At 39.6% G+C, this 72089-nt stretch overlaps 4 protein-coding genes across 9 annotated transcripts; 2 read left to right on the top strand and 2 right to left on the bottom strand.

The window, feature by feature from the left end:
• Window positions 1–6696: 6696 nt before the first annotated feature.
• LOC143266663 (uncharacterized) lies at window positions 6697–10783 on the bottom strand. Its single transcript, XM_076542198.1, has 3 exons — window positions 10015–10783; window positions 9419–9906; window positions 6697–6854 (listed from the first exon to the last, which is right to left on the bottom strand). Exons 1-3 carry the CDS (start codon window positions 10034–10036, stop codon window positions 6711–6713), a joined length of 654 nt encoding a protein of 217 aa, XP_076398313.1. The 5' UTR covers window positions 10037–10783; the 3' UTR covers window positions 6697–6710.
• Window positions 10784–16772: 5989 nt separating this feature from the next.
• Window positions 16773–18415, top strand: LOC143266664 (uncharacterized). The gene is made up of 2 exons (XM_076542199.1): window positions 16773–17354; window positions 17426–18415. Exons 1-2 carry the CDS (start codon window positions 17192–17194, stop codon window positions 17674–17676), a joined length of 414 nt encoding a protein of 137 aa, XP_076398314.1. The 5' UTR covers window positions 16773–17191; the 3' UTR covers window positions 17677–18415.
• A 2575-nt stretch (window positions 18416–20990) lies between these two features.
• Window positions 20991–43895, bottom strand: LOC105663535 (uncharacterized). 6 transcript variants are annotated; one of them, XM_076539769.1, is made up of 5 exons: window positions 42330–43895; window positions 38437–41280; window positions 35996–36791; window positions 35645–35878; window positions 20991–23529 (listed from the first exon to the last, which is right to left on the bottom strand). In XM_076539769.1, exons 1-2 carry the CDS (start codon window positions 42617–42619, stop codon window positions 40602–40604), a joined length of 969 nt encoding a protein of 322 aa, XP_076395884.1. In that variant the 5' UTR covers window positions 42620–43895; the 3' UTR covers window positions 20991–23529; window positions 35645–35878; window positions 35996–36791; window positions 38437–40601. The 6 variants fall into 5 exon arrangements, with proteins under 6 accessions (XP_076395884.1, XP_076395893.1, XP_076395874.1 ...); XM_076539759.1 differs by having other exon boundaries at window positions 35950–36791; XM_076539751.1 differs by having other exon boundaries at window positions 20991–23186; window positions 23258–23529; window positions 35645–36791.
• Window positions 25557–35203, top strand: LOC143265783 (uncharacterized). Its single transcript, XM_076539741.1, has 3 exons — window positions 25557–26020; window positions 30077–30166; window positions 33164–35203. The coding sequence occupies exons 2-3, from the start codon at window positions 30134–30136 to the stop codon at window positions 34943–34945; spliced, it is 1815 nt and encodes a 604-aa protein (XP_076395856.1). The 5' UTR covers window positions 25557–26020; window positions 30077–30133; the 3' UTR covers window positions 34946–35203.
• Window positions 43896–72089: the final 28194 nt, after the last annotated feature.

Raw genomic sequence — 72089 nt, forward strand, 5'->3', positions numbered from 1 at the left:
GCGGGATAAAATACTTGCAGATAACTGGCATGCAATAGTCGGGCTTGAAGACTACCCTCAAGGTAGTGTGCACTATATGCCATTATGAAGGGGAAATTCACAGTCAACCCGACGAAATTGAAGAAATGGACGTAAATCGTAGTGCCGTGGCTGGAACAATGTTTACTGGGGGTAGCTATGCGTAAATGGAAGAATTGTTGGCAGCAATGAATATAAAATGCATGTCAAAAAGGCAATTTGTAACACACCACGACGAAATAGCAAATTCGTTGATTGCCGCTGCGGAAGAAGAAAAGATAGCAGCGGCTGCAGAAGAAAAACGATTAGCTGTGGAAAGAGGCGATGTTGTTCCCGAATCTGGAATCCCACACATTCCCGTCATTGCCGATAGGAGTTGGATGAAGAGATCTTATCGCACCGGTGCATATAACTCTGCGTCGGGCGTTGGTGTAATAGTTGGATATTACACCCGAAAAATTGTATTCATTGGAGTGCGCAATAAGAGATGCAAAATTTGTGAATGTGCTGTAAGAGAACAGAAAGAACCACGAAGACATGTATGCTTTAAAAATTGGAGCAAGAGCCGAGTATCCACCGCTATGGAAAGCGATGCCATTGTAGAAGGATTTCAAACCAGCGTTGCAAAGCGTGGATTAATTTATTCCACGCTAACCGCTGACGGAGATAGCAGCGTATACAAAAAGATTATAGATGCAGATCCGTATAACACAGAGATTCGTGTAAAAAAAATTGAATGCACGAATCACTTATTACGGAATTTCTGCAGAAAAATGAAGGAAATCGTTAAAAAAACAACAGCAGGTACATTGAGGAAAGCTGTGGAAAATAGCATTCGGCGAATGCGAACGGCAATTGTGAAAGCCGCACGATATAGAAGCAACGAAAGTGTATCGACCTCTATAAAAATTAGAAATTTATACTGTGACATTTATAATGTGCCAAGCCACGTATTTGGCGAACATGCAGAATGTAGTAAAATAAATTACTTCTGCGATGGACAAAGCAAAGAAAATGAAACAAACATCGTCCCGCAGTTGAAGAGTATGGGAGTATACCATCTCATAAGGGAAATACTTCAGCCGCTAACATCTCATGCGGAAAGTTTATTATACAATTGTAACAACAATCCCGTAGAGAGCTTCATCAACGTCCTTGCCAAATACATCGGTGGGAAAAGATTAAATTTCAGTCAAAGCGGATCGTACACGGCAAGATGTGCTGCTGCCGTGTTACAGTACAACACCAAGGAACCATTGTCGCGATTAAATAGAGCGACGAAAAAGAAACCGCCCCCAGTTTTATCAGACATGGAAATAAGAAGAAAGAAGAAAAATGAAATAAACGCTGACAAAAGAAAGGAAACGGAAATCGCGGTACGCGTACGGAAACAATTCCACTCTGACAAAGATGCTGATTATGGAGAAAACGCTGCAAAACCCGATATGGATATAAATATTTATAAGTTGCAGCAAGAAAAACATATGGAGATGCTCCGTAATTGGCAAGAAAAGAAGGATGCCGTTCAAATAGAAACAATCGAAAAATCCGCGATGGTACACGTACAAACCGAAACTTCTAACGGCATCGAATTTCGCAAGTGTGTGCCGCCGAAGAAGTGGAACATTGTGCGGTAACTTGGTAAAAAGATTGATATATCCAAAAATCATTGATGTACCTGCAATTAAATACGGGCAAGAGTGCGAAGAAATGGCCCGTGAAGAATTGAAGAAATATACAGGGAGAAATATTAAAGAATGCGGAATCTCTATCGATAGTTCTCATCCGTTCATAGGAGCATCGCCGGATAGTGTCATCGATGAAGAGGGCATCGTAGAAATAAAATTCTCCAAAACAGCCGAAAATTTGTTTCCGGAGGAAGCTATTGAAACGATTCCGTCTATCCGACGCATATACGAAGGTGAAGAAGGTACTGCGCTAAGCAGAATCCATCAGTACTTTTACCAAGTGCAAGGACAATTGCACGTAACGGGTAGATCGTACTGCATATTTTGCATTTGGACGCGGAAAGGGATAAAATGCACAACCGTTGAAAAAGAGGACAAGTTTTGGGAAACTGACCTTTTGACCGACCTAGATTAAACTTCTGAGAGTAGTATGCAAAAGAAATTATGTCGAAATATTACTTCTTCGCAGAGGCGTTTTGGCAAGCGTAATTCAATACATCCGAACCGTTTGAATAACAACATGGCCGCTGGGATATCGCGCTGCTTGGTGCTGACTGGGTTCAGGACTGGCTATACGTACATACATATGGCACCCCAGAGGGTACCGCTAAAAGGGCCCACCATTAAAAAATAGTTTGCATCAAAACTAATAACAATCGTATCATGATATTTTCTTTTCAAATGTATCATGTGCAAACACAAAATATTAATTCCAGAAATAATATATAATAAATTAGTTATGTTTTATGTTTTTTTAACAATTTTCCCGATCTTTTCTACGATATATAATTATTTCTTTTTAAACGAATAGGAAATTATAACGAACAAATAATGAAATTAACACACTAATAAGTTAACGAAGAGATACCATAAAAATAATAGTAAAAAGTAAAGAGCAATCTTGATGGAGCGCCAACCTACGACAAAGTTTGAAAATCATATACATATGACACTCGGTTACACCTTGCTCTTCATTCATTTTTCTATCGATTATTGCAAAGTGAGCACGTTTAAAATATTATACTTCTTTATTTTATTCTTTCGTAGCAATAGCCGATACAGAACTGTCGTCAACGACACAATTCATCCTGATGACACACTCATTCTTTACTGCGAAGAAACGTCTCTTTGGAAGGGGAATTGCATTTGTACACAACACATAAACAGTCATAACCTGCCTCACTATTTCGATTTTTATTTTCATAATACGTAGTTCATATTGTACGTGATAAAGGATCTCTATTACATGTATTAAATATTATTGTACATGTATACTATTAATTGCAGATGTTTTACTTCTTGTAAATAACAATTACTTAACCGTTTGCGTACCAGAGGGTTTTGAAGAAACACGATCGAAAAACGCCAAGGAGCGCGATCGCGCTCCTTCGCTTATGTATGGAAAAAAGCCGAAGAGCGCGATAGCGCTCCTCCGGTTACGTGTCGAAAAAAGCCGAAGAGCGCGATAGCGCTTGTCATATTTAATGCGGTAAACAATCTGGCCGCGCTTCTCGTGTTTGTTTTTTCTATACCATCATTCTTTATGCAAGTGGCAAAAAGAACGGAGTGTTATAAAAGTGCGGTCATCATTGCTAATAACCGTGTCTTTGCAGAAATTATATTAGACGAAATAAAGCAGGAGGTAAGTGTGGTGTTAGCTGAGGTTCATTGAGTAATTTTTAAAATTAATTTATTTTAACCTAAAGGAGCTATAATGAGCCGAAAAACTAAAATTACAAGCGTAAACGAAAATCCAAGTTGCCCGAGTGACACGGATGACTCTGACATAATTCCTGTTAAGAGGAACAAGAAACGTATTTTCAGTAGCTCGGAGAGTGATAGTGATTTTTCAACACACGATAATTCATGTGCAGACGACTTGCTCAGAGAACCCGAAGAAAATATCGATAATTCTGAAGCTGAATGCGATTTTCCTAATTGGAGCAAACCGATCCATTATTTCGACCTCTTTTTTGATTCAGAACTATTGTCACTAATGGTTACCGAGACTAATAAGTACGCGGAATACTCGAAGAGTCTTCTTGAACCATCAGATTTGTCTAAACTACAGAAATGGACACCAGTTACTGAATTGGAGTTGAAAGCATTCATAGCAATGATTCTAGAAATGGGCATTACAAGAAGACCCAGTATAACTTCATATTGGAGCAAAAATTCACGGCAGATACCATGGTTCAATAAAATGTTTTCAAGAAATAGGTTTCAAGAAATTTTAAAGTATTTTCATTTGGTTGATAGTTCTTTGTGTTTTCCACCTAGTCATCCTAATTACGATCCCTGTGTGAGATTTGAACCCCTTGTTAAACACGCTAACAGAGTTTTTAAATTATATTATACGCCTCACAAGGAATTATCAATTGACGAATCCTTAGTTGGGACATTATGTCATTCGAGTATAACCCAATACTTGCCAAACAAAAAACATCATCGCTGGGGCATAAAATTTTGGATGTTATGCGATGCCGTTTCAAAATATTGTTTAACATTTTATTGTTACAAGGGCGCAAAATCAAGAAATAATAGTGACAAAAATACGTTTGGACTAGGATATAATGTTGTGATTAATTTATTAAATGAAAGTAATTGTCTACATCAAGGATATCACGTCTTTGTTGACAACTTTTTTAGTAGTATTGAATTAGCAAGATATTTATATTCCAACAATACTTATTTAACCGGAACTATCAGACGAAATAAAAAATGTATTCCCGATCATTTAAAAACAGTTAATGTAAATGAACCGAAATATTTCAAAGATAATAATGTGCTCCTTTGTGCGTATCGTGAAAAGAAAAGCGTAAAAAAACCAGTAATACTAATTTCAACTAAATGCGAAGAAAAAAATGTGACGATAACAAAGAAAAAACACGGTAGAGAAAGGCATTCAACAAAACCTGCTATCATTCACTCGTACAATACCTTCATGGGAGGTGTAGACGAATCTGATAAAATGTTATACACATATCTTGATGAACGTAGAACTGTAAAATATTGGAAAAAGGTTGCTTTCAATATCATGAATCGCATGGTTTTGAATGCTTATATTATTTATAAAAAAAATGCGAATAATAGAGCAATGACCCGGTTAGATTTTATTTCACGAATTATTTTTGATATTGGGCGTGAATGGATGAAAGAGAGGAGGGTACGACTTTTTCAACGTGATTTTATAGACGAAAATAGGCTACGTTTAGTAAAGTTGCCACAACGCAACTTACGGAATTGCGTAGTGTGTAGCACTAAAAATAAGAGAAAAAGATCGCATCTGATTTGTGTATAATGTGAAAAGGGAGTTCATCCAACCTGTTATCATAAACATCAATGTTTTGCATAATAAAAGTTACTTCCAATAAAATATTATTTGTTTTTCAATTTTTTCATATTTTTAATTTATAACATATTTTACGAAAAATATACTATATATATATATATATACTATATATACATTTATATACTATACATTTATATATATATATATTTATATACTATTAATTTAGAATAGGTAACAACAAAATACAAAATACTGACAGCGATGCGACGCGCGACGTATACATATATGCGCCTGAAAAACTGAGCGCGTTTCTACAAATATCGGGTGGGCCCTCAATTGTCAGTTTCGAGCAAATGCCCTGGCTTTTTTCGACACGAAATCTAAAGAGCGCGAAAGTGGCTCGTGGTACGCAAACGGTTAAAAACACTTTAAATTTATTTTAATATTGTTACTGTTAAATAATCAGGATCGGAGAAAATCAAAAACTAATAACACACTATGGGATGAGGACGCGACAGGGAAAAAATAGTAACTCTACTTTTCACCTTTAACTTTCCGTTTTATTTTACAAGAGTGGCCCACGACCGAACTCTAAGACTCGCAGTGATCAACTGACTAACTTTCGTACTTAAAACACGCACCCCCACACGCCCTGATGCATTCTCATTCGGAATCATTCTTTCCTCTTCATTCATTCTCCACTCTAAACCAATCATTCAACGATACACGCGTATTTCTCAGGCATTCCTCGAACTCGGACACCCAACGCGACACTCGACTCGATGATCCAAACATCCTCTCGCAAACGCTATGCAGCATCCACTCGAACTCAGGCAAACCATTCGTTAACGCATCTCATTCACACCTAAAATCTTTAAGCCTAGACTAAATATAATAAATTGGGCAAGGATGTGGCGGCCGCTAAATCGACGCCACAACGCTTCCAATTACAAATTAATTATTTAATGTTAAACATAAAGAATACACATATTAACTTTAAAATTAATTAATAACGATGAAATAACTTTTTCATACACCAATTTACACCGCGCGCGTTTTCATTTCACGAACAAGAAGAAGGAAGTGCATTTTTCAATTATTTTTTATTCTAACATCGTGCATTGCTTGCACTGCAAAATGACACCACATGCTAAATTTTTTAATTTTTTTTTTTAATTTTTTTTTTTGAGCGTCTCTTTCTTTTTGACTCGCTATCCTCTTCGACGTGAGAAACTTTTATCGTCAATTAAACCAATAAATATAGTCCAAATTATGTCGTGTTTGGTCTTCTTTTAATCAGAAAAATGTAAAGAATCTATTGATAAAAGTTGGATCTCGAAAAAATCAAAAATAAAAAGTTTTATATTTGTATATGTTTTGTTTTACGGATATACCGACCCTGGATCATGTTACATTTCTCGGCGATCGAGCTTCATGGCATCTGAAGGGGTCTTCCCCCCAGTGGTGGGGATAACTTTGGTGCACATATCGTACAGATCATTTGTGCACCTATCGAATATTTACTGTACTCCAAAATTGCGCCGCAGTGAAACGGTTAATTTCTACTATTTATTTACAGTCAACCCTCCCATAACGCGGTACTCTCAGAACGCGGTTTCCATATAACGCGGTACGCACTCACCGCGTTATAGGAGGGTTGACTGTACTTAATTCTAAGATAAGGTTACACATGAAAAAAAACGTAGACGTGATTAATAAAACTGATTTATTAAAATATATTTTGATTCCGGGATTCCCCAGCTTCGGCCCCGGCCCCGGCCCCGTACTGGTTGTGGCATTATATGCGCCACCTGCCGCAACGCGGCCGCCGACCTCTTCCGTTGCCGGCGGCTCATCTGCAATGAGATAAAAATAGTGAGGTGTAAAAATATTTTCGGGTCTGGAGTTTTACATTTATATAATATTGGGTTGGCAAGTAAGTAATTTCGGGTTTTTAGTGTGAAATAATACTCAATTTATTCTATACAAAAAATGAACTTTAATCAGTCAAGTATTTTCCATTCTGTTCGATGACTTTTTGCCACCTTTCTGGTAACTTCATGATCCCGCGCTCATAAAATTTCTGGTCCTTAGCAGCAACAAACTCAACCACGTGCGATTTGAGGGCGTCGATATTACTGAAATTTTTACCATTTAAGAAGTTTTGTAAACTTCGAAATAAATGATAATCCGATGGTGCAAGGTCGGGGCTGTATGGGGGGTGCGACATCACCTCCCAACCAAGCTCCAATAATTTGGTACGTGTTGCTAAAGATGTGTGAGGCCTCGCATTGTCGTGGTGGAACACGATTCCTTTGCGATTTGCCAATTCTGGCCTTTTCTCTCTGATTGCTTCCTCCAATTTCACAAGTTGTTGGCAGTAAACATCTGAGTTGATCGTTCGGTTGTTCGGAAGCAGCTCAAAATACACAACACCTTTGTAGTCCCACCAAATTGACAGCATTATCTTCTTTTGATGCAACTCAGCTTTTGATATGGTTTGCGCTGGTTCATCATGCTTGGACCATGATCTTTTTCGATTAACATTATTGTAGACAATCCATTTTTCATCGCCAGTGATAATTCGTTTCAAAAAAGGGTCGATTGCATTACGTTTGAAATGCGTATCACAAATGTTGATTCGTTGTGTTAAGTGAATTTCTTTCAATTCGTGCGGAACCCAAATATCGAGCTTCTTAACAAGTCCAAGACGTCTTATATGATTTTCAATCGTTGTGTGCGATACATTCAACTGTTTTGCAATCTCTCGCACAGTTATATGACGATTTGATTCAATTATGGCTTTCATTTTGTCATCATCAACTTCAGAAGGTCGACCAGAACGTTGGTCATCTTTCACTGAGAAATATCCAGAACGAAATTTTTTGAACCAATTCTGACACGTACGTTCTGTTAAACAATCCACGCCATACACTTCGCATATTTCTTTGTGAGCCTCAGCTGCTTTCTTACCTTTATGAAAATAAAAAAGCAATATGTGTCGAAAATGGCTATTTCTGCACTCCATGTTAAAACTGACCGTAAACCAACAGTTGTAAACAAAATTACACGAAATTTGTTTCTATAGCAAGCTAAATGTATCGACTACCAAATCTAAAAAGAAAAGAATTCTAACATTGACAAAAGAATAACAAAACAAACATAATGCTATCTACTGGCGCAAACCGAAATTACTTTCTTGCCGACCCAATAGGTACTATAGTATTCTCTCTGTAAATGTTAAAAAGATCTCTACCGTAAATGTTAAAATTCTATCCCCACTACTGGGGGGATCCCCCTCGAAATCTGTCAAAAATGAAACACGATCGGTCGCCGAAACGACGATGATCGAATATCGGTGAGACACATACTAATGCAAGCAAAGGAAAAGATTGTAACTTTCTTATTTCTTACTATTTTTTCATGAAACTTTTACTGTTGTATTTGTCTAGATTTCCTGATTAAAATGACACCAAACATGATATAATTACTTTAACAATTGTGTGTGTAACGAGTGATTAAAGTTTTTAACATAAAAGAGGATGGCGAATGGAAAAGAAAGAGAAGCAGAAGATTGACGAGTTCGGCAAACATGAAACACTCATGCGTCTTCTGCCTTTTAAATTCAAAAATCAAAATTCTTTATTTTTGGGGTTTCATCAATGAAGCTTTGGTTATCGTATTCGTTTCGTTTTTCTGATTAAAATGGTACCAAACACGGTATAATTAAAATCATAATTACTTGTATAGCAAGCCTTTAGAAGGAATTCGCACCTCTACCGTAAATGTTACATCCCAAACTTTTATGGCTTGTTACATAAGTAATTACGATCGTAATCATATCGTGTTTGGTGTCATTTTAATCAGAAAAACGAGACAAATACGATGGTAAAAGTTCCATTGACGAAAAACCAAAAATAAAGAATTTTAATTTTTAAATTTAAAAGACAGAACACGCGCGTGTCTTTCATATTTGCCGAACGCTCGAAACTCTATCCCTCTTTGTCTTTTGTATCGCTATCTCTTTCTATGTTCGGCACACTATAAAAAATGTAGGACCTCTACCGTAAATGTTACAATCGAGACCGGCAAAAGTAACATTTACGGAGTGAATACTGTACATGCTTTGTAATGAGTCGAACGTAAAAAAAGATAGCAACACAAAAACTGTTACAATCGTATTCGTTTCGTTTTCCTGATTAAAATGACACCAAACACAATATATTTACAACAATAATTACTTGTGTAGTAAACCATATAATTTTCGGATTTTCACACTTACGGCAAACTGTACATTTACTGCAGAGATACGAATTCATTCTAACTTGACTTGCTACACAAATAATTATGATGTCCATTATATCATGTTTGGTGGCATTGTAATGAGAAAAACACGACGAGGAATTGTTATTCAACTTACACGAGTAGGTTGCGGTTGCAGCGGTTGCGGTAGCGGCAGTTGCGGCAGCGGCGGTTGCGGCTGCGGCTGCGGCGGTTGTGGCAGCGGCGGTTGCGGCTGCGGCGGTTGCGGCTGCGGCAGCGGCTGCATGGGCCACGGCTGCAGCGGCTGTATGGGCTGCGGCTGCGGCAGCGGCGGTTGCGGCTGCATGGGCTGCGGCTGCGGCAGCGGCGGTTGCGGCTGCGGCGGTTGCGGCTGCGGCAGCGGCTGCATGGGCCACGGCTGCGGCGGCTGTATGGGCTGCGGCTGCGGCAGCGGCGGTTGCGGCTGCATGGGCTGCGGCTGCGGCAGCGGCGGTTGCGGCTGCATGGGCCACGGCTGCGGCGGCTGTATGGGCCACGGTTGCGGCTGCATGGGCCACGGTTGCGGCTGCATGGGCCACGGCTGCGGCGGCTGTATGGGCCACAGCATTTGAGGCGGTGGCCTCATTACAATTTGTTCGATCTGATCTGCATGAAAAATGTAATATAAATCTTACATTTTTTGTATATTCTACGCAACATAACTGTTACGTAGCTTTTGGCCTCCTACAACTATATGCAAAATAATATTCTAACCATCTTCACGCAGAGGTTCCATTTCTTTTGTTCTTCTCTGAAAAAGGAGAAAGAGATTATTTAATTAATATGCTATGGAAAATGCCGTGATAAAGATTAAATGAAATAAGTGGAAGAATAAATAGAAATGTCGGAGACGTACTTACCGCTCGCACGCTTTACGTAGAAATGATTTTTGTTTCGTGCCCCTACCCGCAAAATAAGCGACACGCGAAAAAATCATCCCCACCACCAGGAATAAGGGGAGGGACCCCAAAAGGAGAGGGAAAGACCCATCGACATACGATAAACATTGGGGACACTACACATGAAATTGTAAAACTTTTCTATTATTGACTTGGTTTACATATAACTTTCACCAACATATTTGTAACATTGTTCTGATTAAAATGCGACTAAACACGGTGTAATTTGAATTATATTTACTGGCAATATCTTATTGTGGTAAAGTCATCGATGTACGCTCAACATTTGAAATGACAAATAAATATGTGCTGAATTACACCGTGTTTGGTCTCATTTGTAGGATATATATCAGGAAAGGTTATTGATAGGGTGTCAATAATACGTGGGCGATTTTAAAGTAAATGACTGCGATTCTTTGACTGACGTTTTCTCAACGAGAGTCAATACAAGAGTGTCTTCATTGACACGATCCTGTCTTGAGGACACCCCCGTCAGCGTGGCTGTTTAGGGCACTTGGGTCCAGCGAAGTTCCCTGAGGAAGGGGAAGTGCGACGACAAAAAGCGGTTGGCCAGTGTCGACTATTCGTTACTTTCTGTTTTCTAACACATTTTAATTTGAAAAATATTACAAATATATTGGCGAAAGTTTTATTTAAGAAAAATCAAAAAATTATTTTAAGAAAAAAAATACGCCGATTTCGAAATGCACTAAAAAGTGTAAAGTAATTTCTATTTCCTAATGAAGTAATTTCTATTTCATTCAGTCATACAATTATGTAACAGATGTGAATGAAACCTATTTACTCGTTAGGTAGCATATTAAATACATTTCAACCTTTCCGGAGGCGAAAATACTGAGGTATTTTTAATTTTGCGCCGCCTTCGAAAAGGTTGAAATGTATTTAATATGCTATCTAACGAGTAAATAGGTTTCATTCATATCTGTGACGTAATTGTATGATTGAATGAAATAGAAATTACATACTTCATTAGGAAATAGAAATTATTTTATACTTTTTAGTGCATTTCAAAGTCGGTGTATTTTTTTTCTTAAAATTATTTTATTCGAAGTCGGTTACAAATAAAAAAATTTCATTATTACATTAGGATTGTCCAACCGAGATGTTATTGTTTCTTTGCGCTTGGTGTCCTTCACTCGCTGTCCTTTTCTACGTTCGGCACACGTGTGCAAAACTTGACACCCCACAGATGTGTAGATATCGAGTATTTACAGTATACAACTTTTTTATTTTTCGTTTGTTTGTATTGTTTACTTTCGCTCATTGGTTTCGATCATGAGCTGTTTCTTTCCGTGGCAACGTCAGTTTGTTATAGGCGAAGCTGTTAGAAACATTGCCGGCCTTGAACAAACAGTTCGCGTGTATTCGCGATATTATATATCGTTTATTTATATTTATTTATTTATTTATTTATTTATTTTTTTTATTTATTTTTTTTTAATTTTTTTTTTTCATTGACTTTTTATATTTTTGAATATTTGATTACACAAGTGGAAGTAGTGCACAGTGAAAATGGACATAACAAAATACAAAAACAAGAAGAGTGTGCGATCGAATAGAAGGACATCCCTGCGCAACAGAATTCGGGCGCTACATCGAGCGAACACCGCATCACAAGCAAGTACATCACAATTACAAATTGTGTCATGTGTATCAAGTAATGATTGCAATGTGTCTGAATTGTCCGACGACAAAAGTAGTAACATGAATTTAATAAATAACAGTAACAATAATAATAATAATAATAATAATTTAGTAGAAATTAGCGACATTGAAAATTTATCAGAAAACATTTGTCCGGACGAAACAGACGTTAGAAATACTGATACATTGACATTGCAATCAGCACCTGATGCATGTAGTGAAGAATATGTAGACGCATGTAAAATGCAAAACGACATTGACGAAGAAGTCGAAAATGTCGTTTTGCATGTAGATAGTAATATTGATGTAGGTCGTTTGTGTTCTGCCGAGATTAGTGGACGAAGCATCGTAAATTTTGGGCATGTTTTTTCGGAGTTACAAAGATTGTCAGCCCATTGGCAGAATTCATGCCAGTTCACTGATCTCGTCATAACAAAAACGACGCATACCGGTCTCAAAGATATTTCGTTGAATGTCGAATGTGTCACTTCAAAGGTGATTTTTGGAGTGAACCGACATCTGACGAAATATTGGATGTCAATCAAGGTGCCGTAATGGGTACCATATTGACGGGGACTGGATATGCACAATTAGAAGAATCGTTAGCTGCAGTAGATATAAAAGGTATGAACAAATATACGTTTGCCAAATGTCATGACGAAATGTCCAAAGCTTTAGCCGCCGCTGCAGAGAAAGAAATGCAGGAGGCTGCTAAAGTGGAAAGACAATTAGCAATTGCAAGGGGTGATGTCACTGACGGTATTCCTTATATACCTGTGATAACAGACGGTTCCTGGATGAAAAGATCGTATCGCAGTGGCGGTTACGATTCTTCATCCGGGGCGGCTATTATCATGGGTTATTATACGCGAAAAGTTTTATTTGTCAGCGTGCGAAACAAATATTGTTGTATTTGCGCACGCGCTAGTAAATTAAATATTCCGGTCCGCGAACACGAATGTTACAAAAACTGGGGAACTAATCAGAGTTCCACCAGTATGGAAAGTGACATCATCCTCGAAGGCTTTCGTTGCAGCTTAGAAATGTGCGGATTAATATATTACAAATATATTGGCGATGGCGACAGCAACGTTCTTAAAAAATTAAGAGATTTCCCACCGTATCAAAATGTTGTTGTGGAGAAGATTGAATGCATCAATCATCTTCTCCGCAACTTCTGTAAAAAAATAGAGGAAATTAGTAAGAGTGGTGGTCGAAGTCTCTTAAAATTAAGAAAACTTGTTGCCCAAAATAGTAAATCGTTTCGTATAAATATTACAAAAGCTGCAACGTTTCGCCGCAATAGCGATGCAACTTGGGAAAATAAAATTGCTGGACTGATTAAAGATTTAACTAATATTCCTAGCCACATTTTTGGGGAACATAAAGATTGTTCCTCCCTTCCATACTTTTCCAATGAAGAAATAAAAGAAGGCGAGGAAAATCTTGTTCCCCAATTACAAATGGCAGGATTATATGCAAAAATAGAATATGCGATGAAACGCATTATTGATAACGCAGAAAGCGTATTATATAATTGTACCAGCAATTCTGTAGAAAGTTGCAATGCTATTATTGCTAAAATGATCGGTGGCAAGCGTATTAATTTTGCACGAAGAGGTTCTTACCAAGTACGTGTAAAAGCATCAGTACTCCAATTTAACACTTCGAAAGCGCTGAGTACTGCTTGCTGCACGATTGGTAAAGTGCCTCCAATTCGAGCAGTAGAGGTTGAAAAAATGAAAATGAGACAGCGCGCACGATATGCGCTGCGTGTTAAGACAGCGTTAGAATTGGGTGCACCTGTTCGTAGATCAAAATATGCGGCCAAAGCGTTTAGAGCCGATAAAGATTATGGACCAAACGCGGAACGGCCGGATATTGAAGATAACATCTACAAACAGTTGAAAGCCAATTTTTACGAAACGCTATTCAATCAACAGCGTAATAGAGACGTGTTAGAATATGTAACGCGGGGTCAGCATGCCAACCCGCAATGGCATTATACACGTCGAACGCTGTTGACTGCATCAAATTTTTCGAAAGTTTGTTGCAGAAGGGATACCACGTCGTGCAAAAATCTCATAAAAAATATTCTTTACCCTCCTAAATTAACGAGTCTTGCAATTAAGTGGGGTAAAGAAAAAGAGATTTTAGCACGACAAGAATTGGAGGAGATTCTGGGAATCAAAATCAATGAGTGCGGATTATTCATTGATTCTGAATTCCCATATTTTGGTGCGTCGCCTGATGGCATTGTTGCAGAAGATACAATCGTCGAAATTAAATGCCCTTATGCAGCGCGACAAATGTCTCCAACCGATGCAGTAATAAATAAAATCGGAGAAATATATCGAATTTTTAATAAAAACGATGACACCCGCATGAATGAAAAGCACGGGTATTATTATCAAATTCAGGGGCAACTGCACATTACGCAACGAAAGTATTGTATCTTCGCGATATGGACGCCTTTCGGAATCAAGCATGCAATTGTTGAGCGCGATGACACATTTTGGCAAATGAAAATGTTATCACCACTCAAACAATTCTATGAGGAGTGCTTGGTTCCCGAACTAATTGATAGCAGAGCGGCAAGAAACATGCCAATTCGGGAGCCGCAATTTTGTTTGAATGTACAGCAAGCGACTAAAAAAAGGAAATTGAACGAATAAGCGCGATAACTTGCATTTCAATTGTATTGCGCTAGTTCGATAAATTTTCGAGTCGCTTGGGAAGAGGTGGTGGGCACATTCTACTTATTACTAGAATATTTTTGTAACATTGATTTAATCATTTTTTTACGATCATAGTTTTTCTTGTATTTGTGATTAACCCTTTGCACTCGAGGGCTCCGAAGCGGAGCCATTTAAAATTTGTCTTCAAACTCGAGGGCTCCGCTATGGAGACAACGCAAATAATTTTCAGTTCATAATATAAGGACAAATGGATTTAAGAACAATGACTTTTCTTTTAATGCGCATATCATTTACTTATGTGTGAATATGATTTTTCTATTGAAAATGCTTGGAGTTGCTGGTAAAATGAATAAATAAAAATTTCGAGTGCAAAGGGTTAATAATAATTGCTTCTAAAAGTTATTAATACATGAAGGAAATGCATTGTAATAAAGGTCGCAGTTTGAACTGGCTTAATGATCGCGATATAAAAATATGACAAAACATAAAGGTACGTATAACAATATACAGTACATAGGTACGTATAGCAATATACAGTACAAAGCATTTCTTACACTGCATGTTATATTTTCTTACTCCATTTTTTATATTGCATGTTATATTTTCTTACTGCATTTTTTATATTGCATGTTATATTTTCTTACTCCATTTTTTATATTGCATGTTATATTTTCTTACTGCATTTTTTATATTGCATGTTATATTTTCTTACTGCATTTTTTATATTGCATGTTATATTTTCTTACTGCATTTTTTATATTGCATGTTATATTTTCTTACTGCATTTTTTGTACTGCGTGCTATATTTTTAGTAGTAGATGTTAAACATAATTTCCGTAGTAATAAAACATAAAATGTTATGAATTCTGCAAATTTAAAACGCTCTTTAAAATAATTTTGTACTAATGCATCTATGCAATCAGCGTAGTAGGTTTTATTTTTACAGATATTTAAAGAAATATACGGCTACAATCAGCACATTTAAGAGGGCCATTGTAACAGCTGCTTTGAAAAGAAGCAACAGAAAAAGTGGACGAGGAAAGAGCGAGAGAATAAGACAGAAGAATGCGAATCGGTAGGCAAGGAAAACGCGGTGGGCGGGTTAGATTTAAAACGTTGAACGGAACAATGTAAAAATTATCGATAATTTTTAAATCTGTTTATATTGTATTACATTACAAATTCTTTCTCTATTAAAATGTACAACATAAGTATTACAATTTTGAATTAATTGTCAAAAACTAAATAGTATTATATAACTAAATAACTAAATACTATAACTATTAATTGGTAAAACATTGTCATCCGATTGATCCTTAACTAGAAGTATCATTTGGCGAAATAAACACAGTTCAACCTCTATACGGATTTTATTTCTTACACCTGACCTTTGAATATTTTTCTCTTGCAGGAATAGCATTAAACTAATCACATAAATTATTTTTGTAAGTATGTAACATTTTTTTTACCATTATATCTATATCTACGTTAAAAAATATTTAGAGTTATTGCAATTATTAGAAGCAGTACATTTTAATAAAAAAGTCTTTTTATTACGCTGTTATGCAGGAAATCACTCCGTTTATGTTTTAAAAAAACTTTATTTCTAAACAACAACACTTTACAATGTAGACACTTGTTACAAAAGTATTTATAGAAAGATCTCGATATTTGACTCGTCACAAGACAATCTGACTCCTTCGTAATATGAACTCCGAATATCTCGCGCGCACCTGCCTGCTTCTGTTTTTATACTTTGCTTATCTCCGAATTGCGTTATTGTCTCGACCTTATCTTATTTGCATCTCCTGAACCGCGCGTTATCTTCTTTACGACTTCTGACCGGTGAGAACGCATATGCTTTATTTATAAATTTTTTCTCTTCTATCTATTTTTCATATAACTAATTATTTCGCCTCGTAGTAGCAATCGATTCTTGTCTTATATCTGCGTTATTTCTTCCGAGGAACGCGCAGCGGCAACGCGCTAAATGTATAAAGATCTTATATTTCATGCGATACGGTATCTTTTTCGAACCAGTTTAGTATATATTATTTCAGACTAAATAATAAACAAATTATTCATAAATACTGCGCCAAACGTCGTAAAGAAATGACTAATTTGCTGAAAAAACAAACTAACAACCATAAACGGTTATTAAAAATATATTCTTTTACTTCCATAAAATTGCAAAAAAAAATTACATGTGCATACATCCGCATATAAAAATTTTTTAAAAATCGATGCCGCGGGCACCCGCCGACCTTGCTACGGCACCACCGTTTCGCCGCAGCGTACCAAAAACCGAATTTTGCCTCGTTTCGTGAAAAGAAAGATACGTTGGAGAGACAAGGATCTATCTATCCTTGTCTAGAGCTTCCCAGTTCGCCACCAGAGGCCCCCATTCTCGATCTTGCGTTCCTTCCAATTAGACGTTGCCTTTTAAGAGATTTACCAATAAGAGATCGAGAATCAATAGAGATATGAGCGTGTGCGCGATCAAGGGCAGAGTAATTCAAATTTCCCGCGCTTCGTATAAATCATAGTGGCAAGTCACGAGCCAAACGATCTAAAAATTAAAGCTGCGAAATTTTCTTTAAAAAACCGGGAAAAAGGAAAAAAAATAACATGAATCTGGAAGACAAGAAAGCTTTGAACATCCTTAACGGGATATGTGTCATAGACAAGGGATATGCATTTACCCATAAGTATTACCCACTGCACAAGCGAATCTGTTTAAATTGCGCTCTAAGGATAGCTCCTGAAATGAAAGATAAGTGGTGGCACATAGGTAAGAAGAGCAATGTTAAGTATTTTATAATATTCTAGTACACACACATTTATATAAATATATATATATAGCGCCCCATCATTGTATCATCAATGAGAACGTACAAAACCAAATACGATGTATCAAGTGCAACCGAAGACTATCGAACATTCGACCGGCGGTGGCATGCACTGAATGTCGAAATGGAATTCACGATTTCGACAAGGATGACGAAGAAGCATACGAGACGGGGGTCCTAATAACCAGCGAGATAACACACCCTATAGTCTTATTTGAAAATGTCAAAATAAGAAACGGGCAACTACAATTATATAATGATTAATAATATTATAAAAACTTATAATTTTTATTTCAAGTAAAAAATGTTTATCATTTAAGTTCAAATAAATCAATTATTTTGTTAAAAAAAAAAAAAAAAAGGAAAATGAACATATATATTTACTAACCCTAACAAATAAGATATACATTTTAAATACGTGCTATATATATATACATATTAACAATGCTTCAACGAACAAAACGACGCCATATTAATTATTGTAAAAATGGCGAGAAGAGCTGGCAAACGAGCCGTGTTGAGAAATTTGAGGAAGAAAATACAGAAAAATTTGAGCAAGGTAATCCAAAAACATATAAAATATATACATATAAAACTAAATAGAACAAATTATCATATAATTTAGGAGGAGTCCACTAATAAGTGGAACCTGATTAGAATTGAAATTCCTGACACCCCGTACAAGGATTATAAAAAAATAAGCAATCCTAAAGATCCAAGGCGAAAATATTGGAAGTTATTATGGCTGTAAGGGCAGGGAGCTGCGTCACCCAGAAATAATGAAGACAACTGCCGCTGTACAAAATGTATTATCTACAAATTTGCCAAACAACAGTCTCTGGAGGACCAGAGACCTTCATAAGGGGGAAGGTGTAACGTCCCGAGAAGAGTTTTTTTATTTTTGCAGTCTTATGTTAAGAACAATCCCTTACCAGCAGTTCTATTACCGACGGTATAAACTATTACCGGCAGTATGTCAATTACTTTATGTATTTAATTTCGACGGTCGGTAATCGATATATTTATATATATATTTTGTATTTTTAATTTTCAATAATTGTTTTGTTTTCAATCCAAAATGAGTAATATGTTTCATTAAATTAATCAAAAGTAAAGTTAATTTATTTTAAACAAAGTTAATGTATTATTTTATAAGCTATTGCAATAAATGTACTATTCTATATGGAAAATTTCGCACTGCTACGTGCCTACGTGCCGCGAAGCTAGCCCCGAATTTCCTGGAATCCTAGCAAAGCTTAGAGAAGGATAGAAATACATTTTACAATTTCGATATTATTAATTATCAAAAACTATTAGCTAAACAAATCAGTTAATATATATCAAGCGTACTAATATTATGTTATCCGGAATTAAAGTCAAACGTTAGTTTATTACAATATATATTGTAAATTATAATATTATTCAATGGAATGTTCTAGAAGCATCCTATGCTTATACATTTAGCTCCGATCCGTATAGAAGTCGTGCGTAGTACATAGAAGGAGATAGAAAATGCAATTTCATTAAAACACTATTAAATTACTATTTTCATATCAGGAATATAAATCATTATGTAGAATGCGATATTAATAATGTAATTAAATCGTTTGTTTGTACAATTAATGTCTAATTACGAATTTATACGATAATTATATATTTCGACATTATGGGGGTTTTCCGAGAATTCGCCAGGCTGGCGAGTATAAAAGGCCGAGCGGAGCTCGCCAAAATCACAGAACAGTTTTCGAAGTCGAGCCAGTTAGAAGTCTTCAGATAAGTATAACCGGAACAGTTTTCGCTGTCAGGAGCCGCAACGATTCTTAATACTTGACTGGTAAAGCGGGTATACGCCATTTGGATACTTGGTCGTGGGCCGTTCTAGTAGCTAGCTAACGCAGGCTCCCCAATTAAGCGATCTGGTTTTGGTTGTCAGTATTCGTTTTGGCTAAAAGGGTCATGGACCATTAGTTGTCGAGTCAGATAATAAAAGAGTAACTGTTCCGAAAAGTAATTCATTTAGATTCAGATAAATTTCGATAATTCGAGTTATTAAAGGAATACTGTTCTCACGTTAGCGTAATTTACGTAGTCGACTACACCGCGTTAGATAGTAGAATAAATCTATCTAATTTTTGCGAAAGCGTATTTAGGTGCGTTTAGAGAATTTCACTTAGGTCGAATTCCTCGCGGCGGTAGATTACAAAGCGCTAACATTATAAAATCTATAAAATTTCGTTTATACAAATCTAGATACCGAATTGCTCTTAGATTATAGCGTCGAGCACAAAAATCGAATATCAAATTTAGTTAATATTACGAATGCGAAGTTTGCTTTATCAGAGACCCGATTCAGATACGGTCCAATATAAAGTATTAGATTGCGAGTTTCATATCGTTAAATTCACAATCACCAATTACATATTGTTTAATTTATCAAATTCTATTACTATTATTATTTCAAGATCTATTTAGTTTCTCTATTCTAATTAATCAATTATAATCTATATATTTTCCTTTATTTGTTGTATTGTTATTTGTTAGTTCTATTTCTTATCGTTTTATTGAATAAATCTAATTGTTGAAAGATATTGACCTGTGGATTTCACTCCTTAACCGCACACCACACGAATCCCACAATCTTAATTAGTAGAAATCGAGTCGTTTAGGGGTAAAAGCCGCTCTTTACCTTTTAGCGCTTGTAACTAACTAAACTTAGGTTCTAGGGACGTTACACGATTACCGGAATCCATACCAATTACTTTTGAAGATATTGTGTATTGGATATACCTATACAAAGAAAAACTGATTTGTTTCTTATGCAAAGAAGAAGGTCATCTAGCAAAGTTTTGGGCTATTCTTAAACATCCCCCCCACGCCCGATCTTGATCAAACTTGACACATTAATCGGGGGATGGGTGTTGAATATGATGATGCAATACCAATCTGCGGAAACGCCCCCTAGCGGAGATATGAAAAATCGAAAACTGCCATTGCCGGTCTCACGCAATGCCTATACAGGGTGTTCGGCTACTGGTGGGCATAATTTCAGGGGGTGGTAGCTGGGGTGATTCTGAACAACTTTTTCCTTTACCAAAATGCTGGTTAAAGCTTAGTTTTTGAATTATTAATGAAAAACACTGACCAATCAGAGCGCGAGAATAGCGCGCGCTCAGATGCGAGAGCGACGGATGCAAGCGTGACGGTTGACCCTGGTCGTGAACAAACAAATCGCGCGATATCGGTAACATAGTTACCATCAACGGAAATATGTCAGCCGGTAAGTAATTATAAAATTCACAACTATTAATAAGTATAAATTTATTAACGAAACTAATTGTATGGATTAAGCAAAAATAAAGGTAAAGATCAAGCGCAGTTTCTTTAGGTAATTAGAAAAAATGATTATTTGTTTAACGACATAAAATGAAAGAATACTCGGACGCTTACCTCATGAGTGAATTTACGATGCGAGAATTCCTTATTAATTTTGAAGTACATCGTCGTATGACAAGAAACCTATTTACTCGCTAAAATCCACAAGAGCATATCAATACCCGCTCTATGGGATTGTCAAGTAAAAAGGGTGACTGTCATATTTGATGTTTTCCGTATAATAATAGTACAATTTTCGGAACCCACACTAAACAAACACACAATCACACAAGCACCACGATTGTCCAGTCCTTAGTATCGAAACGTTAAAAATATCCACCTTTTTTCGACATCAATTCGTTTACGAAAGTTCCTCACCATGTACACATGACATATTATGCGCGATGAGTAATTCAAAGAAAAGAATCAGTTATTGCAAGATGTATTATTGCGATCGCACAACACGTATTACCGACAATATTAAATTTACTTTATTTATTTTTATGCGTCGAAAAATTTATCTTTACGACACAAATTACTTTTAACGAATATGCACAGATGCGTATTTTGACCGATCGTTTTACAATAGTCTCAGAACGAACAAACATCAACAAAAGAAAAGCGAAATAGTGACCCCCTCTCAACGGGAAAAAGATTCCACAATAACCTAAGAAGCTCGCTCGTCGAGAAATGTAACATGATCAGCCTGAGGGGGGTGGGGGCTATAGTGGGAAGACAATACCAATGCAAGTTCTTTGTTTCTAAAATTCTGCACAAAACGTCAGTTGGTTGTCGATAATCGAACGGGTGCGCTTAGAAGAGAATGGTGCACATTTCAAACATTATAGTAAATTTAATATTATCGATACGTGTTGTGCGATCGCAATAATACATCTTGCAATAACTGATTCTTTTCTTTGAATTACTCATCGCGCATAATGTGTCATGTGTACATGGTGAGGAACTTTCGTAAACGAATTGATGTGGAAAAAAGGTGGATATTTTTAACGTTTCGATACTAACAAGGGACATTACCCAATCGCCAATCGCCGATTTTGATGCGCTTTGAGTATGATATAGAACGCAAAAAAATATTTGACACGTATTTTTTTTTATCGGCCATCATCCATGCTGAAAGGGTGAAAATGGCCCCCAAAGTTGGGGTTGCAAAACATATTCTCTCGAATATCTCAGGAACTATTAGGTCTAGACAAAAAGTTAAAAGTGCAAATTTTTCTGTTTTAGAAGGCCAATAATATGGCCTAAGTGAATTTTTGAAAAATTTATTTGTTTAAAAAATATGTTAAAAATTAACATTATTTTGCAAATTTTTTTAATAAAACTTTGTACTTTTTGATCAAATTTCACATATGTAAACTATAGGTCAAAAGACAAAATACGGATAAATTGGAATTTTTAATTTCGCTTGTGGAAAAAATATTATTGTCGTTGAAGTTATACGTACATTTTATACCTTCCGTTCGGTGCACAACTGATTTCTATACGTAATATTCTGGAAATTGTATTATGTTACATTTTTTACACTAACTTATTTAAAAAAAGAATTTAAAGGTCCAAAGGTGCCTCTATAAAAATATGTCGTTCGAGTTAGATATCGCATTTGATCCGCGTTATGGACGCGTACTGGTGGCAGTATTCGACGCACGGAAGATCTTAACGCATAAATTGTACTTGTGCGAAGTGTAATATCTTCATGTAGAATACGTTAAAACTAAAACGTTAAATTAAACTATGTCACTTTTACAAAATATACACTTATAAAATATACAATTTTGCGCCACCTCCGAAAAGGTTGAAATGTATTTAATACACTACCTAACGAGTAAATAGGTTTCATTCATATCTGTGACGTAATTGTATGATCGAATGAAATAGAAATTATTTTATACTTTTTAGTGCATTTCAAAGTCGGTGTATTTATTTTCTTAAAATTATTTTATCAACCAAACATTCCGCTCCGCAATGTAATAGTCCTCGTTCGTGCAAAGAGTGTCATCTACGGCATAACTCACTGTTACATTTTCCAACCAAACCGGATACCGCGCCGTCTGCCTTAGGAAAAGGTTCAACTGATCCCGATCCCGGAACAGAGATAAGTGCGAATGTTGCGTCTGATACACCTACTAACTGTAGTATTCTGCTCTCCACAGCTCGCGTACTAATACATTCGAACCAGGGTCGTTGCGTCCTCGTCCGTGCGTTGGTGGACCAAGGTTCCGTTGCCACCCTCATAACAGAGCATTTAGCTCAATCGCTGCGCCTGCACCGGACCAAGCAACGGAATCGAATTACCGGAATTGGCGGAAAAATATCGTACACCAACTATGTCGCCGAAATAACAGTATCGCCAGCTGTTTCAAACGAACCTGCATACTCTACGACTGCAATCATTATGCCTTCTTTAACCAGGTACGTTTCCTCCCAAAAAGGGGAAGTGACTAATTGGTTTCACCTTGCAGGTTTGAAATTAGCGGACCAGGAACCCATGAGCTCGGATCCAATCGACGTTATCATTGGAGCCGACTTGTACGGGCAGCTCTTATTGCCAGGTTTGAGAAAGGGTTCCGCCTATACTCCCGTTGCTGAAAACACCACTCTGGGATGGATCCTCTCCGGTCCTTTCAGCACCTCCATGCCCTCCTCCGTCGGCATCCACCACCTTTTCCCAGAATCTACGCCGATTCTGGGAAGTCGAGGACCTCTCTTCTCCGGTTCTACTGACACCTGAAGATCAAAAATGCGAATCCCATTTCAAATTAACGCATTGCCGTGCACCAAATGGACGTTACATTGTTCGATTACCCTTCAAAACCGAACCTCCACCTCGTTTAGGGGAATCGCGATCAGCAGCATTCCAAAGTCTCCGTGCACTTGAAAAACGCTTAAGCCACGATTCCGCAACCTCTCTTATGTATCACGAATTTCTTTCCGAGTATGTTTCTCTGGGTCACATGAAACGAGTTGCTCTTTCTCCTTCTCCCTCAAATCAGGGATATTATGTACCGCACCACGCCGTTGTTCGTGAGAGCAGCTCAACCACCCGCTTACGCGTAGTCTTCAACGCTTCGCGTCGAACGTCGAATGGAAAATCCTTAAACGATCTTCTTCTAACTGGGCCAAAACTCCAACAAGATCTTGTTGCCATCTTATTACGGTGGCGCCAATTTCAATACATGTACACCGCAGACGTGGAGAAAATGTACCGCCAAATTCTTGTAGATCCTCGAGACCTCGACTACCAAAAAATTCTGTGGCGTGACTCTCCTCTACAACCCGTTGAAGAGTATTATCTCCTCACGGTCACATACGGTACTGCTCCGGCCCCATTTCTAGCCCTTCGCGTCTTACAGCAGTTAGTCGAGGACGAAGGCTCTCAGTTTCCAGCGGCTATTTCCGTTCTTCGGGTGCAAGTTTACATAGACGATTTCCTGTTCGGAGGCGATAGTCACGATTCCGTTCGTCACCTAAGAGATCAAACCATCGAACTCTTAGGAAAAGGAGGCTTCTCCTTACGAAAATGGGCGAGTAATGACTCCACGCTCTTGTCCGACATTCATCGGAGAAAGCACGGCCTTGCTACCGGTAAATCTTTACAAACCAACGAAATAATCTCAGTGCTTGGTATTAGTTGGAATCCAGCGTTAGACACGTTTAATTTTAAATTGAACATACCGACAAAATTGCCTCGAACTAAAAGGGTGATCCTTTCAACCATTGCAAAACTTTTCGATTCCCTCGGTTGGATCGCGCCTATTCTTTTTTTTTTTTTTTTTTTTTTAATTTAGGAAGACAGAAATCCAGTAACGGACATCTGGGAAGATAGCCCAGATAGTGTGAGACTCCCGCTTCCGGCGCCCCTAGAAGAGGGGCGGTTTCCACGGCCTACTCACTAAAACTGTCTCCCGCCCCCACCACAAGGGTGGAGGGTGGCGGCAACCCGCCAAGGCTTCCGTACCGTAAACGACATAGTCCCCTTGGTCTAGGCCATCGCTCGCAGTTGTGAAAGAAAGACTACCCCCCTCCCCCTCGCGTATGTGTTCCATGTGTGGAGAATGGATGCTCTCAACCAAAGGGTTTTGGTCCCAGGGGCTGCGTCAAAATCTAGGGGAGGCTCCCGGGCAAAATGCGCTGACCTCCAGCTGACCTTGTAACGCCCCCTCGGCACCGCCTCCCGGTGGGCTCGAACATACGGTAAAACCGCGACCTCATGGATCGCGCCTATTCTCATCGTCGCTAAAGTATATATGCAGACATTGTGGTCTAGCCGCTGCGATTGGGATGATGTTCTTCCAGCAACCCTCCTCACGGAGTGGCAGACGTTCTATGAACAACTGCCCGACCTGGAGCATCTGTCCATCCCACGAAAACTCGCACCGCGAGTTATTCAATCCGCAAGCCTCCACGGATTTTCCGACGCTTCCACGAAAGCTTACGCCGCCGCCATTTACATGCGTAGCGTGCTGTGTGATGGCTCCATACACACCTCTCTCCTCATATCGAAAACACGAGTGGCCCCAGTCAAGACTGTCAGCGTTCCTCGACTGGAATTATGCGCTGCGCTGCTCCTTGCTCGCCTTTTACGATTCGTACGGACCGCGTTACATGAAGAAATGATTGAGGCTCATTGTTGGACAGACTCCAGTGTCACGTTAGCCTGGCTGAGTAAACCGCCCACCCGTTGGAAGATGTTCGTCGCGAATCGCGTAGCGAAAATTCTCGAGCTAAATCCTCAAGCGCAATGACATTGTCACGCCAGATAACAACGTCAACCCAAACTCAACAAGATAATTCACAAACGATAAATCCAAAACTTCCAAAAACACATGATTCATTCCATAACCTCCAAAACTACATGATTCACAACAAATAAGCCAATAACCCCGAAAACAACTGACTCACTCAATGCATTATATATAATCCCCGCCTTTGACAAAATAAAGTAGTTCTTCCCCAACTTTCAAAACCGAAGCTCTGACTCTCAGTTACTCGACGCGTATCCTAAAAAATCGAAAGTTAACTTCAGAAACCGTAGATACGGTTGTACTAGTTAATTTATTTCAACCACGGAAATACTCCCGTGACATTTTTGGCGATCCTGCCAGGATACGTGTACGATCTGGATTCGAGGACGATTCAGCTGGACGGTCTCTGAGGATTCCTAAACCACTGAAGGACTGCGTGTGCCAGTATCTCGAACGACATCGTGGAGAACCAGGTAAATAATTTCCTGAAATATCGGGAACCATTACCAATCCTATCTTCGAGCAACGAGACCATATTCTGTGCACCAATTAACACTAAACCTACCATGCGCGGTCAAATGACCGTTTTTGAAATTTCGTTTAGAATTTTTCGTATATAGCGTTACTGTATCACCATGTAACTTATTGACTTTTCCTATAATATACATACAACCCATTTTTCAATGTTCACAACTTTCTTTATTGTTTACTTTCTGAAAAAATTTAGAGCATGTCTAGTCTACCACGAGCGGTCATTTGACCATTCGAACAATACATGTTATTTACAACTATATTTTTCGGCAAGCGCACTCCTGCAATTGTTTTACGAATCCAGAATGTAATTGTTGATCTACAGTGGAAATAAACGCGCGATTGAAACAAATGCCTAGATTTCTTTGTACGACAGTACGGTCTTGCGATCCAAACGGAGTGCATCAAATTTCACAGAGAGTATAATAAATGCTATTACGTGTTATAAGTGCTAGTTTCAACAAAGTAAACGGAGCTAACAATATTTTGTGGTATGATTTACATTTGAATTTTCTTTATTTATGTTCTCAAGGTTTTTGCTCCGTGTTTGCCCCGTTTGATTTATATTTTTATATTTTAGATTTTGCTTTATCATTTGTCACTTTATCATTACTTTATTCTTTTGCTTTATTCATCTCCAAAAATGTCAAGACATTCAAGGAATATCAATTTATTAGACAAAATAAATAATATCGACGAGGATTGTTCGGAAGATGACCAAGAAGTTTACGATATGGATAATGATACAGCAGAAAATAATTTTGACTTATTTGACAGCGATACGGACGAAGAGAATATTTTGAATATACGAAGAGGACAAAAAAGAAAGAGATTTATAGTTAGTTCCGAAAGTGAAAATGAGGAAGAGATTGAAACTGCTACGGATGGAACTATTTGGCAAAAAATAAAAGAAGGGTCTAATCGTGGAAGAGTACCGATTTATAATATTTTCAAAGAAATATCGGGGCCGACAGGATACGCTAAACGAAATATCATAAAAGGCAGAGTTGAGTCAGCATTTTCCTTGATTATTGATCATAACATTATTGAACATATAAGAAAATATACGGAATTAGAGGCATTTCGAGTCTTGAAAACGAAATGGAATTTATCTATTGCAAAATTATACGCATTTATTGGAATTTTATATGCCCGTGGTGCATATGAGGCTAAAAATATGGATCTATCATATTTATGGAACAAGAAATGGGGTCCATTATTCTTCTCAACAACTATGAGCCGAAATGATTTCACAGAAATCATGAGATTTATTCGGTTTGACAACAAAAATCAACGAAGCCAACGCTTACAAAATGATAAGTTCGCTTTGATCTCTGAAGTTTGGTATAAATTCATCGAAAATAGTCAAAACTGTTATAAACCAGGACCATATCTTTCTATAGATGAACAATTGTTTCCAACAAAAGCACGTTGTAGATTTACTCAATACATGCCCAATAAACCGGACAAATTTGGCATAAAATTCTGGTTGGCTTCCGATACAAGTAGTAAGTATATAGTAAACGGCTTTCCATATTTAGGAAAGGATGAACGGAGAGAATCATCGGTCCCACTTGGGGAGTTTGTAACTTTGAAATTAGCAGATCCCTATACGGGCCATGGGAGAAATATAACAACTGACAATTTTTTTACAAGTGTATCATTAGCGAGTAAACTTCTAGCAAAAAAAACTACGCTTGTTGGAACAATCCGCAGTAATAGAAGAGAGCTACCAAAATTAGCGAGACAGGCAAAAGATAATATGACACGCTTCTCAACAACATTATACAAATCAAAAGATTGCATTCTTTCAATTTATAAAGCTAAACCAAATAAAAAGGTATTGATACTTAGTTCAATGCATTCATCCGTTGAAATTGAAAAAAGTGACACCCGTATACCAGAGACAATTAGATTCTACAATAGCACAAAATTCGGTGTAGACGTAACCGATCAAATGGCGAGGAAATATAGTGTAAAATCTAAATGTCAGAGATGGCCGTTACAGGTATTTTTTAATGTCTTGGATTTAGCCGGGATTAATGCTTGGATTTTGTATAAAGAAACGACAGGAGAAGAAATATCGAGGCAAGAATTTTTATTCCAATTAGCAGAAGAGCTTGGAACCGAATATCAAAAGGAGAGACAGCTAAGAAAAGAATGTTCGTCAGAAACAACAAATACAGCTACAGATTCACCTGGACGGAAATCTTGTCAAATAAGATATTGTAAAGTCAATAAGACTAACAAAACTTGTATAAAATGCAAAAAATACGTATGTGGAAAATGTGCAATGCAAAATGCTATAATTTGTAAAAAATGTGCTGAAAATGAACAAAAATAAATTAAACATTTCTAAATAAAAAAGCGGGCAGCGGACTTTTATTGTAGCACCAAAAAATGTTTTGTTTACTATCCAATTGGCTAAAACCTCTTTCTATATTAAGATACATACGTTTCCTAGAAGCGGTCATTTGACCGCTCATGGTAGGATTAGGTATACATGAAATGTCGGTAGGTTTAGTGTTAACATGGCAAGAGCAACTTCTCCTTCTCGTGTTAATATGGAGCAAATGATGACTAAAATGTTTCAACGACTGGAAGAACTCACCATTACGGTTAACAATTTAACAGCTTCGAATGAAAGTCGCGTAAAAGAAATCGAAACATTAGCCAAACTAGTTAATAAAAAACCAGTGATTGTTACCGATGACACTTCATCTGGAACGAGAACGGGAGTACAACCAGACTACTCTAGAACGTCAAGGGACGGAAGACCTGCGGCTCCTTCGGACTCTGAGGACGACGAAGAGATACCCGAAAGGCAATCACGGGGAAATCCACGAGGATGTAAGGCCACCGACGCTTTGCAAATGATCAAACCCCTCCGAGGAAAAGATGACTGCGGAGTTGAAGAATTCATCGAATCGGTACGTTTCGCAAAAAACAACTGCAAGGAGCCTGAAATACTGTTGCAAATGATTAAGGTGAGTAAAATAACTGATCATGCCGAAAGAAGCATCAGATATTCACCGATGGCAACATATGAAGAGCTCTTCGAGACGCTTAGGAGACAAGTGCAAACTCCCCAAACAGTAGGAGGATGTAGGCGACAACTCCAGATGATCAGGCAAGGAAACACCGAAAGTGTACAATCCTACAGTTTAAGATTTAAACAAACACTCAGCGAACTAAAATATGCTATCCAAGCGAAACGTACAGGAATTGCGAGAAGAATAGCATTAGAAGAGGAAGAAGAGGAAGCGGTACGGACGTTCTGCATGAACCTAAGAAGAGAGATAGGACAACTGGTGTTACCATCAAAACCCAGAACACTGCACGAAGCCCAGGAAGAAGCGATAGATCGAGAACTGTGGATTAAAGAAGCCTACAAGTTACAGCAAAGAAGTGAGCAGCCCAGGCCAAGACCTACCAGTCAACCACAACCAGCATCATTTAGACAGCTAAGTAACATGCCTCTAATCGATAGAACACAATTAAAATGTGAACACTGTGGGAAAATTGGACACAACAGACAAAACTGCTATCAGTTGAAGTCGAACCAAAATTTTCGCATAAGCCAAACAGGGAAAATACCACCACGGATAAACAACACCTTAGAAGAAATCAGCCAAGAAGAATCAATTATACCCCAGGAGAATTACAACACATCAGAATCACCCTACGAGGAATGTCAAGAGGAGGAAAACTACTGGTCGACACTGGAGCAGGAACAAACTTAATTAAAAAATCTTTTGCCGAAACAGTCCGATTAATCAAACCCAGACACATCATCCTAGGTAGAGACAAACATACGATCAACCAATCCGCTATCTTAAGTATTCATAACGTAGATCATGAGTTTCTTGTTATCCCCGATAATTTCCCCCTCATTGAAGATGGACTAATAGGGTTACCTTTCTTACAGAAATACGAATATAAAATAACAAATGATAAATTGACACTTAACAATATTCCCATAAACTTAAATTTTTCAGAAAACATCGAGACACTTACACCAGGGAACTATACGATAAAAATCTGCAACATCAACAATGAACCTACTACAGTTTGCTTCTTCAATACTGGTGAGCAAGAAATCTATACAGTTAATAAAATTGAAAACGAAAATAATTTAGAACGAATCCATGAAATTGCAAAAAGGTTACGCCTTGACCATATAGATCCTCAATATAGAGAACCCATTTCAAAAATTGTTAGCATATATCAGGACATATTCTCACTAGATACCGAAGACCTTCCTTGTTCACCTATCACTAAACATAAAATCATCCTAAAAACCAATAAACCCATAAACATAAAATCCTATAAACCCCCAGAATGTCATAAACAAGAGATACAGAGGCAGGTTAATGAAATGTTACAAAAAGGTATAATAGAACATTCAGATTCTCCATATAATGCACCGGTTTGGGTAGTACCAAAGAAAATAGACGCTTCAGGAAAACGAAAGTGGAGAATAGTAATAGACTTTAGGAAACTTAACGAACAGACCGATCAAGACGCATATCCATTACCTGATACTGAAGACATAATATTACATTTAGGCAACGCAAAGTTCTTTTCCGCATTGGATCTTTCATCGGGATTTCATCAAATACCGATGGAAGAAACAAGCAAAAAATACACTGCTTTTTCAACCCCTGAAGGACACTTTCAATACAGACGCATGCCCTTTGGATTAAAAAATGCACCTGCAACCTTTCAAAGAATGATGGATACAGCCTTACGCGGACTAATAGGAAAATATTGTTTTGTATATTTAGATGATATAATAATATTCGGACAGACTATACAGGAACATAATCAAAATTTAGCTACGGTATTCCAGAGGATTAGAGAAAAAGGCCTGAAATTGCAAGTAGACAAATGTGAATTTTTGAAACCAGAGTTAGAATATTTAGGACACATAGTCACAAAAGACGGAATCAAACCTAACCCCAAAAAAATAGAATCAATTAAAAACTTTAAAAGACCCCAAACACCTACTCAAATAAAATCATTTCTCGGGCTAGTAGGATATTATCGAAAATTTATTAAAAACTTTTCAAAATTAGCTAAACCACTTACGGACTTAATAAAAAAAGACACTGAATTTCACTGGACTGACAAACAAGAGGACAGTTTCAATACACTCAAAAACAAATTAACCCATGAACCTATATTAGCATATCCAGATTTTAACAAGACCTTCACATTAACCACTGACGCTTCAAACGAAGGATTAGGCGGTGTACTTTCGCAAGATGGAAAACCTTGTAATTTCATTTCGAGAACCTTAAATTCAGCGGAGAAAAATTACTCAACTACTGAAAAAGAATTGTTAGCAATAGTTTGGGCAATTAAAAGATTAAGACAATATTTACTAGGACGAAAATTCATAATTCAAACTGGCCACCAAGCATTAAAATGGTTACATAATATAAAAGACCCATCTTCACGACTTATGCGTTGGAGATTAAGGTTAGAAGAATATGAGTACGAAATAGAGTATAAAAAGGGAAAAGACAATGTAGTAGCAGACGCACTTTCAAGATTACATCCCACTAAACCAATAATCACTTCTGACATTAAAATCTTACCAGACGGTAGTATGATAGAAACAATACCTCAAGAACTTATATCTTCCCCAGAACATGAATTAGGCGACTTAAACACCTTCGATAACATTGATAAAAGCCTAACACGACAACACCCGGACGATGAAAAATTTGTAAAAGAATACTACTCTTGGAAAAATTCAAAAGGAAACATAAATTTCAAAACAGTACCTAACCGAAGTAACTTCACACAAGTAAATAAAGATATGTTAGGATCTTTTGACATATTCAGGTGGTTACATAACTTAAAACATTTATTAGAATTAGAAGATTCAGACAAATTAAGAATAGGAATTTGCGATCCATTATTCACAAATACAGAAAAGTTAGAATTAAAACTAATGATCAAATTCTTATGTGAAAAGGAACACCCGGAGAAGAAAATAATCTTAGCAGAAAATGAAATTAGGGAATACACTGAACAGGAAAGAAATGACATAATTAGGGAAGCACACAATGGAAACACTAGTATGCACTTAGGCGAAAATAAAACTAGAGAGAGAATTAGGGAAAACCACTATTGGAGTAGTATAGATAGAGATGTAGAAAACTTTATAAAAACCTGTCCAATCTGTCAAAAATATAAATTAACACGAATTAGACCTAAAGAAAATGCAGTAATAACAGATACCCCTTTAGAACCAAACGAGAAAATAGCTATGGATATAATAGGCCCTTTTCCTAGAACTCGACAAGGAAACATTTTCATATTGTCAATTCAGGACATGCTAACCAAATACCTCATCCTTATTCCTTTAAAAAACCAAAGAGCCGAATCTATCATTAATAACCTGCTAGAGCACTATATTTATATATTCTCTTCCCCGAAACACATCCTAACGGATCAAGGACAAAACTTTGTATGCAAGTTAATGGAAACATTCGAACAAGCTTTTAAGATCAAACATATTAAAACCACTAGTTTCCATCCTCAAAGTAACGGAGCATTAGAACGAACGCATTCAACTGTAAAAGATTTGTTGCGAACTTGTATCAGCGAAAAGCAAAACGAATGGGACGAAAATTTAAATTTAATTTGTATGGGTTATAATACAGCTATTCACGAATCTACTGGTTACACACCATTTGAATTAACATTCGGACACAAAGCTAATATGCCTTCAGCAATTTCAAACACTACTAACATTACTAAACAAGAACTATTTAAACTTTGGAAAAAACGACACGATAGTTATTTGAAAAATGCACAAATTTTCATAGAACGTAGCAAAAGAAGAAATAAAGAAACACAGGATAAAAAGATTAAAATTTCTTCAATTCTTAAGGACGGTGATTTAGTTTTACTACATAACGATCATAAGAAACATAAACTCGATCAAGAATGGCTAGGACCCGCTAGAATAACTAAAAGCTGTCCACCAAATTATGAAATTCTATTTGAAGATACTAATTATAAAACTAAAGTGCATGGTAACAGATTAAAATTGTATAATTCTATTTCAGATACTAACGCTGGAAACAATTAACACTTTAGAAGTTAAGGAAATCGGGAATAATAACATAATATCAGAAAATTTAGGAACTTGTAAATTATACTACGATTCCATTAAACTTAACTTTATAATAGATCCTAGAAAACATTTCGACACTGTAAATGTTATACAAAACGAAATTAATCGACTCGAAAACTTTTGTAACACTCAGAAAGAATGCACTCTTAACAAACATACACTCGCTAATTTAAGACACCGAATTTATAAAATTAGGAAAATTAACAACCTAACTAAAGTGGCATTACATTATAGATTTAAGAGAGGACTTTTAAATATATTAGGATCAGTATCTAAAACTCTATTTGGAACTTTAGATGAAAACGATTTACAATTAATAAACCAAAATATCGATAAATTATTTGATAGTCAAAATAACCTTACACAGGTAATCGCGAAACAAAACATGATTATTAAAGGTTTAACAGAAAACGAATCATTGAACACTATCGTAGAAAATATGAACAAAAACGCGGAAATCTTGTATAGAAATAAAAACCAAATAGCTTTTAACACTCATGTAATATTATTAGAAAGTTTATTAGAAGATATGACGTTGGAAACCAAAACTATGTATAATGGAATAATGTTAGGAAAAAAAGGAATAATCGATACAACCCTCTTGAATATTACTCAATTTATAGAAAGTTACAATAAAATCATAGATGCGAACTTGATCCACACTGAAATCAAAGGAACATTAGACAATTTTCAGTTATTGATTGATATCAGTACGCTCACATTAGTAATTCATGATCACAAGATTATATACCAAATAGAAATACCAATACTAGAAAATAACGAATGGAAAATTGTAAAATATCATTCCATCCCAGTAAAACAAAACCAAGTATTCACAGCAAAATTGTTAACCTACTCCTTAGTATTGATAAATCAGGAACAGTTTATGGTTATAGACAATGAATATTTGAGCCAAAATTGTAGAAACACACCGCTAGAACAAATTTGTAAAAGAACACAACCAATACACATCAACAACCCGGAAAATTGTAAAGAAAAATGTACAGTCGCAGTATTTAAAATTGAAACCATTGCTTTCATACCTTTGCAAGGACAAAATCAATATATTGCTATTCCAAGACAAGAAACTACTATTGATGCCTTATGCAAAACCAATAACAGAATAGTTATAAAAGGACCTTCAATACTCTCTAGTAGAGAAGACTGCACACTTTTCTATGGTACCGAAATCATGAAAATAGGAGGAACAGCAAAAGAAGTTAACATCACACTATCACAACAGAATTCTACTACAAACATAGACCTTAGCGACATTGCTTTATATGAACAACATGTTCCTTCAATCCCTAAAATAACTAGAAATTTGAACGAATATAGAACCGATCTAAACCATTTAAAAAATACTTTAAGCGCACTTCGAATTCAACACAGAATACACACTACTGCTGCTATTGCATATAACATACTCACAATATTAGGATGGGTAGCACTCGGAGCGATAACCTTGTATACATTAAACAAAATAGGAATTTTCTCTATATGTACTGCTCTGATACCAAAACCTTTGTGCTTCAAAATTTGTTGTAATGAAGTACAAGTAAATAATTCGAACAACCCTGAAATCTCAACCGACCACAATGAGTCATCAACTGAGACACATCCACCCAGCAACAACGAAGCCAGGCAAAAGAACTTTGAACTCACACCACTACGCCAATACCGAAAGAAGAAAGTTGGATTCAGTCAACCATAGGAATTTGGAGACCAAATTCACTCTAAGAAAGAGGGTGTCACGCCAGATAACAACGTCAACCCAAACTCAACAAGATAATTCACAAACGATAAATCCAAAACTTCCAAAAACACATGATTCATTCCATAACCTCCAAAACTACATGATTCACAACAAATAAGCCAATAACCCCGAAAACAACTGACTCACTCAATGCATTATATATAATCCCCGCCTTTGACAAAATAAAGTAGTTCTTCCCCAACTTTCAAAACCGAAGCTCTGACTCTCAGTTACTCGACGCGTATCCTAAAAAATCGAAAGTTAACTTCAGAAACCGTAGATACGGTTGTACTAGTTAATTTATTTCAACCACGGAAATACTCCCGTGACAACATCATGTACCAACACAAGACAATTCCGCCGATTGCGCTTCCCGGGGGATGCCCGTTAAACAATTGGAGCAACATCGATTATGGTGGTTCGGTCCCCAATGGTTGCAACAGCAATCACCTTGGCATCCCGTAGCTAACTCCTCGTTTCATGAGACCTCGCTCGAAGAAAGTAATTCGTTTGTGTCCCTTTTAATCACCGGTGTCGAACAGTGGGATTTGGTAACGCGCTACTCTTCGTGGTCGAAACTCTTGCGGATTACCGCATACATGATCCATTTCATCCAAGTTCTCCGTATTCGAATAAAACAAAAGGATAAAAGAATACCTACCAAAACTGTAACAGCTCCCGCGGTGTCGATGATTTTAAGTCCCGCCTCGATCCGAAACGCCAAAAAATTTTGGTTGAGCAGGATCCAATTCGACGCATTCCCGGAGGAAGTAAGAGCTCTACAAGCTTCCAGACCTCTCCCTAAATTTAGTTCTCTCCTTTCTCTAGCACCATATCTGGATGAGGAAGGGTTGATGCGAGCTAAAGGGTGGTTAGCCAATTCCCAACTTCCTGAAAAAGCAAAAACACCTATAATCCTTCGATCACACCCACTCCTTACCATACTAATCGAAGAAACCCACCGAAAATTATTACACGCGGGACCCAATCTCACGCTCGCTTACTTACGTAACGAGTTTTGGATTGTCCGAGCACGAGCCACCATTAGAAACGTCCTTTATAAATGCGTCACGTTCACGCGCGAGAGAGCCGCCGTTCCTTCCGAGCTCATGGGCGATTTACCTGCACCGCGAGTTACAAGGGTGGAACGACCTTTTATTCATACAGGCGTTGATTATGCAGGTCCGATCCAAATTAAAACTAAGTCCGGCCGTGGACAAAAATCCCATAAGGCGTACATAGCTATTTTTATCTGTCTAACCGTTAAGGCAACGCACATAGAATTAGTCAACGATTATAGTTCGTCAGCGTTTATAGCAGCGTATCGCCGATTTGTCTCTCGCCGTGGACTTCCTCGGTCAATGTATTCGGATAACGGTACCACGTTCAAAGGAGCGAACCGCGAACTAAGCATGTCCTTTCGGTCAGCCATCAATTCTGCGGATCTTCACCATCGACTAATAAACGACGAAATAGAGTGGCATTTTTTGCCCCCAAACGCTCCCAATTTCGGCGGACTGTGGGAAGCCGCGGTTAAAAGTACGAAATACCATTTAAAGCGTACCATCGGCGAACACACTTTAACATTCGAGGAGATAACCACACTATTATGTCGCGTCGAAGCGTGTTTGAATTCGCGACCGATTGGAACTGTTTCCGATAGTCTTGACGATTACATCGCGTTAACACCCGGTCATTTTTTAATCGGCGCACCACTTGTAACCTCGCCTGAACCAAGCGTATTAAATGTAAGAGACAATCGATTATCTCGCTGGCAACTGATCCAAAAATTGTCCGAAACTTTCTGGAAAGCATGGAGTAACGATTACACTGTCCAACAAATTTAAACTTTTTTTATGTTTTGCAATACCCATTGGGTGATCCTTGTAGAGTTTCTCGTCCTGAACAAGAATCCGAAAACCGAATTGCTCTATCACCCTCAGTTTTTGAAAAACACGAGCTTTTGTAAAAACACGTGTTTTGGGTAGAAAATGCGATATTGCGAGAAAACTAAAAAAGTTGGGATATTCAAATTAGTTTTAAAAGATAGAGGAGAGTGTTCCGATTAAATTGTTATATATATTTGTTATATTGCGTAATTCTAAGTGGGTGTAAATATTGATGAAAGTTTAAAAAACGGCCATGGTACGCATTTCCTACGTATTATTTTTGCATTTTTAGAAAAAATTATTTGTCTAGCGCGAATTCGCTATACAGTATCGAATTCTATAGACATTTCTGATTAAGAAACTATACGGGGTAAGTGTTGTAGCTGTATGCAATTCCAGTAAATCGAAAAAATATCTGCCGGGAGCACGCACGCGGCGTTTTGCCGCCAGGCGGCCATAGCTCGCTCTCCTCGCCAAGTCAGTGCCGTAGCTACGCGCAATCAACATCAATGATGGGGCTTAATATACATCTACTTTTTATATTTACATTTATTTTTTTTTAATACTATTCTTTCATAATTATTATTATTCATATTTTGTTATTATTCGTTATTATTTTTATCTACCAACGATGCAATTATAAAATATTATAACTCAAAATTTTAAAATCAAATGATTGAAGACAGTTTTGAAATCTGTTTATAATATAGAAAAAATAAAATGTATAAAATAGAAAGTTTTTCTATATTATAAACAGATTTCAAAACTGTCTTCAATCATTTGATTTAAAAATTTTGAGTTATAATATTTTATAATTGTATCGTTGGTAGATAAAAATTATAACGAATAATAACAAAATATGAATAATAATAATTATGAAATAATAATATTAAAAAAAAATAAATATTGTAAATATAAAAAGTGGATGTATATTAAGCCCCATCATTGATGTTGATTGCGCGTAGCTACGGCACTGACTTGGCGAGGAGAGCGAGCTATGGCCGCCTGGCGGCAAAACGCCGCGTGCGTGCTCCCGGCAGATATTTTTTCGATTTACTGGAATTGCATACAGCTACAACACTTACCCCGTATAGTTTCTTAATCAGAAATGTCTATAGAATTCGATACTGTATAGCGAATTCGCGCTAGACAAATAATTTTTTCTAAAAATGCAAAAATAATACGTAGGAAATGCGTACCATGGCCGCTTTTTAAACTTTCATCAATATTTACACCCACTTAGAATTACGCAATATAACAAATATATATAACAATTTAATCGGAACACTCTCCTCTATCTTTTAAAACTAATTTGAATATCCCAACTTTTTTAGTTTTCTCGCAATATCGCATTTTCTACCCAAAACACGTGTTTTTACAAAAGCTCGTGTTTTTCAAAAACTGAGGGTGATAGAGCAATTCGGTTTTCGGATTCTTGTTCAGGACGAGAAACTCTACAAGGATCACCCAATGGGTATTAAAAAACAAAATTTGTGTTGAACAGTGTTATCTCCATACCCTGCATCAACGACCGAAATGGAAGACGAAACAAAATCTTACCAAAGTGGATCAGCTCGTGCTACTCCGCCATCCCAATCTTCCACCCAGTCGATGGGAGCTGGGACGAATCACCGCGTGCTATCCAGGAAACGACGGTCTGGTCAGAGTGGTCACTGTAAAAACTGCGCATTCGGAATATACGCGTCCCATTTCAAAAATCTGCTTCCTTCCAGTCGCGATAAATGCCGATGCCGAGCAATCTACGACGCAAAATAGTAATGCGTAATTCTGCCGGCACGATCATTACCATACCTTGCGTTTACTTTTAAGACAACTGATTATTTAATTGTTAAGCAGTCTCTGTACTTACCGTAATATCGCCGAACACTGTATACACCGTAAACTATATGAATGAGTCACTCGCATTCCATCCGTCCCTACTCACGTAATAAGAATAAATCGAATTTATTCGATACGTTTATTCGTTACGCCAAAGAAATAATGGATAAAATATGGAAAATTATTTTCGTTCGATATTGTGATGATGAAAAAGAACAAAGTCTCATTTTTAAAAAATTAAATAACTTTTCTATTCAACAAATAAAAATTTGAATTGAATAATTAATAAATTTAAATGTAACTCATCCCGCAAATAATCACGATGAAAATGCATCTCTGTCACTGGGTCGATCCACCGATCCTTACTGTTCTCATAAATAAAAGAAACTCTGAAAAAACTCTCAAGAAACTTCACTGTCACCTATCACTGTCATCTTTCATTATTAGTTTTCATTATCACTTTTTTCTGTCATTTTTCACTAATTTTCACTAATTTTCACTGTGAGTTCAACACATAATTACGACGAATGAAAACACATAAACGAATATTCAGAAATAATTTAAACTATATTATCTTGAAAGCAAGAAAACAGAATTTTTGATTAAAAACAACGATACATTTTATTTCAACACGTATCTTTCGACAATAAACGATGACTGTCGATCGACGCCGCAGTCATTCAACAGATCATCGTTGCATGAAAACCGTTCGCGACGTGTGCCTCGCGATCGAGAATGAAACCGCGATCCGTGGCCAATCTAACAATGTCTTCTAATAAAATACAATATAATATCGATTCCTCAATTCGGATACCTTACAATGAGAATATAGCGTATCGTTAAACATACATATCTATGAATAATCGTTCACACGTTTTCATTCGGCTCGTTTACCGGTCGTGCTTATGTTGTGCAATTATTAGAAAGAGACAGTGAAATAAATTGAGAGTTCATTGACCCTGTCAGGATATCAGCTGTTGATGCTCTGATCGGTGGATGTACCCGGTGACACAAATATTTTTTATCGAAGCTAGTTTTTTCATGAATCAATGGGTAAGTTTTATTTAAGTTGTTTCCGTGTTTTTAAAATTATACGTACGCAACAATTGATTTATTTCACTTCAATGAGGTACTGCATTAGATATTTTATTCCATTTTTATTTTTTTTTTTTTCATCATAATTTTATATAGACCATTTATTACAAAGTATATACTTTACATTTCCAATATATTTTGTGACCAAATAAATAATATTACATAACAAAAACAAAAATTAAGTCGAAGATACATGGTTGGCAAAATTATGTTTTCATGAATATATTTGTGCTATAGTTTTGCATAATACTTAATTATTATTTTTATTTCTCTCGTAATGAAATTAGACCATTTATAACGTATTATAAAGTTATTTTGAGGTAGAATTCCCTCGCAGTGCGAATATTAAAGCGCTACGAGGTGCGGGCCGATATATCGGCACTGGTATTTCTCGCTAGTGCAATGCGGACCGATATATCGGCTCTCGGTACTAAAAGGGTTAAAACAGTTTTTTTTTTTTTTTTTTTTTTTTTTAAGGTGGGGGAAATACATTTACGTACGCAGTGTGGGACTCATGCGAAAACCGCATACTACCCACTAAAACCCCCACCGGGGGATTATTCCCTCTATTAGAACAAATAATATATACAATATATACAAAGTTGGCCCCGCAGGGGGCCGATTGTTAGAAGTAGGGCTCAATATAACCCCCATTCACCCTAATGGCCGCTCGAGCCCGAGTCAAGACGTTATCGCTTACTCTGCGCAGTGTGCCGAGAGTTATGCTGGAAATTGCCCCGCGGATGCGATTCACCAGGTCATCCCCAGAGGTGAGCGGTTCTCGATACACCTCATTCTGAACAATTTATGACATTTAATTTTACTGAAAATACTATGAAATTAATTTTTTTCTTAAGAAAATTTTGTATCTTACCTTCAAGAATCCCCAGAAGAAAAAATGGGTTCATGTCGGGTGACCTGAAGGGCCACGCGACAGGGCCACCGCGCCCGATCCACCTGTCCCGAAAGGTGTGATCAAGGAAAGCTCGAACACTTGCGGCATAATGGGCTGGAGCACCATCATGTTGGAAAAACATGTTCTGTCGAATCTCTAGTGGAATTTCTTCCAAAAGATTCGGCAGAACATGCTCCAAAAACACTTTATTAGTTGATCCGTCCAATCTGTCGGGCAGAATGTACGGACCAACAATAAAGTCCCCACAAATGCTGGCCCAAAGATTCACGGACCAGCGCGTTTGCATTGCCCGTGGACGGATCACATGCGGATTTTCATCATTCCACAAATGCGAATTGTGGGCATTAAAGCAGCCTTCTCTGGTGAAAAGGGCTTCATCTGTCCACAAAACGTATTTGCACAAAGATGGATTCCGCTCGATCTTTCCCACAAGCCACCTAGCATAGTGAACCCGTTGAATGTAATCTTCTGGGTTTAAATGCTGCACATGTACATATTTGTACGGGTGCATCATATTTTCTTGCAGAATTCGATGAATCGAGGTCCTGCTGATCCTAAAATAAAAGACAAAAATACATTATTAAAAAATAAATTATAGCGATAGTATAAAAAAAAACATAAAAAAATAATAGATAAATACAGTACAGTATTCTCTCTGTAAATACAATTGCCGGTCCCGATTGTAACATTTATGGAATAGATACTACTCACTACATTCTTTGTACTGAGCCGAACATAGAAAAAGACAGCAACACAAAGACAAAGAGGAACTGAGGTTCGGCAAGCATGAAAGATTCGTGCGTGTTCTGTCTTTTAAATTCACAAATCAAAATTCCTTATTTTTGGTTTCTCGTGAATGAAACTTCGATTATCGTATTCGTCTTGTTTTTCTGACTAAAATGGTACCAAACACGGTACAATTAAAATCATAATTACTTGTATAGCAAGCCGTTAGGAGGAATTCGTATCTCTGCCGTTAATGTGAAATGTAATAGTTTGAAGTGTGAAAGCCCGAAATTTTTATGGCTTGTTACATAAGTAATTACGATCGTAATCATATCGTGTTTGGTGTTATTTTAATCAGAAAAACGAAACAAACACGATGGTAAAAGTTCCATTGACGAAAAACCGAAAATAAAGAATTTTGATTTTTGAATTTAAAAGACAGAACACGTACGAGTCTTTCATGTTTGCCGAACGTTTCAACCTTCTGCCTCTCTTTCTTTTCCATTCGGCTTCCTCTTTTATGTTAAAAACTTTAATCACTCGTTACACTCGCAATGGTTAACGTAATTATATCATGTTTGGTGTCATTTAAATCAGGAAAACTAGACGAATACAACAGTAAAAGTTTCATGGAAGAATAGTACGAAATAAGAAAGTTGCAATCTTTTCCTTTCCTTGTATTAGTGTGTGTCTCACCGATATTCGATCCTTGTCGTTTCGGCGACTGAGATCGTGTTTCATTTTTGATTGATTTCGAGGGGGATCCCCCTAGTAGTGGAGATCGAATTTTAACATTTACGGTAGAGAGCTTTTTGACATTTACGGAGAAAATACTGTAAGATGTTAACATCTATTGTAAATAATCAATTTAACTTACCCCAATCGATGACTGGCATCTCGTACGCTGAGAGTCCCATCCCGGTTAAATTCTTCGAGCACTTCATCCGTCTGTGCCGTGGAGATCAGACACGAGCAACCTGCACCTTTTCGTACAGGCTGCAATGAGCCACTCGTGTATAACCGTGCGGCTAATCGTCGAAACGTATTAGCCGACGGTAAATTTTGACCGGGATATTGCTCTGCATACCGCTGGGCAGCTTCTTCCGCATTCCCGTCACACTGCGCATACGAGAAAAACATTGCGTAGTATTCTGCGTTGGAATACATCTTTACCGTGATTTTGTAAAGATCTAATTAATTTATTTACATATGTTGCCATACCAATGCATCTTTTGTTTTTGTCGCACGCTTGTAGGTGGGAGAGGGAGGTGTAGCATGCTTGCCAAAAAGGCATGAATGTAGTTACAAATTACGTGCGTACATCGTCTCTCTTTTATGTACATTAAACATTTATTTCTTCTTTTTCATTACATAGTATTCTCAGTTCTTTTTTGGATTATTATTAATAACACAACGAATTTGTGTCCGCATCGCTCAATTTCGGGGATAACATTATACATACAGCGAAGATTACAAAATTCGGAACAAATAAAATTTGTGACGGAGTGTTATTCAATAAATCGCTTAAACAAATTCAAGTATTGCATATCCGTTCAAATGAAGTGTAGTAACCTATCGATATAGGATTAGTGGGTAGGGAGATATGAGTCCCACTCTCATTGTATGAGACCCACACTACCACCGCGAGGAGAAATGTACATTGTATTTCTACCGCCGTTAACAAAAAAAAGAAATATTGCATATTTTTTGAAGGGAATGTAACAATTGGAAAAATCAGCTCCTTTCGAAGCCATCACAGAAAATATTTTTAACGTGCTCATCGGCATACCACCTGTATTCGGATGATATCATACATTTATTTCAGTTAATCAATAATGTTATAAAAAATAATTTTAATGCAATGATACATGATATTATTAAACACAGTTATATCTAAAAAAAAAAAAATTAAATATTGTTGAGAATAAAATTACAATTAATTATCATTTTTAACAAATTTCATGCGTCTTCACAAAGTTGTCGCTGAAGGTATTAAAGTGAAAAGTGAAAGTAATCGTGTCGTGAGTTCATTGACCTCACCATGTTAACAGCTGATTGACATCAGCTATCGAATGGTTGGAAATGATTCCAATCGGTAAAGTGATCCACTTTCTTCTAAGCACAATAATTTGTGGCTCAATGGGTAAGTCACATTTAAATTCTTTTATCTCTTATTGCTTTTGCATAACGAAGAAAAGTATCGAATAAATTCCATTTTTCTTAATTAAGTGAAATTAAAATTTTTTATTTACTATTCAATTTACCTAATAGTCTCTTGTTATACCGACGATATATCGACATTATACCGACGCGGTATCGATACATTTGTTCGTGACGACGATCGGCCGTCACACTCGAAGCTTTTGCTCACGCTTTCGTGCGCCCGGTCTATGCGCGCTCTCATTGGTCAGTGTTTTTTGCTAATAACTCGAAAATGGAGCCTCAACCAGTGATGAGATATTGGACCGGTTTTTGCGCGCATGCGCGAGAAATGCAAGAGCGTACGCAGCGTATGTATTTAGTGGCGCCACTAGGTGGCTTTATTATATATTTTGCTTGCAGTTATTATAGTACCTTTCCTTTCCATCTGCTCCTCAAATATGAAAATATGTATATAATGTAATCTTATGCAACCTATACATTCATATTTCACAACCAAATTATAAAAATTTTTGAAAAATAATGAGGGGTGATTGAGGTACCCTATTTTATTGAAACTTGTACTTTACTGAGACTAAAATTGCCGCGCATGCGCGCAAAAACCGGTCCAATATCTCATCACTGGCCTCAACCAATATTTTGGCAAAGGAAAAAGTTGTTCGCAATCGCCCCACCTACAACCCCTTTTCGGGACCTGCACTAATTGCGGGACACCCTGTATAATTTAAAATCACCTCCTGTGAAGAGGTGCGATTAGCATTTTTATTAAAAATATTATTTTTCCAAGCTCTTATACTTGACTTTGCAACTTCTTTGCCCGCGTTTTTCTTTTGCACCACTCAACCAATTCTCAGATGCGTATGTACATACATCCAGATGGACATAGAAAAAAAGAATTTTAAATCGGACATACCACGGAGGAATAATCACCGAAAAACCAGATCTTCGTAGACTTCAATGCAAAGTTGAATTTGCTCGTGCTTATGTACTTGACTTTTCAACATTTTTGTCCACGTTTTTCTCTTGCGCCACTCAACCAATTTTCATGAAGAGTGCGGATGACACGGTTGACTATTTTTGGTTTAGCGTGAAATTTACTCGCTCGCTCAACATGGTTAGGTTAGGCGCGGAGCGCCTCAATCAAACAGACCTAGTTTACTTCGAAGACTTTACGCCTGTAAAAGTGTAACAGTACTATTGGCAATGAAAGCCTATATTCCTTGCGGCGGTGATTATAACCGCGTTACGTTCATACCTGCGACGCTTACAATAATTATTGAAAGATCAATTAATTGCATATGAAAAGGTATAAAATCTCTAAAACTAGGTCTGTTTGAGTGAGGCGCTCCGCGCTTAACCTAACCATGTTGAGCGAGCGAGTAATTTTCACGCTAAAGCAAAAATAGTCAACCGTGTCATCCGCACTCTTCATAAGAATTGGTTAAGTGGTGCAAGAGAAAAACGTGGACAAAAAAGTTGAAAAGTTGAGTACATAAGCGCGAGAAAATTCAACTTTGCATTGAAGTCTACGGGGATCTGGTTTTTCGGTGATTATTCGCTCGCCTTCGGCTCGCTCGCTCAATAAAATATTTAGAACTTTTGGAAATATTGGGATTTTTTAAGAAACTAAGAAAATAGAAATAAATTAAATTATTTTTTAACAATATTGGCCATTTATAGACAGTGAGTTATTTTGTGATTACAGAAAATAAAATTGGGTATATTGGATATTTATACAATTGGTATGATTTCTAATTTTCAAATTATTATTATTATTGTTACTACTGTATTTTATTTTATGTTATATTTCAGTAAAATCTATATTGAAAAATGAGCGATTCAGAATCAGAATATGAATACGCAAATTTGTTGGAAAGCGGTTCAGAAGAAAGTGATAATTATAGTAGTGATTCTGAAGATAGTTCAGAAGAAGATATAGCTGTTGATTGGAAGGATATAAGCAATGTCCAAACAAATCCATCTCCTCAAAGGTTTCCATTTGTTGTCGCTCCTGGTTCAATTTTTCTTTTGGAGGACAATTTTGACATACTATGCTTTTGTTCCATGGAAAAAGGCTATATTTTATTGTTGAATAAATAAGTGTTATAGCTTACAATCCCATATAAATGATAAATATCAATAAAAAGATTTTTTTTTTGCTTTCACATTGTTATTTTCAATTCTCGATTATATTCAAGTGTGAAAAATTATAAAAGCATAAAATACAACGCCGCTCGAATTATCTCGAGTGTGCACAGTTTGGCCTGTTTAGCGCGCTCGAATTAACTCGAACGTACAAGTTAAGGGGTTAAGTAAAATTTGTTTCTTTAGTAGTTATTGTTAGTATTAGTTTTTTCAAAAGTGTTAGAGATTTTATTAAATAATAAAGAAGAGCATTGCACAAATCAAATTTATACAGTGCAATACCACTTCTTGTATCATTATTTCTACAATATTATTAATTATTAACTCATTATGAATTGCATTGTATTTTTTGTTATTATTTTATGTATTGTTTGTAATTAATTATTTCTTCTAATGAAACACTTATAACTCGTGCATCTAAAACCCTTTAAAACTCCGATTTAACAGGAAAACTTGTGAAAAACTAATTAATAATAAATCAAAGTATATGTTTATTAATCGAATTAATATATATTTGCTATTAAATAAAGCGTAATAAAATAATGATAATTTTCAAGTGAGAAAAAACCCATGATTCTCTCGGTATAAAAAGATGTGTAGCAAAGGCTGCGAGAGCAGAACAATTTTTGAAGTAGTACGTGTCGGCCCTCTTAGGAGAAATATAAAGCGACGAATTGGAGCAGTATTAACTAAAAAGAGCCTACAAGATTCTTAGTTTTGACTGGACAGCGGGTATCAGCCATTTGGATACTCGATCATTGGGTAGTTCTAGTAGCCAGCTAACACAGGCTCCCCAAATAAGCGATCAGGTTTTAGGTGCTGATTTGTGTTCCAACAAAAAGGGCCATGGAACTAATAGTTTAGAGTCAAACAAGGAGTAACTGTTCCACGTCCGATACAAATTTTAGAGTTTTTGCAATAAACCAAATATTGTTCTGTCAGTTCTGTTGCGATCTAGATCCATTATAAAATTGCGTTATTTTCTTGCGTTACGTACTTCATTATAAAATCGCGTAACCGAAGTAGCTAGCTACCGTCTTGTGATTTACGATATCAACAGGTCTAGTATACTCCATCTTGCTTATAGAATTCAGATGCACATATATTTCTATATTTGCTAAAGAAATTGTTAAATATAACTCTCTTTTTCATTATTATTTAAATAAACTTAATTAATGAAAGGTATTAACATGTAGATTTCACTTTTTAAACACACGCCACCACGATCCCACATTCTTTTAGGATTAGTTATAGTAAAACGAGTCGCTTAAGAAATAAAAAGTAACTAAAAATAGGAACTATTCCAGAGGGCGTGTGTGTCGCTGTCGCTACAGTCGCCACAGGCAGTACGCTAGTGGCGCTACCTAGTGCAGCGTGTGAGAAATATGTTAACACGGGAGACAACGACGCCATTCGTTATTCGTTCGCTATTCGTTATCCGTTCGCTACGTCTTGTATATCGTGCAAAGAATAAATAGTTGTGTTATAAGAACTTGGTACTATTTGTCCTCAAACGCTCCCACAGTTGGTGACCCCAACGTGATCGGTGACGTTTCTTTTTCTTTTGTCATATTACGTACAGAAAGCGTTTTTTTTTTTTATCAAAGTAGAGATAATGGGACACGTGGACCCGGGAACGCGTCATTTGCGGCGGTGAGTGTAAAAGTGCCTCCTTTCAGGGTAGAAGAACCCGAAATGTGGTTCGCCCCGTTAGAAGGACAGTTCCACCCACTTATACATAACTATGGACGCGACAAAATTTGCATACGTCATCGGCAACCTGGAGGGTCGGTACGCCAGAGAAGTTGCAGCCATTATCAAAAATCCGCCAGCGATGGACATGTTAGCGCCAACGTATTTTGGAGGGTCGTTGAGGGCAATTAGTCTGTGCTATTTTGCCTTCGAACGATTTATGATAGGGATAGCCTGCATGAGGTCTAAGCGAAAGGTGGTTTATGAGAGTCCAAGTGTGGCGATAGATGATGGCTATTGACTTGGAGTCGTATGGTCATCAGATGTCGCAGGGCTGTGTGTTTTATTAGTTCCTGAGATTGTAGAAAAGGATAGATAGATTGTTATTGAATTGCTTAGTCGAATAGGGACGTTGTTCCTGGAAGATCTGGCCACGTAGTGGGGAGGCAGGGATGCCTTTGGTAAGAGGACTGAGTTTGACCTCTCGGCATTTACCCCAGCACCTTAATTGGGAACGCATTTTTTTTTGACAAAGTTTCTAACAGACAAATACGATACTCTGAAAAGGCAACTGGTCGCAAGATTATCCCAATCAGAAGACAGGAAGCTGCGTCAATTCCTAGAAACAGATGAACTGGGAGACCGCACTCCCAGCCAATTTTTAAGACACCTCGAAAGTCTCGCAGCAGAAGAGATACCTGAAAAGTTATTGAGAAGCATCTGGTTAGGTGGACTGCCGCAGCCTGACAGAAGATATTGGCAACGCACAAAATACGCAAAGGAACATGGCTGCTTTAGACAAGCCATCCGGAACTTCCACTATTGAACGGAAGGTGGAGGAGCTAACAAAGATAGTGGAGCAGATAAGGTTCAGATCGCAAGGCCCATGGAGGAAAAGATGGCGCTGTAGGTCCCCTGACAGGAGCGCAAGCGGGAGCCGCGTTCGACAGCCAAGCAACAAAAAGAGGTATGATGACTGCTGGTATAATTATAAATGGGGTGAAAACGCGCATAAATGTATACCGCTGTACAAATATGCACCCCCGAAACAGGAATACTAGAAGGTCGAGCCGATGTGGCGGCGATCAGACCGACAGAGAAATCATGCCGCCTTTTCCTGATCGATCGAAATACCAAGTGCATTTATTTGATATGTGGGAATCGCATAAAGGTTAACACAATAATCGAGACTATGTTGCGTTCCACACGAGTTTATTAAAATGCGTACGAGCAGTAAAAACAATGTAAGATATACGAACGACTCTGACAGACTGTCCCGTCGCTGGTTAAAACCTCTCCTCGAAAACTCATCAGTAAAAGAAGAAAGAAACAGTTTAGAAAGAGAGAAAATATAGAAAGTGGGAAAATTCAGAAAAACCGTTGAAGAGTTCGGAAAAGGAGAGGTACAGCGGAAAAGAATCATAAAACGGAAAGTGAAGAGTTTCGCAAGGGCATGAGAGTTGACACTGACCAGACCCCGGCGAGATCCTATAGAAAGCGACAACAATTAGAGAACGTAAAGCTAAACAAGATAGAAAACAGGTAACAGAATTTTAGAAAACAGAAAGAATATAGAAAACAGAAAAGGCAATGGCGTATGTGATGCCAATGGCGCCACAGGTAGACATAGGCTTCGATGTAAGCGTGTATCTCGCCAAGCTCTGTATGGAACGTTGCAAAAGCGGCGATTACATTCTGTATGCAGCAAATGGCACGCCAGTTAAAACGTATGGTAATTTGGTAATGGGTATAAACTTTGGTTTAAGAAGAAGTTTTCAGTGTAAGTTAGTTGTAGCTGATGTAGCCAAGCCCATTATAGGAGCAGATTTTCTTACACATGGTGGTTTATTAGTAGATCTAAAAGGTGCACAGTTACTAGATTAGGAGACCAAGTTAACGGCAAAATGTAGTTTGCAATACACTTAAGACTCAATAAAATCTATTTCACATTCAAATGTAGACCCATTAGTTGTTGAATTACTGCAGAGATTCATTAGTACTACCAGGCCAGCGCAGCATGTACGCCCACTTAAGCACTTGCTACGGCACCGAGCATCCTCCCCCGTATGCAGAGTGCGACTTGCAGTAGAGTGGGTATCAATCTCTGTTTCCTGGAGTGTAAGCGACGACTTACAATTAGTGCGGATGTCCCTCATGTCTAATCGATAAAGACATCCGTCGCGATTCCGAAACCCCACCCTCCGGGGTGGGAGAGGAGAGAGTTTTAGTGAGTATATGCTGAAACCGTCCAGACGTGTGAGCGCCGGAAGCAGGAGTCTCACACTACTTAGGCCATCTTTCCAGATGTCTATCAAAGATTTCTCTTTTCCGTAAGTCAAAAAAAAAAATAGGTTAGGTTAGGTTAGATATTTCCCCCTCCAGCCTGGTCATGGCACCATTAGGGGGCGATAATGGGGACCGAGCGGGATCGGCAGGAGAGAGGAAGGAGAAATAGAGCGTTCGGGGAAATAGAGACTGGGTAGAAGGTTAGGGGCGATATTAGTAAATATACAGACGCAAAATAGTTGCGCGAAGTTACGGGGAGGGGGGGGGGGGGGCGAGATTGCGACATATTTTATAAGATGAATGTTTCGGACAAAATTTTCGAGGGAATGGAGGGGGGGAGAGAGAAATTGAGCTAACATACACGCGGTCGATATGGACTACCAGGCACTGGCGAGAATTGAATGGACGACACCACGGTGGTGTGGGTGATCTGAGAGTGTTGATTGTTGACATATCCATGACACTGTGACGACTAAAACAATGAAGCAACGCCCGACCGAGGTCCAGAAATGACCCTTCCCCAAAAAACATGTGAAAATCGCGTAGAATCATAAAAATACCGCATGGGAATATAGGAGCGTCAGTCTTTTGAAATTTCCTTACGTGAACATACATATCGTTGATAAGTAAAATAACTTTTTTCTGTATTTAGTTCGTATACCATTGACTTTGCGATCAAATAAACTCAAATCATTGAGCACAGCGATGCAAATGAGCGAACTGCAGGTCGTGGAGGCTCTCACGCTGGTGGAGCAGGGCCTCAACTTTCGTGTGGTGAGGCGCCGGTCCGATGTCACCCACACCACGATCTGAAATATCGTCCACCGGTACCAGAAAGACGGTCTGCTGGGCCGTGGGCCAGGGCAAGGGCACCGTCGGAGCATCACGACGAGGTGTTACGGCCAGGGGTGTCCAATGAAATAATATTTTATTTCGTTCGCCTCGCTGACTGTATATTACTTCTTTTTCCTCAGCTTTCGGGTTAGCGTAGCTCTTAAGCGTACGTCGTGGCCCTGGGTCCCGTGATGGTTCACCGTTGAAGAGACGTTGAAATCTTCCTATTTCTTCGTCGACGAAAGGGGAGTCGGTTACGATCTCCCGAGGAATCAACTTAAGTTGATATGGATGGTTGTTGAATATGTTGCAGGTGGACGGGCCTTAGAGCAGGATGACCTGTCTCCGAGGTTACCGGTAAGCAGACTGTGTCGAGGTGTGGAAGGAGGTGGCTTTTATACTAATTATGGACAAAGGAAATCGTTTTGGAATATTCTGGTCTAATGCAAGCGGATATTATGGCTAGGTGTTCGATAATGGAGGAATGTGTTTATGCTGAGTTTTATCTAAAGGAAGTTTATGAAACGTGACTTGATTAGGAATAAAGGAGTTTTGTTCATAGAGTGTGATTGGAGGATGTTTATAAAATTGGATTCGAGGAAAGGAATTACTTATCTTGTGGGAATGGAATGTCGAGTGGTTCCTACGCTATTCGATTACATATGGTCCCTAACTCTAAATGATGTAAAATGAGATTACGTCTGGAATATAATATGTCTTAAAACTACGGTTAAATACAAATTGAATAATATCTTACGAACTATGGTTACATGTGGGTTGAGTATATGATGTGTCTTACGTTCTATGGTTACATATGCGTCTTAATACTAATAAAAACGTCGGAGGCCCGACGTCACAGAGGCATGGTGCGCATGGCTACCGCCGATTCCCACATCACGGCGCGGTAGATCGCTGGACACCATGAGGAGACAACCCATCACCGGATCTTCAGGCGGGCTATCAACCGGCATCTCAACACGGCAGGGCTGTGAGGTAGGATACCTAGGAAGGCTCCAAGGCTGTCTGCGAAGACCCGGAAGTCTCGCCAAGCCTACGTCGAGTAGTATGGCAACTGGGGCATCCAGCAGTGGCGGCACATAATGTTTTTGGACGAGGTGCGGTTCGCGCTGCACAAGACCGATGGAAGATTGAAGGTGTGGCGTCAGCGCGGCGAGCGGGATCAGCACTTCGTGGACCGCGACTCTTATAACGGTGGGTCTCTCATGTTCTGGGGAGGCATTATGTTGAATGAAAAAACAGCTCTTATCGAGATTCCGCCGCCTGGCATGATGGTCCACCACTACATCGACGAGGTGGTGGTGCCGCATGTCGTGCCGTCCGAGAAGAGTACGGCCCCGCCTTCATTTTCCAGCAGGATAACGCGGCGCCACACACCAACAGGATGCCGCGTGTTGCCCTGCTGGAGAATGACGTCAATCTCCTCGAGCACCCTTTCTGCAGCCCTGACTGCAACGTAATTGAACACCTCTGGGACGAGGTTGACCGCCGCACAGTGGCGAAAAACGGCGAAAACGTGGACAAAAGTCAAAAAATGAAAATCGCAATTCTTGAAATCCGTTTAATGGAACTAATTTATAAAGAATCTGTGCATACTGTTTTCACATTTTAATGACTTTAAATCTAATATTATAACTAATATGAGCCTCCAAAGTTGAACATTTTTTAAAGTCAATTTTTCCGGGTAAAGTTTAACATAATGCTGTTCATTATTTTTTAAATATCATGTTCATCCACTATTATCGGCTGTTTATATGATACTTTAACATTATAATTATGTAAGTTGCACAACAAAATGTTTATTTTTAACAGTGATATGGAAAGACATATAAACCATAGTCATGTTTAATGTTTGTGTAAGGTAAAAGTTGTGATCTTCACCTCGGTTCACGTCCCAAATAGGCTTAAATGAAAGCTGGAAGCTTCCCGAACAAGGATCTATAACAATATCTTGCGGTAATTTGCGGTCTTATGAGTTATTCCCATTTTTGTCCATATGCGCACCCTACTAACGCGCGCGATAACAGCAGTCCCGGACGTTTCACAGTTAACAAAGTTTAACATAATACTACTTAATTATTATTTAACTATTATATTCATCCACTTTTATTGGCATTTTTTATGTTACTTTAGTATAATAACTATGTAGGTTGCACATCAAAAGGTTTATCTTTAACACTGATATAAACTGAAAAAGAAGATATAAACCATAAACGTATCTAATGTTTATGTAAGGGAAAAGTTGTGAATTCCACCTCGGTTCACCTACCAAATAGGCTTAAATGAAAGCTGGAAGCTTCCCGAATAAGAATCTGTAACGATATCTTGCGGTAATTTGCGGTTTTCTGAGTTATTCACATTTATGTTCACGCGCGCGTCTTATTATCATACGTGACAACAGCGGTTTCGGACGTTTTTCAAATATGTCGTCAATGACCTTTGCAAAGTCTTGCTTTGTAGGTGAGATTTCAATATCCACACACATATATATATATTACATATTAGATATTTAAACATTATTAAAAAATTTTTAAAATAAAAATTTATTTGTAATTTCTGATAATAAAAAATGAATTTGCTAATGAAAAAAATATTATTATGATAGTTCAAACATTCAAGTTTCAAATGCAAAAAGATTGAATTAATTTCGATAAATAGTTTCCGAGATAAAAATTCGTACGTACTACTTAACTAACCGTACTAGTTAACTAACAAATCAAAATTCAATTTTTAACACAACAAATTAATTTGTAACACTAATATAATCATTTTATCGAAAAACATTTAAATAATTTATCTCAGAATCGAAGATATTAGTTTTGTCCACGTTTTCGCCGTTTTTCGCCACTGTGCGCCGGGTGAGGGCTGGGCCGCAGCCGCGCAACCTCGTGAAGCTTTGGGCCGCTATTCAGGCAGCATGGGATGCCATTCCTTTCGAGACTATCTATAGATTAGTCAGAAGCATGCCGTCCCGCTGCCGTGCCGTCCAGAGGGCCCGTGGGGGCCAAACTCTCTACTAATTTTGTTCATTTATTTTTTATTAAAGTATTTATTTTTTCTCACCTTTTTTGATTTCATTTTTTTCCTGTACTGAAAAGTGCCAAATTATTGTTTGCAATTTTGCTTTTGCTTTGAAAAATAAACCAGCGAGGCTGCTGGAAATGAGAACTAAATGAGTTTGAAAAATTGTGTGTTATGTGTTGGGGAGGGGGTTGGGGATGTCGCAGGGGGTTGAGCCGGGCATTTTCGGAAAGGCCACAACCTAAAGAACCTCATGACGAACTATTAAGATGCGTTCCGCTTGTTTTATCCGGTATCGCGGCGGAATGGGCTAGATTTCGGGATGAGAATTGGACCACGTGGGAGGAATTTAAAGACGTGTATCGGTCATTGCAGAAGAATTGCAAAGCGCACTACGACGAGAGATAGCGAATCGAACTCAGGGAGAGCATGAACGAGTTGTAGATTTTATTACATGCATGCGCGTGTTGTTGAATCGGTTACGACCACCGTGGCCCCTTGTAGATCAATTGACGCTGTACCCACGAACATATGGTTCCGCGATTGCAGCAAGCCGTGTCGCGGAGGGAATTTACCGATTTTGCAAGTTTAACTCTCGTGTCGAGGTCTGCCGAACAGACGCAGAGCGCCATGAGAGCCTATAGACTTCCCCCACCCCCGGAGCGATCACCAGTCACTTTCGAATGCTGAAAAGAAATACAGTACCACCGAATTAGAATGCTTCGCCATCGTATGGTCGATCGAAAAATTCCGCCACTATCTCGAAGGTTACCGTTTCACAGTCATTACCGACCATAATAGCCTTCGATGGCTAAGGTCATTAAAAAATCCGAATGGTCGATTAGCTCGTTGGGCCTTATCGCTCCTGGAATACGATTTTCAAATAGTATATCGCCAGGGCGTATTGCATCGCGTACCCGACGCCCTTTCTAGAATTTATGAGGATTCGGGGGAGGGAACCGAAGCTCTTAACACCGTTATCGGAACCCCAGAATGGTATTCGCGAAAATATACAGACGTCGAAAAATACCCATCCCGCTTCCCGGATTGGAAAATTTTGGACAATCAGTTGTACGTAAAGAAACCTAATACCAATATTTCGGATATAACGGAAGACCTTAACGAATGGAAATTAGTCGTGCCGAAAGAACAACGAGTCAGGATTTATCAAGAGGCACACGACCAGCCTCAAGCGGGACATTTAGGGATAGAAAAAACTTACGATCGCGTAGCCATACGGTATTATTGGCCCGGCATGTATAAAGATATCGCGGAATATGTACGACGCTGTACCGTTTGCCAGCGCGCGAAGGTAGAACAGCTGGCGCCTGCAGGGTTGATGGGATACCGTGTTGCGGAAGAGCCATGGAATATTGCTGCCGCGGATATCATGGGACCGCTCCCGCGAAGTCGATCAGGTTTTACGTACTTACTGGTAGTCCAAAATTTATTCACGAAATGGGTAGAATGTTGCCCGTTGCGAAAGGCAACGGGGAAAAAAGTGAAAGAAGCAATAAAAGATCTAATTTTGTGTCGATGGGGAACGCCGCGCGTATTAGTCACGGATAACGGGACAGAATTTAAAAACCGGGAAATCACCGCCCTCGCGAAACATTTCGGTATTCTCCACACGACCACTCCACCGTACCATCCACAATCAAACCCAGTCGAGAGTAAATAGAGTATTAAAAACAATGATAGTCTCGTATATAGAAAAAGATCATCGGGATTGGGATCTCCACTTATCCGACTTCCGATTCGCGTACAATACCGCGCATCACACTTCCACGAAATTCTCTCCCGCTTTTCTAAATTTTGGTCGAGAACCCAAGCCGGTTAATTGTTATCGCGAGGTAGTTGTAAAGAATCAGGAAATAGTTCCGGCAACAACCGATAACTGGGAAAAGCGATTACAATAATTGAAATTAATTCAGGATTGGATAGTAAGAAACCACGACAAAGCAATATGTAAGCAGGCATCTCGCTATAATTTAAGACGTAGGGATGAACAGTATCAAGTAGGAGACCTAGTATTACGTAGAAACCATACCATCGTCAGCGGAAAAAAATATCGCCGCTGAGTTAATGCCAAAATTCCTAGGCCCGTATCGAATAATTCGGAAAATCTCAAATCTTCCGTTAGTTTACGAGATACAGGGAGCAACGGATCGCCAACCGGTTAAAATACATATAGAGGATTTTAAAAAATTTAATGCATGACATAATAACGTTTCAGCACTATCGTACCGTTGGGCGAACAACAATACCGCGGCAACGAGCAGCCGAAAAGAAGACAAATCAGATACCGCAAAGGAAAATACCGCGGAATGGACAACAGGGGACCCCCAAATCCCTGGGACCGCTTGCGGCCCTATCATCGCACGATCAGCTATATCGTGCAAAACGAGCCTGGGCTTTGGGCGGCCCTATGTCGGGCCATGGATGAGTCGCGGGACTATTACCGCGCATCAAGGGACACCGACGACCCAGGTCTACCGCCACAACAGGATATCGGGGCGCGAGCCCCGCAACCTCCCGTTGTACCGACCCACACACGGGCGGTACAAACTAGAATCTGGGGGCCACCACAGTCAAAGGGGACCCAAACCCCCCCCAAATCCTCCAACGGTCGATCGCGCCACCCAGACGGGGTGCTCACCCCCAGGGCGCGTCCGGCAGAAAAACCCGTAGCAACCACCACACCAGCAGTACCGGCCACATGCATCAAAAAACCAGCCAGGGGGCACCCCCCCCCCCCCCCCTTTAGATTGCTGGAATTGCGGCGGCTACGGCTACCGCTACTTCACCTGCACCAAGCCCCAAACCAAGACCTACTGTTACCGGTGCGGTCATTGGGCGTGTCATTGGCGACATGTCCTAGATGCGCCCCGGAATGACGGGAAGAAATGAACGCCCTATCACAGCGACGCATCCCGAATAAAGAAGCTCCAGGACCGACCAAGAGGGCCCAGGAATAAATTAGAAGAAAAAAAAAAGAAAAATTACCGGTCAAGTTTGTTACTAAGTTGGGTCGACGGGACATGTCCAACTATTCTCATGTAGAGGTGTATCGAATTTCGTGCATGGACATGATGCGACCGTTATTTTGTTACGTCGCGGACTATTCTGCGGTTCTTTAACCTTAAAGTGCTGACGCACACCTTGACCTTAGCCGGTTTCCGATTTCTAGCCTAATCAGGGGAATTCGATGGAGGCTATTTCCGAACTGACTAAGCCTTTTGTTGGTTATATTAGATTTTATTGTATATGTTCCTTACTTACAATGATGATCTCTTTCTCTCTCATACGCACTTACACTCGTGACTGATGGTGGCTTGGTTTCGGGTACTGCTTCGCCCCTCTAGACGTCTTATCCTTCGCGGTGGACCTACGCGATGGCGCACACACTCCCGGAATTAACTGTTTACGGGTCTTGTATTATCAGACCCGGAGATACGATACGCGAATGACCGCTGGCCGAGCGCGAAGGAAACCTCAAGATGTAAAGTCACGAACAATCAACTACAACCAACCATCAACCATCAACTATCAACTATCAACCATTAACTCTTTACTCGCGCTTGTCGGCGGTTTTTGTACCCGAAAGTGTGCCAAATCGAGTTCTCATTTGTCACTCATGCACATTTTGGAGTTACGCGATCGCCTTCGCAGAATGCCGCGTTAATGCATTCCTGCGAGTCAATTCGGTCGCGACCCGAATACCGACGGAAAAGGAATATTCCTCGGATGTAACAATTTAATGCACGTATATCTGAGAAGTTGTCGATAGGAGTGGCTGAGCGTTACGGGGGTCATATTAATGATATCAGTAAATTACTGAGTATATTAAGTGAGATTTGTAATAGTAAGGATAAGTTTGCGCAGTTGTTTGTGCATGATGTAAAAAGGGGTAAAAAACTCGTATGGATCGACTCGCTAAACCGGAGTTCTGGACCGTTCTGAAAGGACTCGGGTTCGGAAGGGGGACGGATAGTGATGCGGCCATCGCCTCATTTGAAGAGCTCGAGAGGTTCTTTGCTGCGGCGGAGCGCCCTCTTTTCGAAGAAGAGAGGGTAGTAGTCGAATCGGGCGCATCTTTGATAGTGGCTAGACGCCGCTCTTCGGTAAACAATATCTGGTTGGCTATAGGTAAGCACCATAGGTTAAAAGCGAGCTACTCTTTGTGCAACGCTATTAAGAAGCGAGGTTTGCAGGCTGGGTTTAACCCAGCCGATGTGTTCATGTCAACTATATTAATTGATCCGGAAGTGCATGATGTATGAAGGGGTTGTATTGTGCCATGATCCCTCGCGTAATAAGTTAGATTAATTTTAAGATATGTTAATGATAATCTTCTATAAATTGTTTAGAGTTAATTTAAAATTAGTTATGAGTGATAGTGATTCTGATAATCAGGAACATTTAAAGGGTGACTATTTCGATTCTCAACGAGGTTCTAAAAGACCTGCAACTGTATCTAGGGGATCAAGTCCTCCTTCTCGTCTACCTAGGCTTGTGGTTCGTGGTTCTGGCAATCTAGGCGGTTCGATTCCGTCTTTTTCTTCACCAGTGTTGCCTGCTTTCCGAAGTATCGGTCTGCAGGTTCAGCCGGAGGTAACTTCAGCGAGTCAGGTGGTCGATTTGAGCGATCTAATTCATTCAATAGTTTCAAAATTTTCTGGAGTAATGACTGTTGAGGGTCGAGTAGCGCCTAGGTATGTTAATTGGGCGGAGCGTGAGAATGCTCGTATGGTGGTTAGGCATTGATGGTGTACTTTGGATGACTTGCGTGCATTCGTTCACGAGCATCAGCATTCTGGGTTCCATCTGCCAGCAAATAAGGAGAAGTTGCTGACAGCTGTTAGGGATTTGTCGGGTGAGACACCTTATTCTGAGGTAAAACGTTTTCCGGATGATGACTTTTATGTTTGGATTGACCATCACTTAATTCGTGATGCGTTGGATAAAATTTTATCTTCAGTAGATTTGCCGAATAGGCTGTTCGAACGGGCTCCGGATAAGGCGTTGGATGCAATAGGGTCGGTTTCGGATGCGAAGCGTTCGTATGATGCGGCGTTTAGGATATTAGTTAGCGCCATGAATGGTACTTCGTCTAAGGTGATGGAGTCGTGCGGAATTTTCATTAGATCTATGTTTGAATCACATTTTAAATTAGTTTGGAATTGATATTTTATGTTCGTTTCAAAATTAATAGGTTATGATGTAAACGGTACGTTATTATGTTTCTTTTATATTGTTTATTTTATTAATTGGGATTTGTTATCCGGTTTTTCGTTCATTAGAGTCAACTCCTCAGTTAGTTGAGGATGTTGAATTTCAATTTCGCGTTTTGTTTCATTTGTGTTATCATTTTCGAGTGAGTTCTGTTACTAATTTGTTTCCTTATTTCCGTTACAGAGTGGATAGAGTTTCGACTCTAGTTTGAGGGTTTTTGGGTTGATTCTGTGGGTTGTCTGTATTTGGTTAATTCTAGTGAGTTCTTTCAGGGTATGACTGATGAGCAAATTTTGAATTCTTTGTTTCGTTATCGAGATTTCATTCGTTCCGATGGTATCGGTTTGGCGGTGTATTATTCATCTGCGATGGTTATGCCATTTGCAGATTACCGTTCTTGTAATTTTCATTAATTATATTTTCTTTTACATTATCTTTAATTAAATTTTCTTTCTTCATTTATTTTAATTTGTCTTAATAGTCGGGAGAACCGACAGCTGCTTCTACTCAGCAGTGACTAGGTGGTTCAACTCCCCCGCTGCGACGTGCGATAACGTCACCGTTATTTTTAGTTGTGACGTGGTATTTTATACCCGTCACAAGGAACCTCCTCGGAGGACCGGACAGTCATTACATAAGGGGCAAAAACCGTCTAGAGAGAGAACGAAGCGCATATAATATCGTACGACCGGAATCTGTCGCCGCTTTATTTTGTATGTACCATCGGATAACGACGTCATCATCAGCGAAGGAACACCATACGTCGAGGGAACGCACCGCTACCCTGCCGCTACACCGCTCGGATCCAGCAATAGACCAAGAGAGGCAGCGCAGTAAGGGGAGGAAGGTCTGCGAAAGAGCGACGTACACCTAAGGAAGGTTCCGCTACCCTGCCGCTTCCCCGCTAAGGACCTGCGATAGAGAAAGAGAGGTCGCGGAGCAAGAGGAGGTCCTGCCGAAGATGCCTTCGCGAGAAGACGGAAACTTCGGCCTGGGGTGAGGGTGATCACGAGGTGTCCGAATACCGGCATAAGGGCACGCGGTTTAGCATTCTGTATTAGGCATTTGCCCGGTTACTAGTCTCGACACAGTACGTTTTTTTTTCTTCGGTATATTACACCATCGACCGCCGACGCCTGCCGTGAACTGCCGTATCGGACATCCCGGTAAGCCCCTCACCTTCTATCGTTGTAAAGAATTCGAAATCGAGAATAACGTACCGTGAGTTGTCGAACACCGAGCGTGCCAATCACTGGCCGTTTCTGCAAAATGTGGCCGGGGTGTCGGCATTGATCATTAGTTAGTAATTAGGTTAAGCAATTGCGGAAAATCCGGAAGTATCGTGAGATAGGGAGATCGCTTCTCGATCTTCCTATAAGCCGCACTCGGCAGGTCACTGAATCGGACCTGGGGGATTGGTACCGCGTTAGCCACAATTTAGTTTCTTAGTCTCGCGAAAGCGTTGCAAATATTGTGCCCACCCACGTCTCGATTTCGAATTCTCATTTTCGCGGGAGCAGATCGGAAAGTGCATGTTTTGTCGTATCGGACATTTCGTAGTTTGTCGCGCTAGTTCTCGCCTTCTCTCTCTAGACGGTCGTCGATACAGAATCGAGTCGCGTATAAGAATAAATCGCGTCGCGTTTAGTTAATTGCGTTAGATTTCGTGCGTTTACGATAATTGCGTTTCGTTGCGTTATATTGCGTTAGAATCTTTGCCTTTCGTCGCGTTATATTGCGGTAGAATAATTGCGTCGCATTTCGTTAGTCATTAGAGTTGCGTAGAGATAATTGCGTCGCGTATCATTCCGAAAATCGACGACTGTATCGCGCTTAGGAATTGGCATTACCCCATTTACGGGAATAGAATCTCGAACATCGGTCAGTTGCTAAGTATTAACGAACGAGTGGATTGTCGGGATACGGAAGCATACTGTTCATCACCTAGGTTAATTAGATTTAAATAAACAGCGCTGCTTTTAACGAATACTGCTGAGTCGAGGTCTCTTACGAATTATCCCGGGATATTTCCTCAAATCCGCCTCCGCGTCTAGCCTCCTTTCCCTGTAAGAATCACGCCACTCTACCATCGCGTATGGATACTGAGCTACCGAGCCGTTCCGCCGCCGGTTCGAATCTCTCGCGTTAAAGTTCCTTATCGCGACGCGGAAACGCGTCTGGCGCCCAATTAATTAATAAATTAAAGCGGTATTGAACAGATTCGAATCGGGCGCCGAAGTGCTACTCGTCCGGGAATCCGCGGAGGCGCCGCGACGGTCGTAGTCGCAGGTCAGGTCGAAAGGGCCGTTTCGAGAATTCGCGGGCGAGGCGGGGTTCGCGGGCCACCATCGAGCTAGCCGCGAAATACCGCGTAGCAACCTTTATTCCGATAGCGGCACGACTTTCCAAGGCGCAAACCGGGAACTCGCCGCCGCTTATTACGCTGCAACTAAAGATCCCAATTTTAAAACTGCCATCGGCCACTGCTGGGATTTCATGGCAATTTATTCCTCCCAATGCACCTCACTTTGGAGGGTTGTGGGAAGCAGCAATAAAGAGCATTGAGCAACACCTTAAACGTGTAATCGGATCTTATACACTAACCTTTGAAGAGCCAGACCACAATCCTCTGCCGTATTGAAGCACGGTTAAATTCAAGACCTATTAGAGCAATGTCAGATTACCTAGACAATATGTCAATTTTACGCCCAGATCATTTTCTAATTGACACTCCTTTGATAGCCAGTTCGGAATCAAGTAGCCTAGACATCAATGGAAATCGTTTATCGCGTTGGTAACTATTGCAAAGGCTGACTAAATCATTTTGAAAAGCATGGTAAAATGTTTACCTTCATACGCTGCACCAACGACCGCGAAATGGTGAACTGTCCAAAACCTCGACAAGGTAGGCCAACTTGTACTAATTTGCAATCCGAATCTACCTTCTGGTCAATGGGACCGTGAACGAATTGTGGAGTGTCACCCAGGGGACGATGGGCTGGTTCGGATCGTGACAATTAAAACCACATAATCGCGGTACAAGCGGCCCTTAACAAAAATCTGTTTTCTTACTATTTCGATAAACGCCGAAGATTAATTGCACATGTTAGTTTCTAAGTCGCGTACGTTATGTTCGACCTCATGGTCACGTTCAGTAAACATCTCGGTATATTAAATTTAAATCGTTTAATTGTAAGTACTAAGTAGTACTATTAGTTAAAATAATGTAGGAGGACAGCGGCAACGGTCGCGCCGCGAAAATACGTGAAACAACTGTTCGAACGAAGTCGTTACCAGCGAGTGCGTCGACGTGGGTATGCGTGCGTGTGTGAGTGTGACGGAATGCCGAACGCGGCGAACGTTAGAAAACGGTCACGGGTCTAATGCGAGTTATTGCGCCAAGTTTAAAGCTCTTCCACCCCTTAAACGGAAGGATCGCACGTGTTCGCTTCGAGTCTGCTTAAACTGCCTGGGTACTGGTCATGAGTTGAGTAAGTGCAATTCTAAGTAAAGTTGTCTAGCTTGCAGCAAACTCCATCACACGCTGTTGCACAAGACCTTTGCTGGAGAGCTGGTACCTTCGACTTCACGCGCTGGCCCCACTCATTTTGCTTCAACCAGTACCAGTTCATGCGCGGAGGACCCTAGACAGTCGGCCACCTCGCTATCGCTCTCTTCACGCCCCAGGACAACCGTTCTTCTCGCCACCGCTCGAGTCCTTCTAGAAGCTCCATCAGGACAAAAGGTGGAGGTCCGAGCGCTACTCGACACCGGATCGGACGCATCTCTAGTAACTGAGCGGGTGGCTCAGGCGCTGCGTTTGCCACGGCGGGCGGTGAAGGTTTCTATTTCCGGCGTGCAAAGTCAAGGGAGTGGAGTTGCAACGGGCGAAGTGGATTTGGTACTCCGCCCTCGAAGTAAATGCACGTTTCGGCTACCAGTACGAGCTTTAATCTTAAAGAAGCTTACCTCATTCGTGCCGGCCCATCAAGTTTTGTCGGAGTCCTGGCCGCATCTTCAGGGCATTGCATTGGCAGACCGCGACTTTGGGGTGCCCGCCCGAGTCGACCTCATCCTCGGAGCCGACGTCTGTGGGACCCTCTTCCAGGATGCTTCGCGAGCTGGTCCTCCAGGATCGCCCATCGCCAAACTGACTCGGCTGGGTAGTGATAGGACCAACAGACTTAACATCTTTCACATCAACCGCCACCGTTCGCTCGTACCACTGTCAGGCAGAAGATCATGTCACGCAACTACTACAGCGTTTGTGGGAGCTGGAGGAAGTCCCAAAGAAGGTTCCCCTCTCTCCTGGCGAAGAAAAGGCGGAACAGCACTTTCAGGAGACTTATCAGAGGGATGCTACCTGGTTCGCTTACCTTTTCGCCAAGATCCTGCCGCCGCTCTGGGTACCTCGAGGCCACTTGCGCTAAAGCTTCTCCTCCACTGCGAGCGGAAGCTCTCGTCCAACACGTCTCTAAAGAACGATTACGCTACATTCATGTCCGAATATTTATCTTTGTAGCATATGCAGGTTGTACCTGATAGGACGGATTTCGACAATGGCTACTACATCTCACACCATGCGGTCGTTAAACAGCACGATCCCTCAGCTAAATTAAGATCGTGTCTAATGCGTCGTTGCCGTCCTCTTCCGGGGTGTCTCTCAACGACTGTCTCTGCGTGGGGCCCAAGCTGCAGGCTGACCTTTGGATGGTTTTGACTCGTTGGCGACTCTTTCGCATCGTCTTTATCACTGACATCGTCAAGATATACGGCAAATTTGGATCCATCCCTCTGATGTGCAGTGGCAAAGGATTCTTTGGCGCCCCTATCCAGAGGAGCCGGTGCAGGATTACAACTTAACCACTGTCACCTATGGCACCGCTTCCGCCCTATTCCTGGCACTTCGCGTGATGGAGCAGCTTGCCATCGATGAGGAAGCTCGTTTTCCTCTTGCAGCAATGGCCCTGAGGAATCACCGCTACGTCGATGACATCCTAGCTGGTGCTGATAATATCAAGGACGCTAAAGAGTTACGACATCAGGTGATTGCCATTCTTCAATCAGGAGCCTTCGAGTTAAGTAAATGGGCATCCAACCTATCAGAGCTTCAGGACCCGGACGCTGTCGATTCCCTTCTCTTTCAAGATTCAGAATCATTAACAACCTTGGGAATCAAGTGGAATACACAGGATGACACCTTGTCACTTCGGGTTTCCGGCCCTGTGGAAGTTTCCCGAACGTGCTCGAAACGGACCATTCTATCAGAAGTCGCCAGCTTGTTCGACCCCCTTGGATGGGCCGCTCCAGTCTTAATCAACGCGAAGCTTCTTATGCAGGATCTGTGGATGTTGGGCGTAGATTGGGATGAGGAGCTTCCCCTCAACATTCAGCATCGCTGGGCTGAGTTTCGCAATGCTCTTCCTTACCTTGACCAAGTGGTGATACCGCGCTGGGTCCAATGCTCCTCTGGAGACCAGCTTAAATTACACGGCTTCTGCGACGCATCTCAACGTGCCTATGCTGCTGCGGTATATCTTCGCGTTGCCAGAGGGGGAGTCTTTGAAAAATCACGGTCACCATATTTCTTGCAGGGTAAGAATAAATCTTTTGCAATATCAGTAGTTATTAACAATTAACGAGTCCCATAAATGTCTGTTACAAATGAGATCATCTTGGAAAGACCTTCGAGATTCTAAAAGTTTCATCGCGATCGGTGCATTTCTTACATAATAATACCAAAGAATAGGATTTTGCAATAATAATAGTTATTATACATGTACACTGATTTTCGGCCGACAAGACGTGTTTGTAGAAATAGTAGAAAATCGGCTACCGCATTAGTAACAATAGTTTTTCACTAATAACTCGAAAACTAAAGCTTTCCGTTAATTGCGGATAAGGAAAAAGTTGTTCAGAATCGTGCCCCTGACAACATAATAAAAGGACATTAAAATCGTTCTAAGTTGATTTCAAAAGTTAACAACAATCTTTCGCAAATATCTCGAAAACTAAAGCTTCCCGCGAAATTTTTATATGAACAAAATTGTTCAGAATCATGTCCGTGATAAGATATTAAAAGCACACTAATATCGAGAAAAGTTTATTTCAAAAGTTGCCGGTTGTTTTGCAATAACAATACTTTGCAATTAAAAAATGAAAAATTTTTTTATAATGGTACCAATGGGGAGTCAGAACCTACCAGATGCAAAAGGTTTCGTTCCGATCGGCCCACCCAGCTAGGCGTAATCGGCGAACATACATAGAAAGAAAGAAAAGAAATATACTGATCGAATTGAGTAACCTTCTCCTTTTTCGAAGTCGATAGCGGAGCGCATGACCTCACTTAGCTAAAACTGGGGTATCCCGCGTCCTGTTCCAGCTTGTTGAGGCGTCAATTTTTGTGGCTCCATCGTTCTGAAGAGCTCATTTTAAAGTGGAAGCTTCAAAAAATTTAACCATATTTTTTATGGTTAACCCTTTACGCTCCTCATTGAGAAAAACGCAAAAAAAGAATTTGTTTAAATTTTCCGACATTTTATAACAAACTGGCGGAATTAGAAAAATTATTTTAAAATAGAATAAAACAAAAAAAAATTTAGCTCAATCGGTTGAGTAGTTTCTGAGAAAAAAATTCCTAAGTGGACCCTATTTTCGCCAAAATGGGCAAAAATTGCAAACTTTGAAGGCTTGTCATTCCGGCGAAATGATGACCTAAACCCCTCTTAATTTCACATGGACTATAACATATTTTGATTAGAGCAAAATCGGAGATGATGACTTCCAAAAGTGATCGATTTGGTGTGGAATGACCCAGTGAGTTCTTATCTGGCGCAAAAAGCAAACAAATGAAAAATATCAGAATCGATCTAACATTCAACAAGTTCACTTTAGACCTATTAAAAATCTATTTGCTTTCGCTTTCGTATTGTTGTCGTTGTACGATGGCACAGCACATAATACAACAGGGTTACGATACCTGTGATGGTCACAGTGTGACTTCAGAAACATTGCGACTCACAAAAGGCAATATAAAAATATACTTTACCATCCCACCATAAATCAAGACCGAAATCATCGTTCCTAATTAGGAATCCTAATCCAAGTCCGCGGCCCGTTACAGACCCACAATAAAATTTCTGGAAAAACCAAAAAAATACCGTTTCCCTACTGCCAGATTTCTTCCTCCACTTCTTGCTTCCACCCTTGCTAATTCCCAGGTCTTTTAATCCAATCACAACTTAAAATTTCCCTCTTTTTTGCATAGTGCCTTCCTACTTTTCCTATCATCCCACCATAGATGCTTACTCTACAAGTTTTCCTTTTTCGAGAAAAACATAAGCACAGACAGAACAGTTTAACAACAAGTTCGCGATCGTACAGTCGACATATTCGTATTTATTAAAAATGTCTGATTCGGGTAGTGATATAGAAAGAGTCACACGAGAACCTCCTGCCAAGAAACGGGCCATTAGGCCACATGAATTTGTACGAATTTATTTTAATTATAATAAGGACAACAACATTTCAATTTGTAACATTGATGGTTGTGGAAGTGCTATTAAAGTAAGTACCATTTTCTTTTTATCTCCTGTTATAAAAGCTGTATCTGTGTATGCTAACCTTCTCTGTGTATACGTAACATATAAAATGACATAAATTATTATCCGTTACAGTCTCAACACACCACGAATCTCCAAAAACACATATACGCCAAACATTCGGTACAACATGGTATTATTACCATGAAGCGTATTGCGATGCTAAAAAATAAAAAATCTAATTCAGTGGCAAATATTGAAGAAACGGAAAGTTTATTAATTTCAACACTCGGATCTAGTTTAAGCGCATCAAGTTCCTTCGTGGAAACCCTACATGCAGCTGCTGAAAATCAAGGTCGCATAAGTAGAAAAAGGAAGACCAGCAAGGAGCCGGTCATCGCCATCGCCATGGATAGACCGCGTCATAGACGCATTGGTGGAAATGACGACCATTAATGGCCGTCCTTATTCTGCAGTAGAGGACTCCGGTTTACGGAAAATCCTCAACCCTATCTTTTACGCCCTTCGTACACAGCATGGCATTAACACGAGTATTAATCGGCACAACATTCGGGACTTTGTGCACTATGAAGCTGTGCAGTTAAAAGACAAAGTAAAAAATGAAATCGAAGGCAGAATGTTGTGCTTGAAGCTCGATTCCGCAACACGATTGGATCGTTCTCTTCTGGGAATCAACATTCAATTTTGCAAGAATGGTAGAATCTGCCTTCGAAATCTTGCTGTAAAAGAACTTTTTTTACGGTAAATTGCAGAAAATCTGAAGAGCGAAGTACTCACTGTACTCTCAGATTTTCTTATAAATTCAGAACAAATATATAGTATTACTACTGACAATGGCCGCAACATGGTAAGATTCTGTTGCTCTCCTTGGTGAAGATGTATCAGTTGGGGATTGTGAAGAATCAGAGGAAGAGGACATCGAAGACATCCTGGAATCAAACGATGCCAACGAAGAAACGGTGGACCATACTCTTTTGGCGCTTGCGGAGGAATGGCCACAAATTATCGATAACGTGCCAGAAATAGAGCCATTCGCAGGATAATATCAGTCAGCGGTGTGCAGCGCACACATTGCAGCTTGCCATGTGGGATGCTCTTGGCAAATTCCAAGAGCCAATTCACAAAATGCGAAATGTCGTGAAGAAGCTGCGCAGCCCAATAGCTGCTGGTGTTCTTGCAGGGTTAGGACGCACCAAACCCTTGTTAGACGTGGAGACTCGATGACACTCCACACACGACATGATAAAAAGTCTAATATCTCTGCAGGACAAAAGTATTAATGGAAGCGAATAAAAACAATAGAGGCGAAAATGTCGTTCTAACGGAGAGCGACTGGACAGCAATGAAGGATATAGTTGCTGCTCTCCATCCGGCCAAAGTTACGACTAAAACACTGCAATCAGAGCAACTAACAGTTGGCGACTTTTTAGCAGCATGGTTGCGCTGCAAATTAAACACAAGAAAGGTAAAATCTGCCCTTGCCGTAACTATCCATGCTGCCATGGAGAGTAGGGAAGAAATACTTTTAAACTCAATATGTGTGTCCGCCGCTCTGTACCTGGAACCTCGATTTAATATTTATTTAGCAGAAAATCAACGGAAGCGAGCCGAAGACCACTTAGTCGCCCTGTGGATTAAATTAAACCAATTACGAGATGGAAATAGTATCTAAAGTAGCAACAGTTCACCTGGCAGCTTGATATCTTCACAACAGACTGACAGTTCTGAAGATGATGGAGACGAAGATCCACTGGAACAATTGCTGCGGCGCAAGGAAGAAGCTGTCGCTGAAGGCAAACCTAAAGCACCAAGGAATGGAGATATTCGGAAACTTCTCCGCGATTTTTCTCTGCGTCCCCGATTACCTCCTGAAACAAATATTCTATGGTTTTGGGAAACCATGAAAGACACAAATCAAGAGCTATACCGACTTGCAAGTACTGTCCTAGCGGTACCCATGACGCAAGTCAGCGTTGAAAGAACATTTTCGCAACTGCGATTTATTTTAACACATTGTACGCCGGCCCCGCGAAAACGCGGGATTCAAAGTCTATCGCTTGAGCGCGGGCCCCGCGAAAACGCGGGTTTCGAGGTCTGTCGTTTCAGCGCCGGCTCTGTGGTAATGCAACATTGTTTTGTTTGGTGATTTGTTTGCTATGTTTTATGTGTTCTCTTTGCCAAGTACCTTTACATCTTGGAAAGTGTTTCGAAAAATACCATACATATATGTAATAATCAATCATCAAATAAAACAGGTGTATTTTTTTTATAATAAATTAAATTTTTTTTATTTTGCTTCTATTTTTCGTTATCCTTAAATTGCATATAATGAATATGCAAACTAAATTTAGTATTTTACGATAATGTATAAAAATTTTACATATTTTCTTCACATGTTCATTAGTCATCAACAAGCGAATCATGCCGGCGCCCAGGCTTTAGACGGTTGACTGACACGGTGCCGGCGCTCAGACTTTGAATATCTCGTGCTATCTTTAATTTCTTGAAAACTACTTAGAATTTTTTAATGTAATACATACCATTCTAATTGTTACATGGCAGAGAGAAGGAACTTCTTAGTAAATATGGTTGACCTTGCTATGTTTTTGAGCAAGCAGACGAAATATACAAATAGTGCCGGCGAAATGATAGCACATTCACAGAATTTATACATATATTTTCGTAAAAAAGAAAGTTACATTGCAATTAATACAAAGTTAATAATGATATGATAATAATAATAATCCGCCTTTATTTTCTATTACTTCGAGTACTCGCTTTGGTAAGGATTTGTATAACATTTTAATTGTATTTTGTGGCAAATTATCCCAATGTATCTTAATAGCTTCTTTTAGTTGTTTAATATTATCATACTGTTTTCCATTCTTATATACAGCACGTGCTAGTTCTCCCCAATAATTTTCAATAATATTCAGGTCCAGGGAGCGTGCGGGCAACGGAAAAACTGATACGTTTTCTCTTTGAAAAAATTGTTCTTCGACTTAAATTCGGAGAATTGCAGCATTGCCATGTTAAAAAATAAATTTATCAGTGGTAATTCGTAGTGCGTGTTCAATACTTTGTTTTGAGAGTAAATTTATATATTTTTGATAATTCATTTTTCCTTGAAGAAATTGTACATTTGTTTTGCCTTTGTATCCATTCCGTTTAAATTCCAGCCCAAATCATTACACCACCCACACCCATTTGTCTTTGTTTTTTTACTAATCTTTCTTTTTTTAAATCAGGGTAGTAAAATGAAAATGTCAATAAAAAAAAATTCGTTTCCATTTCTTCGAAGACAAATGGGTGTGGGTGGTGTAATGATTTGGGCTGGAATTTAAACGGAAGAATTCACCTATTTTCCAACAATATCCTTAAACTTTACAAAAATATCCCCAAATTTTGGCGACCAACATATCAAGATAATAGAGGAACTCAGCCACACTACTCCGCTGCAGACTAACCGGGATTGGGCGAAGAGCGACGCAGCCGTATCCTTAACACAGGTAGAGGAAAAGGCGCGAGCCTTAACGGAACAGCATCGCCTGCAAAAACGGCTACACATCGGGGCATATGCAGGAGGAAGCATCGCCGTCATGCTGACGATCGCCGTAGTACTGAGTTTCGTAATTTTGTATCTAACTAAAATTAAACCTGTACCAGCAATAACAGAACATCAAGTTACATATCTCAGAAACAGGACCCTTGAGGATGCAGGGATGGCCATCGAATTGGAACCATCAGGACCACCCGTAACGACGCAGAGCAGTGGTAAAACTATTGCTCGTACGTTAACCACCATAATCTAAACAAATTTAAGAATCCTAGGAGACGAGGAAAGGAGCCGAGCAGGATCTCGCCACAGTCTTCAGACAATCCTCAAGCAGTAAACCTCACAACTAACATGGAGAATCGCAGCACTCAGACTGAACAAGGAGAAGGTCGGAGGGACATTGCTCAGCAAACAGGACAACGGGGCAATTGGCGTGTCGAGAAACGATGCGGACTTGTCAAACTCACAACGGGGCAGTTCGTGCCAGGATCGGGGAAATGCGTCCTGAGGCGAGCAAGCCAAACTCGTGTCCCCAAGACTGAAGACAGGAGTACCAGCACCGGTGACAATCCTGCAACGGTCACATACGTCTGCGAAAACGGATTGATCCTGGCCCATTTAACGGATGAAAACATTGCCTACTGGATGCCAGGGGATTCACTGGGCAAAAGGAGGAAACAGCGCTCCAGCGTGCAGCCGACTATTCTCCCTGAAACCCGTGAGCGGGCTGACCACCGTGCGGCCGAATGAGAAGTCCGGCCAGCCTTCAGCCACCTTCGGACAGAAACCGGCCATCCACTTACAACTATCCAGACAAGATCAACCTCAGTGGGTGGGGGTAGGGATTGATCCTAGGCTGCAACACGGTAGGTTGCAGCGAACTGAAGCGGCTGCCACGATCATCGAGGCTGCTACAAACCCATCCCCATCTTGTCCCGGAGTAATTAACCCCTCCAAGGGCCTATACACATACGGGTATATGAGCAACACCCCTCTGCTGGCCGCGGGGTTGGACTCTTACATAAGCGGGAGCAAGGCAGACTACAGAGGCTTGGCCATCAAAGTGGACTTATATGACGAACTCAGAGAGCGGCGAGTAGTCCAGCCATCAGGGGTTGGCTATGCGTGGGCCTCGGTTGAGGAACCGGAAAGACACGTTGTATCTACGCGTACGACTGGGGACTGGGATTACCAGGCCGTCTTCATCACCGCTGACGTGCTGGAAGCCATGCTGAGAGGAGGGGGGGATTTGTTGGTGGGCGGACGCGGGGGGGAGGTTTGGAATGTCCGTCAAGACACGGTGAGGGTTATACCCATAGCTGACAACGGACAACCTGATTGCATAGGCAGGGATGCTTGGATAGTGTCCCATTTAACATATCCGCTGGCACAGGTCTTCGATGTGTACGACATGGCTAGGGTGGGAGACGTGAGTGCCGATGGTGAACAGAGGATTAGGCGTGAAACTTTTGTCCGGACGGCAGGATTGATAGACATGTCGGACAGGGTTTCAAAAATCATTTTTGTTATACCTACCAAGACAACGTCCTCCGTGTCAATGGGAGGGGTGGTGTATGATGTACAGAGCTGTGACCATAGAGGTGAGCTCCCTCGTGACAGGGTCATAGTGGCCCATAACGTTAATGGCTCAGTTGACGCAATTGTGCGGCGACTATTGTCGACTACAAAGTCGCTTCGCACCTGTTTTTCTGACTATACTGCCGGGTACTTCCCGAAAGGAGTCAATTGGCTGGAGATCAATTCCATCACGGTCTCGCTCACCGTCAGATGGCACCAAAAGATTGAAGGCGTGAACTTCGGCGACGGAGGTGATTCCGTATTCTTCGGCGCTCCCAGAGGGGTCCTTTTGGCCATGGACCTTATGCCGGCGGATGCCGTGGCTGAGGAGAGTTACCCCGCATACGGCGGCTGGTCTACTGTCTTGGGAATGGACCAGCGAGTGGCGTGGAGGCAGCGCGCGCGCCGATACCCGGTGGTGAGGGTGGGCGCATGGGACAACATGGCGTCCTTAGCCCTCGGAACCGGGTACGCCTATTATGACACACATAACGTTGAAAACGACGTTCAAATCGCGGCCCGCTGTAAGAGCGGCGGGCTTGACAGGTTG

This window comes from Megachile rotundata, chromosome 2, assembly GCF_050947335.1.
Source record: "Megachile rotundata isolate GNS110a chromosome 2, iyMegRotu1, whole genome shotgun sequence".
Lineage (NCBI taxonomy): Eukaryota > Metazoa > Arthropoda > Insecta > Hymenoptera > Megachilidae > Megachile > Megachile rotundata.

Coding starts and splice junctions, on each gene's coding strand:
- LOC143266663 (XM_076542198.1), bottom strand. CDS start 10,036: ATGGAACCTCTGCGTGAAGATG. Junction 9,907..10,014: donor GGAACCTCTGCGTGAAGATG/GTTAGAATATTA, acceptor TTTTTCATGCAG/ATCAGATCGAACAAATTGTA. Junction 6,855..9,418: donor TGCAACCGCAACCTACTCGT/GTAAGTTGAATA, acceptor ATCTCATTGCAG/ATGAGCCGCCGGCAACGGAA.
- LOC143266664 (XM_076542199.1), top strand. CDS start 17,192: ATGAATCTGGAAGACAAGAAAGCTTTGAACATCCTTAACGGGATATGT. Junction 17,355..17,425: donor AGATAAGTGGTGGCACATAG/GTAAGAAGAGCA, acceptor ATATATATATAG/CGCCCCATCATTGTATCATC.
- LOC143265783 (XM_076539741.1), top strand. CDS start 30,134: ATGAACCTACTACAGTTTGCTTCTTCAATACTG. Junction 30,167..33,163: donor AGTTTGCTTCTTCAATACTG/GTGAGCAAGAAA, acceptor ATTCTATTTCAG/ATACTAACGCTGGAAACAAT.
- LOC105663535 (XM_076539769.1), bottom strand. CDS start 42,619: ATGTATTCCAACGCAGAATACTACGCAATGTTTTTCTCGTATGCGCAG. Junction 41,281..42,329: donor GATGCCAGTCATCGATTGGG/GTAAGTTAAATT, acceptor CTTTTATTTTAG/GATCAGCAGGACCTCGATTC.